Below are 72,089 nucleotides of genomic sequence, written 5' to 3' on the forward strand. Positions count from 1 at the left end.
TTAGCCAAGCTAGTGAAGAGTTCAGACATTTGGATCATTTGGCTAGCTTGATGCTGGAGAATGATAGATGGTGATGAGGTCTGGCGATATTGCTGATACAAGTGGTGCCCATGTAGCCATCCCGAGGGTTCTGTAGTACTTGGGGGAGGTTGTTCCAATGGCATTTCACTCCCTTGTGGACAATAGTCATACTGCTGATCTGGCACGAGCTCTCCTTGGGGCTCATCGACTGGCATGACGTCGATGGGCGGTTCGAGTGCTGATGTGGTCTCAAGCTCTGGTGCTGATCGTTCCTCAGGTTCGGGTGCCAACCTTGTCTCGAGCTCGGGTGGGTGCTGTTGGGGGAGACTGAGTGGTTGCAGTTGTGCACCGAGCTGAAGCATTTCCTGGGGCAATTCTGCAATCCTGCTTTCCAGAATAGGTACTTCTGTTAAGGCATCTGTACTTATCAATGTGATAGCTGGAGCAGTTGATGATGGCTCCCATACTGGTGAGAAGGGTATGTCCAACTCCTCAATTGGCTTTGGAGACTGGGGCAAAGTCATTTCTCTTTGTTGTAGTTCCTTTTTGATGATGATAGCCAATAAGTGCGGAATTTTACATTTCTGGCCTGAAGAACCATCGAGTTTTTTGGTAAAGAAAATGACAAAGTGTTGGACCCAGTCTTGTTTGAGCTTCCTACTCAGCAAAACAAATGTGCGGAGTGGGAGGGAGCGTTCCTTGCCGTTCTTTATTCCCAGGATGGTGGATAGAAATTGTGCTGCTTCCTTGAGGTGAGGGTCAAGGATTGTGCGAAGCAAGATGCCATCTCTATGGATCAGGGTACCCTTGGTGAGGAGAGACTGTACTTCGATAAACTTTGCATCCGCAGACCTTTTAGGGTATTCGCCACCTTGCCTTGGCAGAGAGAAAGCCCTTTGAATGACTGTACTGTCGAGGATAATGTTCAATGGGCTCTGCTGTACAGTGATTGTACCGTACTTGCCATCCGTTGCATTGCTGGAGTAGTAAGAGTGGAGAAAGTCCTTGATGTAGGTGGTCATGATAGGACTATCCTCCAAGGATTTGAGGCTCTCATGCAAATTGCCTAGACCCCGTTGCTCTAAGTAAGATGTTGCTTCCTGGGAAAGAGCATAAGTCGAGGTGGGTGGCCAGACAAGTTCCAATGATTGGGCCTTGTTAACAGTTGTGCAGGCTGGCTGTGACTGGGGTGGCATTTGTTCTGCTTGGACATGCACTGAATCTTCTTCAGAGCTATCGCTTTGGACCACGAATGCCTGTGGTCTCCGTGGTTGAGAGGATGTAGATGGCTGCGAACTCTGGAGGGGGTCCCGTGGTTGAGGCGGTGGGCTCTTTCTGCGCATTCTCTTTAGTGGCGGCATCTTTTCTGAACCTGCATCCATGTACATGTAGTGTACCATTGATCATTACATTGATTGGCATGCCTGTATGACCTTTCTGTGTGTGTGTGGGAGAGAGATCTTTCTTTTTTTTTTTTTTTTTTTTTTAATAAATACATCTTTTGAGAGTGTGGAATGAAAGTGTGTTGTACAATTATTCATGCAATCATCTATGTGTCTAAGCGAAAGCGTGTGAGTGCACGTGACCTAGTAGCTAAGTAGGGACTAACTATATGCTTTTTTTGCTGGGATTTTCATAGGGCAGCTAGAACTCATTCACCAATCCTGAGTTCTAGGTAAAATCGATTGAGGCTACCTATATGTGCGAAGACGTACATATGCAAGTGAGTGCTCATGATACAATCTAATCCTAACTAAGGAAGACTTGGTTTCCCAAATCTTCGTTTTTGTCGGGGATGGCTCGTGTGTTGATGTAGTAGCGCTTCAGTCGGCTCCCGTTTATTGTTGTGTTGAATTGGACTCCATCGAGTGTTTCAAGTAGCACAGCTCCAATGGGATTCAGCTTTCGTACTCGGTAGGGTCCTTGACCTAGATACTTCAGTTTTCCCTTGTGTACTTTGGCATTGTATAACAGGACTAAGTCGCCTTCCTTGATGTCTTTAGCTTTCAGATTCCTATCAAACCATGCCTTTCTTCGACGTTTTTCTGTTGTCATGGCATGATAAGCGACTAGTCTTGTCTCTGTATGCTTTTCCAACTGACAGAGCCTTTCTTTCAAGGACTCATGATCACCCATGCGTTCCTGTATTGCGATGCGCAGACTTGGTATTATAAATTCAAGTGGGACCACGGCTTCAAGGCCGTACACCAATTGAAAAGGTGTGTTCCCTGTACTGACCTTGAATGTGGTTCTGTATGCCCATAAGGCTGCATTCAGTTTCTCTGCCCAATCAGAACGCTGCGGTTCTACTACCTTAGTGAGGATATTGCATATGATTTTGTTTGTGGATTCTGCTAATCCATTCCCTTGGGGGTAGTAGGGTGTGCTTTTTCTATGAATGACCATGAAGCCAGACAAGAGTTCTTGGATTACCTCATTGACAAAATGTGTGCCTCTATCCGACACAATTTCAAGGGGGCATCCGAATCGGGTGATCACATGTTCGTACAAGAATCTTGCTGTGCTTTTGGCATCTGCCTTTCTGACTGCCTTAGCTTCAGCCCATTTTGTAAAGTAATCAGTGGCCACAATGATGTAGCGTGCCTGTGTTCCTTTTGCTGCTGGATGTATGGGACCCACATAATCAATCCCCCATTTTTCAAATGGCTGTTGTGCAACAACTGTTGTTAGGGGATTGAAGTCTTTGTGTTGTGGTTTAATAGTTCGTTGGCATACATCACAGCCTTTTACATATTCATAGGCATCTGCCCCAGTAGCCTGCGAGGAGAACTTTTCTTGCTGTGGCTTCCCCTTGGAAGTGTCCTCCTGCAATGCCTTCATGGACTTCACTCAGGATTGGCAGGATCTCATGAGGCATTACACATCTTCTTAATATCTGGTCCTTGCCCATCTTGTATAGTTGTCCTGCAATGAGTTGATATGGTGCAGCCTTTAGAATCCATTTTCTGGCATCTACTGCTTTCATGTCAGGGGGTGGTCTTCCTGCCATCAAGTACCCAATGATATCTCCACACCATTCTGGAACAGCATCTATTTGAAATAGTGTGGCATCTGGTTAGTCATCTTCTATTCCAGTGGCTTCTTCTCCTGTCTTGACTCGAGACATGTGATCGGCAATGTAGTGTTGGGCACCTTTGCGGACCACAATTTTGAAGTTGAATTCTTGCAGCAAGAGGAGCCATCTGGTTATTCTTCCGGTGGTACACGGACGGTTCACAAGATAAAGCAATGCTTGATGGTCGGTGTAGAAGACAAAATCATTTGCGAGTAGATAGTGCCAAAATTTCTTTACACTGTACACCATTGCGAGGGCTTCTCTTTCTGTGGTTGTATAGTTGATCTCTGCATCATTGAGTTGTCGACTGGCGAAGTAGACGGGGTAGTCTTTCTTATGTTCACCAGGTTGACAAAGCACACTCCCAATTGCATACTTGGATCCATCAGTATGAACATGAAAATCAATATCCCAATTGGGAGATAGAAGGATGGGTGCTGTGTTTAGGCGCCACTTTAAAAGCTCAAAGGCTTGGTCGCACTCTTCGGTCCATAAGAACTCCACTAATAACTTGTAAAGTGGTCTAGCTATCATGGCATACCGCAATATAAATCTTCTATAATAGCCGGCATGTCCCATAAAGACCTGTACACCTTTGGAATTTGTAGGAGGAGGCAATTCCATGATGATCTTGATTTTGTCCATGTCAGTTGCAATCCCATGTTGAGAGACGATGTGTCCCAAAACAACTCCGTGGGCGACCATGAACTGGCATTTTGTTGGATTTAGGGAGATGCCATACTCCCTGCATTTGATTAGTACTTCTTCCAGACATTTGAAGTGGTCCTGTTTGGTTGAATGGATGCACAAATCATCCAAGAAGACCTGTAAAAACTTATTCAAAAATGACTTGAAAGCTGTGAACATGACTCGCTGGAATGTGGCTGGGGCATTACAAAGGCCGAATGGCATGACTCTATATGCAAAAATACCCCATTCTGTAGCAAATGCTGTTTTTGATTGGTCTTGAGGAGCAATTTGTACCTGGTTATAGCCACTGAAGCCATCCAAGAAGCTATATATTTCGGATCCTGCCACCTTTTCCAACACTGTTTCTGTTAAGGGTAGGGGGTAGTGATCCCTAATTGTGGCGGCATTCACATTTTTCAAGTTTACGCATATTCTGAGCTTCTTGTTGCGTTTAGGTACAATGACAATGGGTGAAACCCAATCAGTGTGCTCTATCTCGTAGATGAATCCGGCATCTAGGAGTTTTTCCAGCTCGTCATAAACCATGGTGCCATATTTAGGATTTGTGCGATAAGGTCCACATACCTTAGGGCGAGCACCTTCCCTTATAGGGATCGTGTGAACTGCCACTTCTGGTGAAATTCCTTTCATCTCTTTGTATGACCATGCTAGGCAGTCACGGTATTCCATTAGGAGGTCTTTGAGTTTGATTTCATCTTCTTGACGGAGCTGTTTCCCAATGAAAACCAACTTTTCTTCCTCCCCTTCAAGGGCGAGGTTTATTGTGCGTGTTTTTGCCGGTCCCTCATAGATTGGAGTTTATCCAATGCTATCGGTTTCTTGAACTTCAGGTTCCCTGATTGGTCTTGGCATTGCTATTGGTGCACTTCCACTTGTACTTTTCTTTGTACTGATGGTAGATGCTGGTGTATGCCTCTTTAAGCTTTTTCATTTGCAAGGTGACCTTTGCCTGTTGAGGGATGTCTTCAGTGGTATTGGACCATTGGTCCAAGAACTGGGCTTGTAAAGTGCTGGCCTCTTGAACAGTAGCAAGTTGGTCTTTTAAGAGTCGGCATTCCCTTGTAAGCTCATCAATGCTAAAGGCACGTACTGCCAAGGATTGTTGCATGTCTTCAAGCTTGTCCTTGCAATCCTGGAGCTCGTCTTCTTTGTGAATGAGAGTGAGTCGAGCTTGTGCCACTTCCTCTGTTTGTTGCGCATGTGCAATTGTCAGGGAGTTATAGGAGGTCTGTAGGATTGCCATTGCTTCGACTGCCGCAGTCAGCTGTGTTTGACTTTGATGGAGGTTGGAGGTCACATCCCTTACGGCCTTCTCTTGAGCTTGGAGAGCCTGGTTCATGCGCACTTCTTCTACCTCCTTCTCATCTATCTGTGCCCGAAGAGCCTTGACCTCGATGGCGATTGCCTGGAATTGGTCTTCGATTTCTGATGCCGTCTGCCTTTCCAATTCTCTTGCATATGCTTCCTTAGCCAAGCTAGTGAAGAGTTCGGACATTTGGATCATTTGGCTAGCTTGATGCTGGAGAATGACAGATGGTGATGAGGTCTGGCGATATTGCTGATACAAGTGGTGCCCATGTAGCCATCCCGAGGGTTCTGTAGTACTTGGGGGAGGTTGTTCCAATGGCATTTCACTCCCTTGAGGACAATAGTCATACTGCTGATCTGGCACGAGCTCTCCTTGGGGCTCATCGACTGGCATGACGTCGATGGGCGGTTCGAGTGCTGATGTGGTCTCAAGCTCTGGTGCTGATCGTTCCTCAGGTTCGGGTGCCAACCTTGTCTCGAGCTCGGGTGGGTGCTGTTGGGGGAGACTGAGTGGTTGCAGTTGTGCACCGAGCTGAAGCATTTCCTGGGGCAATTCTGCAATCCTGCTTTCCAGAATAGGTACTTCTGTTAAGGCATCTGTACTTATCAATGTGATAGCTGGAGCAGTTGATGATGGCTCCCATACTGGTGAGAAGGGTATGTCCAACTCCTCAATTGGCTTTGGAGACTGGGGCAGAGTCATTTCTCTTTGTTGTAGTTCCTTTTTGATGATGATAGCCAATAAGTGCGGAATTTTACATTTCTGGCCTGAAGAACCATCGAGTTTTTTGGTAAAGAAAATGACAAAGTGTTGGACCCAGTCTTGTTTTTTGAGCTTCCTTCTCAGCAAAACAAATGTGCGGAGTGGGAGGGAGCGTTCCTTGCCGTTCTTTATTCCCAGGATGGTGGATAGAAATTGTGCTGCTTCCTTGAGGTGAGGGTCAAGGATTGTGCGAAGCAAGATGCCATCTCTATGGATCAGGGTACCCTTGGTGAGGAGAGACTGTACTTCGATAAACTTTGCATCCGCAGACCTTTTAGGGTATTCGCCACCTTGCCTTGGCAGAGAGAAAGCCCTTTGAATGACTGTACTGTCGAGGATAATGTTCAATGGGCTCTACTGTACAGTGATTGTACCGTACTTGCCATCCGTTGCATTGCTGGAGTAGTAAGAGTGGAGAAAGTCCTTGATGTAGGTGGTCATGATAGGACTATCCTCCAAGGATTTGAAGCTCTCATGCAAATTGCCTAGACCCCGTTGCTCTAAGTAAGATGTTGCTTCCTGGGAAAGAGCATAAGTCGAGGTGGGTGGCCAGACAAGTTCCAATGATTGGGCCTTGTTAACAGTTGTGCAGGCTGGCTGTGACTGGGGTGGCATTTGTTCTGCTTGGACATGCACTGAATCTTCTTCGGAGCTATCGCTTTGGACCACGAACGCCTGTGGTCTCCGTGGTTGAGAGGATGTAGATGGCTACGAACTCTGGAGGGGGTCCCGTGGTTGAGGCGGTGGGCTCTTTCTGCGCATTCTCTTTAGTGGCGGCATCTTTTCTGAACCTGCATCCATGTACATGTAGTGTACCATTGATCATTACATTGATTGGCATGCCTGTATGACCTTTCTGTGTGTGTGTGGGAGAGAGATCTTTCTTTTTTTCTTTTTTCTTTTTTTTTTTTAAATTCATCTTTTGAGAGTGTGGAATGAAAGTGTGTTGTACAATTATTCATGCAATCATCTATGTGTCTAAGCGAAAGCGTGTGAGTGCACGTGACCTAGTAGCTAAGTAGGGACTAACTATATGCTTTTTTTGCTGGGATTTTCATAGGGCAGCTAGAACTCATTCACCAATCCTGAGTTCTAGGTAAAATCGATTGAGGCTACCTATATGTGCGAAGACGTACATATGCAAGTGAGTGCTCGTGATACAATCTAATCCTAACTAAGGAAGACTTGGTTTCCCAAATCTTCGTTTTTGTCGGGGATGGCTCGTGTGTTGATGTAGTAGCGCTTCAGTCGGCTCCCGTTTATTGTTGTGTTGAATTGGACTCCATCTAGTGTTTCAAGTAGCACAGCTCCAATGGGATTCAGCTTTCGTACTCGGTAGGGTCCTTGACCTAGATACTTCAGTTTTCCCTTGTGTACTTTGGCATTGTATAACAGGACTAAGTCGCCTTCCTTGATGTCTTTAGCTTTCAGATTCCTATCAAACCATGCCTTTCTTCGACGTTTTTCTGTTGTCATGGCATGATAAGCGACTAGTCTTGTCTCTGTATGCTTTTCCAACTGACAGAGCCTTTCTTTCAAGGACTCATGATCACCCATGCGTTCCTGTATTGCGATGCGCAGACTTGGTATTATAAATTCAAGTGGGACCACGGCTTCAAGGCCGTACACCAATTGAAAAGGTGTGTTCCCTGTACTGACCTTGAATGTGGTTCTGTATGCCCATAAGGCTGCATTCAATTTCTCTGCCCAATCAGAACGCTGCGGTTCTACTACCTTAGTGAGGATATTGCATATGATTTTGTTTGTGGATTCTGCTAATCCATTCCCTTGGGGGTAGTAGGGTGTGCTTTTTCTATGAATGACCATGAAGCCAGACAAGAGTTCTTGGATTACCTCATTGACAAAATGTGTGCCTCTATCCGACACAATTTCAAGGGGGCATCCGAATCGGGTGATCACATGTTCGTACAAGAATCTTGCTGTGCTTTTGGCATCTGCCTTTCTGACTGCCTTAGCTTCAGCCCATTTTGTAAAGTAATCAGTGGCCACAATGATGTAGCGTGCCTGTGTTCCTTTTGCTGCTGGATGTATGGGACCCACATAATCAATCCCCCATTTTTCAAATGGCTGTTGTGCAACAACTGTTGTTAGGGGATTGAAGTCTTTGTGTTGTGGTTTAATAGTTCGTTGGCATACATCACAGCCTTTTACATATTCATAGGCATCTGCCCCAGTAGCCTGCGAGGAGAACTTTTCTTGCTGTGGCTTCCCCTTGGAAGTGTCCTCCTGCAATGCCTTCATGGACTTCACTCAGGATTGGCAGGATCTCATGAGGCATTACACATCTTCTTAATATCTGGTCCTTGCCCATCTTGTATAGTTGTCCTGCAATGAGTTGATATGGTGCAGCCTTTAGAATCAATTTTCTGGCATCTAGTGCTTTCATGTCAGGGGGTGGTCTTCCTGCCATCAAGTACCCAATGATATCTCCACACCATTCTGGAACAGCATCTATTTGAAATAGTGTGGCATCTGGTTAGTCATCTTCTATTCCAGTGGCTTCTTCTCCTGTCTTGACTCGAGACATGTGATCGGCAATGTAGTGTTGGGCACCTTTGCGGACCACAATTTTGAAGTTGAATTCTTGCAGCAAGAGGAGCCATCTGGTTATTCTTCCGGTGGTACACGGACGGTTCACAAGATAAAGCAATGCTTGATGGTCGGTGTAGAAGACAAAATCATTTGCGAGTAGATAGTGCCGAAATTTCTTTACACTGTACACCATTGCGAGGGCTTCTCTTTCTGTGGTTGTATAGTTGATCTCTGCATCATTGAGTTGTCGACTGGCGAAGTAGACGGGGTAGTCTTTCTTATGTTCACCAGGTTGACAAAGCACACTCCCAATTGCATACTTGGATCCATCAGTATGAACATGAAAATCAATATCCCAATTGGGAGATAGAAGGATGGGTGCTGTGATTAGGTGCCACTTTAAAAGCTCAAAGGCTTGGTCGCACTCTTCGGTCCATAAGAACTCCACTAATAACTTGTAAAGTGGTCTAGCTATCATGGCATACCGCAATATAAATCTTCTATAATAGCCGGCATGTCCCATAAAGACCTGTACACCTTTGGAATTTGTAGGAGGAGGCAATTCCATGATGATCTTGATTTTGTCCATGTCAGTTGCAATCCCATGTTGAGAGACGATGTGTCCCAAAACAACTCCGTGGGTGACCATGAACTGGCATTTTGTTGGATTTAGGGAGATGCCATACTCCCTGCATTTGATTAGTACTTCTTCCAGACATTTGAAGTGGTCCTGTTTGGTTGAATGGATGCACAAATCATCCAAGAAGACCTGTAAAAACTTATTCAAAAATGACTTGAAAGCTGTGAACATGACTCGCTGGAATGTGGCTGGGGCATTACAAAGGCCGAATGGCATGACTCTATATGCAAAAATACCCCATTCTGTAGCAAATGCTGTTTTTGATTGGTCTTGAGGAGCAATTTGTACCTAGTTATAGCCACTGAAGCCATCCAAGAAGCTATATATTTCGGATCCTGCCACCTTTTCCAACACTGTTTCTGTTAAGGGTAGGGGGTAGTGATCCCTAATTGTGGCGGCATTCACATTTTTCAAGTTTACGCATATTCTGAGCTTCTTGTTGTGTTTAGGTACAATGACAATGGGTGAAACCCAATCAGTGTGCTCTATCTCGTAGATGAATCCGGCATCTAGGAGTTTTTCCAGCTCGTCATAAACCATGGTGCCATATTTAGGATTTGTGCGATAAGGTCCACATACCTTAGGGCGAGCACCTTAACAAAATGCCTCGCTTTTCTTAATATGAAAACAAAAATAGCTTCGAGAAACACTTTCCAAAATGATTATCAAAGGAAAAGCATTAGAGGAAGACCTTCATCAGTAGGCATGCAAGGCCATAACAAAATTTGAACCAGCAAGCTTTGGATATGCACCATAGATTCATGGTAGAGAGACAGCTTGCCTCTTAACTACACATTTGAAAAGAAAATTTATGTCAATAACTAGTCTATACACTGTCTACGCAAAGTGAACAACTAATTTGGTGGCGCAACAGGCGGTTTTACCCAAAGCGACTGCAGAGAGCAAAGACACAAGACTTTGCTTCCAGTGTGGCATGATTTTGTACTGCATACTCCAACTGTTCCCTCAACAAAGGTAGAATAATCTGCTGATCATAGATGGATTCATTATACACGTATATTAGAAACTCATGAGAACAACATTGCATTAAACAAAACACACAAAAAAACAAGAAACGTATAAAAATGATCCACCTCATACTGTCTGCTTTTCAAGCAAAAGTCACATAATTTCCATCAATCAGAATAGTAAATGAAAGTAACAGTTCTCTAGAATGATGAAAGAACAAGTTCCAACAAACTGAACAGATTGTTTTATTCAGGGTCCAGTATCACTATAAGCAGAGAAGCCCTTTTGCAAGTTCCTTGTAATTCTGCAAGGGCAATTGCCACATAATCAAGGAAGCTAGGAGGGCACATAAGTAGTCTTTAGAGAAGAAAGATCACTTATCACTGATTGTGGGCCTAAAGTGAAGCATCCTCAGTTTTAAAGGGATGTAACATGATATAAGCATTAGAACGCCATGTATGGTGTTGTACATAGCACAGAACATGTTTACTTGTCTCTAAGACCATATGTATCGGCTTTTTCACTTTCCATAAATCATGTGAACTCTCTCTCTCTCTCTCTCTCTCTCTCTCTCTCTCTCGTGGTAATGATATGCCCTTACTATGCACACATTAGGAAAAAGTTCAGCTCTCTTCTTGAGGGACATAACAGACTGGCTGATTTGCTACATAAGGTGTCACCCTCAGCTTTAGGAACATTTGTATCTAAGCTTTTCAAGCACAGAAACTCACCTAGACATAAAGGTAGTTTCTCTTATTACCCTCCCCTTTGAGGGAGGAGTCTTTATGTATGTAAGGTTTTGTATTGTTTCAGGTCCCATAGGCCGATTTTTGGTCTTCAGAGGACGATAATATATTCTTCTTCTTCTTCTTCTTCTCTCTCTCTTTCTCGTCCCCTTTAAAAAAATTTGATTGGGGAACATGAGGTTGGTCTTCACAACCTTTATGCCCCCAACATAGAGAGGATCATGGGAAGGAACTTCTCTCTTGGGCCCCCATTGCAAACTCTTGCATTATTGGAGGAGTATTGGAGGTGACTTCAACATGATGGAGTTGTCTTCACATAGAAAGAGAAGGTGTCCTCCACTTCCTGGAGAAAGCAGCTTGGGATTCCTTCCTTTTCCAGCTTAGTGGCAGAGATAGCTTGAACAAATGATGCCTTTCAGACTTTGCATCATTCGCTCATGTTCTCATGGTCGAACAGGAGACTACATGTGAAAATCCATGTGCGGATAGACAAATTTATGTTAAGTGATTAGAGGTGGAAACCCATGGTGCAATGCATAATGGGCCGCCTTTGTCTAATGCCCAATCATCTAACGGTTATGTTAATTTTTGAACCTCATTTGAGACGCCACTCTGCCAGTATTCACAGGATGGCCTCATAGAGGATGTTTTGTAGATTTTGGTGTCTCATTTCCAAGATGAAGTGCCATCTCCCTTTTCATGTGGCAACATTTCTTACCATTTGGTACTTCTCTTAAGAAATAAAGTATAATCTCTATTATAAATTGACTTCGGTCAAAGAATGTTGACTTTGGTTAACTATGAATAAGTTTTATTGTTTTACTTTTGCTGTGCATTGGTAAAAGAGAATTGTGAGGATGAGTCCAAGAACTAGGAATGCATGCATTTCGCTAACCTCTAATGGGTAAGAGTGTTGAAATTGTTTGTGCAATGTGTAGGAGCCAAGAGAGTGCAACAAGGACCTAAGATTGGGGAGAAAATGCACAAAAAGCAGGTCCCACAAGGCTCTAAAGCAAGGACAAGGGGGTGCCTCTTTAAAAAGAGGGCCCACAAGACTAAAAAGACACCTAAAGCCTCCAATTTAGGAAGTAAATCCTAAATCTTGGCTTTTATGTAAAAGTAGCTTTTAGAAAGCAGGCCCTAGCTTTTTGCTAGGCCAAGTCTATAAAAGAAAGGGCCAAGACCTACCAGATGTATTCAGAGTTGTACTCAGTTCCATGCTCTCTCAAGAGCCAGTTGTACAAATATTATTCTATTGCAATAAAGACCTTCAGAGGGGTCCAGCCCTTATTTCTAGGCCCTAGTGTGGTGTTTTTGTCTTCTCTCCCCCACTCCCAGAGTTCTATCTATTGCTGGGAATCAACTATCTCTTCTCCAGGCTGAATTGCAATTTACTCTAGCTCCAAGATCTTTTATCATCTGCACGTGTAAGTGCCATACGAAAGAGAGAACCTACTGCCATTTCTGTTTCAGCCATTTGTACTTCCTGCGATTAGGGTTTCCAGCCCTACCTGGTGCCCACCAGAGATGCTGCAAATTCACTCCAGGGCACCTAGACCTGCTGCGAATTGATTCCAGGGAGCCTAGCGTTGCTGCAGTTTGGTTTCAGTCGTATCAGAGTGCGGTTTTGCTACTTTCCTTGGTGGCAATGGTCCAAAGACTCCTTGAACAGATCTGAAGGACTTTGTTGAAGAAGGAGAAGGCGACCTGATGCGTTTTTTCGCCTCTTCTTCCCAGAGGTTCTACTGTGGTATACCAGCTTTCTTTTGCCTTAGAAAGCCCCCTTTCTTTTGCTTTGAAGAGTGTGCTATAAGCCCTCCAAGTTCAGCTCTCTAGTTTTGACAGTTTTGACAAGCTTTTGAAAATGATGCTACATAAAATGCTACTCTAGCATTTCTGGTCTTTTGAAGTTTTCAATAACTTCACTACAAGTGTTGCTTTAGTTTTGTTTTGACTTGCTAGACCTGGTTTTGATTGGAAAGTGTTTATTTCATCCACTTCTATGAAGCATGTAAGAAGAAGCATCATTGTTTGAAATCTAGTCACTACTATTTGCTACATCAAGCGCTCATATTTTGGAAGTCTTTCAGTTATTTTTGCCTTGTAAGAGAGATAGACACTGCCCAATATCTGGGTTAGACCCTCTCATGGCTACCATATTTAATCTTGAGAAGTTCAAAATCATTTGCGAGTAGATAGTGCCGAAATTTCTTTACACTATATACCATTGCTAGGGCTTCTCTTTCTGTGGTTGTATAGTTGATCTTTGCATCATTGAGTTGTCGACTAGCGAAGTAGACGGGGTAGTCTTTCTTATGTTCACCAGGTTGACAAAGCACACTCCCAATTGCATACTTGGATCCATCAGTATGAACATGAAAATCAATATCCCAATTGGGAGATAAAAGGATGGGTGTTGTGATTAGGCGCCACTTTAAAAGCTCAAAGGCTTGGTCGCACTCTTCGGTCCATAAGAACTCCACTAATAATTTGTAAAGTGGCCTAGCTATCATGGCATACCGCAATATAAATCTTCTATAATAGTCGGCATGTCCCATAAAGACCTGTACACCTTTGGAATTTGTAGGAGGAGGCAATTCCATGATGATTTTTATTTTGTCCATGTCAGTTGCAATCCCATGTTGAGAGACGATGTGTCCTAAAACAACTCCGTGGGTGACCATGAACTGGCATTTTGTTGGATTTAGGGAGATGCCATACTCCCTGCATTTGATTAGTACTTCTTCCAGGCATTTGAAGTGGTCCTGTTTGGTTGAATGGATGCACAAATCATCCAAGAACACCTGTAAAAACTTATTTAAAAATGACTTGAAAGTTGTGAACATGACTCACTGGAATGTGGCTGGGGCATTACAAAGGCCGAATGGCATGACTCTATATGCAAAAATACCCCATTCTATAGCAAATGCTATTTTTGATTGGTCTTGAGGAGCAATTTGCACTTGGTTATAGCCACTGAAGCCATCCAAGAAGCTATATATTTCGGATCCTGCCACCTTTTCCAACACTGTTTCTGTTAAGGGTAGGGGGTAGTGATCCCTAATTGTGGCGGCATTCACATTTTTCAAGTTTACACATATTCTGAGCTTCTTGTTGTGTTTAGGCACAATGACAATGGGTGAAACCCAATCAGTGTGCTCTATCTCGTAGATGAATCCGGCATCTAGGAGTTTTTCCAGCTCGTCATAAACCATGGTGCCATATTTAGGATTTGTGCGATAAGGTCCACATACCTTAGGGCGAGCACCTTCCCTTATAGGGATCATGTGAACTGTCACTTCTGGTGAAATTCCTTTCATCTCTTTGTATGACCATGCTAGGCAGTCACGATATTCCATTAGGAGGTCTTTGAGTTTGCTTTCATCTTCTTGACGGAGCTGTTTCCCAATGAAAACCAACTTTTCTTCCTCCCCTTCAAGGGCGAGGTTTATTGTGCATGTTTTTGCCGGTCCCTCATAGATTGGAGTTTCTCCAATGCTATCGGTTTCTTGAACTTTAGATTCTCTGATTGGTCTTGGCATTGCTATTGGTGCACTGCCACTTGTATAATTCTTAAAGTATTCTGGCACTTCGGCCTCTGATGGGGTTGAACTAGCTTGACATGTGTCATGTGTACTGGGTGGCATAGTTGCATTTAGTAATTTGTTAGGCTCGTCTTTTCTTTCTTTTTTTGAAGTCTCTTGATCGTGCTTCATCCGCACATGTGGCTTATATTTCCGAAACTTCTTACGTTGGGAACTGTGGGGCAACTTTTCCACTGGTAAGGTGTTTCCAAGTAAGGGTTCATGTGCTGCACATACTCCTTCCAGTCCCTCAGGGGACCATTCAAGAGATGGTGGTTTTGATTTTGAGGGGACTGTCTTTGCAAGATACAATTTGACAATCCATGTTTGGACTCGTTCGAATTCATTGAAGTGCTCGGCCTTGGCTTTTCTGCAATTTCCTCCTACAGCTTTCTTGCGGGATCTTCTGCTGTTATGCCACTGTGGAGGTTCAACTTTTGGGAGCTCAACTGCCATTAGGGCATGCAGAATGGCTAGGTCATTATCAAAGATTTGATTTTCAATTTCAGCATTCGCAGCCTCTGTTTCAAGGTCCCAAGGAAAATCTGAGTCATCATTGGTATGGGTACCTTCTTCAGGTTCATTATCCCATTCGAGGTCAGCCATAAAGAATGGCATCTCTAGATCGATTTGTTCTTCATGTGTCGGTGGAGGATCGACCTGTAGTGCGTTAACATCTATCTGTGAGAAGATGGGGTCTAATGAATGGCAGTTGTCGATGGTTGCCAATGTTTGTATCCAGTTATTGACATTGCTTTGTGAGTCACCTGCTATGGCATGCTATTGCAAGGGATCTGATTTGCTCGAGATTGTCGTGGAAGATGTGTCATTCAATGCTCTAGGAACAATTGATTTAATAGCTCCTGTCCCCACATTCACCCTGACTGTAGTGTCTCCGATTCTGGATTGTCAATCTATCAGTTCCCCAGTCATGGAGGACTGATGCTTCCCGTAACCAAGGACGTCCCAGTAAGATTTGATAGGATTTTTTGGGGAGATCCAAGATTGTGAATTGAAGGGAAAAGCGGACTCCTGCGATCTTTGTGGACACGCCATTCACTATTCCCAAGGGTTTAGCCCGTGAATCATCGGTAAGGCGTATGTTGGAATTAGCCTTTTGCATTGGTGGGAGACCCCATTCTTCGTAGAGCTCCTTTGATAGGACATTGACACCTGCTCCACCATCCACTATGGCTTGGACTTCATTATATGCCTTGTGGATCAAAGGCACAGTGATATTGCGTATGTCATCTCTCTCACCCATCCGCACAGGGATATCTTCAATGTCATTCATAGGTGGAGGGGGATTTGCGAGTTCAATCCATCCTTTGAAACTCTCCCAGAGATTGGGACAATTCCGTAAGAGGATTCCGATGGGAATTGACACAGGGCAACTTAGGATGCTAGAGAGTGCAGCTCCTTCAAGTTGACGTGGTGGTACATTCTATTGTGGAGTCTGTTGTTGGAACAAAGGCTTGAGTATAGTATCAATACTTTGTGGGGCCAAGTCATTTAGTGGGTCTTGAGCTTGTTTCTGAGCCTCAAATTGAGCTTGTTCATTTTGAACCCATTGCTGAAGTACCTAAAAACGAGCCTTCTCTACCTCTGCATTCGGGAATGGAGCTTCTTTTATTCGAGGCTCGGGAGTTGATGTGGATGAACTTGGCTGCTCATTGCTTGGCGGAGGTGGAGGCACTTGTGCTTTCTTTCTCAAAAGTCGCTTCGGTTGGATTGGAATGATAGGGTCCTTCGTGGCCTCTTTCTGTTGGCGTGTAATTACATTGATAGGTTGTGACCTTAGACTTGTTGGACCCAGACTTTGATGGTCCACCCCAATGATGCCGATGGGGATGTCAGGCTTAACCTCTATTTGTTCTGGGACCTTATTTTTCATGGGACAATCCATACAGGCATGTCCTATGCCACAATCTCTACAGAGCGGTTGGAAAGCGGCTGGGCTACCACGATGAGGGCACTCTGCGATCCTATGATTTTCTCCACAACCGTAACACTTGATTGGTGCTCGAAATGTGTTGGGTCGCACTTGATTTGCATAGACTGGTATTAGACCCTCTGCACCTTCTACATAGTACACTGGGTACTCTTCTTCATACTCAAATAGCGAGTCTACTTCCTCGGCTTGTAATTGATGTATGGGAACTGCCTGAGGAGCTGGATTTGGTGCTCTTGGATACGGTCGTGGATTCGGATTCTTGAGTAGTTGTGGGACTTGTGTCCGAATGGGAACAGGATTTAGCCTCGGAGCTGGTGGCACTTGTGCAAGTGCCGGTTGCCTGTATATTGGCATGGGTGCCGCTTGGTATTGTGGTGGTCGAGGCGGATTGTTGCGCATATTGAAGATGCAACTGTTCTCATCATGACCGCCGACGATGCAGATATGGCACCACAACCGTGGCGGTGGATGTGCTTGTGCAGTGATCCTTGCTCTTAGGACTGGGCATTCATTTGCTGTATGATTTGCCAAGTAGTGTGGGCACCAGACATTTTCTCGCCATGGATATGTTTGAGTTGGCGGCTGAGACAAGTGGAGTTTTTGATCCATGGCCTGCATCATATCTTCTTTCAGCTTCAAGGTTATGGCCTCTAGTCGATCTTCATTGGATGTTTCGGCAGTGTCCTTTGATTTACCTTTTTTCGAGCGTTTATCTCATGTAGTTGATCTGGCATCATCACTGCTAGTGTCTGAATCTGTCATGCCATCTTCGATGTCAATGGCTGCCGCATGAGTAGCACTAAATGTTTCATAGCTACTTATCTTTTTCATATCCTTGCGGATTTTCTTTCGTAGACCTGCTATGAACCATGCCGTGAGGTACTTTGCATTTGGGCGTGGGTCACATTTGGCGATCAATCTCTTCATCTTTCCCAGGTATGTGCGTACATCTTCCCTCCGGCCTTGTTCGATCTTGCTGAGTTGGAGAGCGGGATCATCTTGTAGCCTTTCCGTTTGAAAGCGATGTTTGAATTCGGTTTGAAGTAGGTCCCATGTGGCACGTTCTTCCACGAGAAGGTCGTTCTTCTGCCATTGAAAACCAAGTCACCTTGGTTTCATGGGATTGATCACCACCTGCTCGACATGCGGCATCAAAATGCTGGAGGAAGCGAGCTGGGTCTCCCCTACCATTATATTTGGGAAGTTCCAGTTTTCCCAAGGGGCGGAGTTAAAGGAAGTTGTTGAATCTCAGGGAGGGAGTCGGGGTAGAGGACTGGCGGGGGCGGTTGTTGCAGTGGAGTTAGTTGCGGATGGGGCGAGCGCTGGAGTCGAAGTCGTTGGCCGGGAACGTAACTGCATGCAGATTGTGCGCGATTTGCCAAGGTTGTCGCTACCCCAAGGGCGTTTGCGGATGTGGTGTGGTTAGGAGAGTTAGAGTGGTGTTAGTGTCTGTAGGGACCGTCGTGTTAATAATGTGCCTAAGATTGGCCCACGTGTGTAGGGAATTGTGCCGGTGTAGACGGATCGTTAATCGGAGGTCATGGCGTGAAAATACGAGTGAATTTGTGCAAAATGAGGCCCACACGGGGGCAGGAATGAACGTGTGCTCGGGATGCCGAAATGGTGTGCAATGGGCTGGAAAAATACCCCATAACGTGGTGTTTCCGTGTGTGAAATCTGGGTTCAAACGGGGTTTAGTTTGGGTCCCAAACGGTTCAGTTTCGAGGGGTTAAAGGAGGGGTAAATGTTGCGTTTGGGGGGTCCTAATGGTGGTGTGAATGGACTTTAAGTCCAACCGAGGGGTTGAAACCAAGTGACTCTAGTTAGACTAACTAACCTAGATCCTCCCAGTTACTATAACTGGGAGGTTTAACTAACTGTAGTTAGTTAGTAACTGAAGAGTTAGTCTAACCTAACTGAGGGTAATCTAACCGAACCTAGTCTAACTAACTGAGGGTTAACTAAACTAACCTAACTTCAATTACTACTAACCTAACCTACATGAACTAATCTAACTGAGGTTAACTAACTAACCTAGTTACCCTAACCTAACTAACCTAACCTAATTGTAGTTAAGACTAACCGCACTAAGGTCAAAGCTAACCCTAGGGTTAGTTTTAGGTTAGTTTTTTTTTCTTTTTTTTTCTGGTGGGGGGCGTCCGACGGCGACGTCCAGGGGGGGTGGCGGGGTTTTGCAAGGGGAGTTGGAGCAGGGGGGGGGGGGGTTCGAAGGGGGGGGGAAGGTGGTTCAGGGGTGCGGGGGAGAGGGCTCGAGTGGAGGGGAGGGGGGCGGGGCAGGGGTGCGGGGGGGTTGCGCAGGGGGGGCGGGGGGTGGCACGGGGGATGTTAGGGGTGGCGCGGGGGGGTGGCGGGCGAGGGCGGGAGGTGGCGAGTGGGGGGGGGCAAGGGGGTGCACGGGGGGGCGATGGGGGTGCGCGGGGGGGGGCGGGGGGTGGCGCGGGGGGGCGGCGGGGGAGGGCGGGGGGTGGCGTGCGGGGGGGCGAGGAGTGGCGCACGGGGGGCAGCGGGGGAGGGCAGGGGGTGGCGCGGGGGGCAGCGGGGGAGAGCGCGCGGGGGCGACGGCGGCGCTGTGTGCGCCGCCGCGGGGGGTGAGCGGGCGGCGGTGCTACGGAGCGCCGCCGCGGGAGGGGGGTGGGGTGGGGCGGGGGGTTAGAGAGAGGGGGCGGGCGGCGCTGCGTGCGCCGCCGCGGGGCGGGGGTGGGGGAGCGGGGGAGGTGGGGGTTTACAGAGAGGGGGGGTAAGGGGGAGGGGGTAAGGGGGAGAGAGAGGAGAGGGGGGGGGTGGGGGGTGGAGGGGGTGAGCGTAAGGGGGGAGAGAATGAGGGGGAGAGAGGAGAGAGTGAGAGAGAGAGAGGGTGGGGAGAGAGAACGAGGGGGAGAGAGGAGAGAGTGAGGGGTGGAGGTGGAGAGAGAGAAGAGAGAGAGAGAGGGGGTGGGAGAGAGAACGAGGGGGAGAGAGGAGAGAGTGAGGGGGGGAGGTGGAGAGAGAGAAGAGAGAGAGAGAGGGGAGAAGGGGGAGAGAGGAGAGAGAAAGAAAGAGAGTGAGTGAAAGGGAGGTGGGAGGTGGGAGGGGGAGGGGGAGATGAAGGGGGAGGGGGAGGGGGGGAGGTGGTGGTGGAGGGGGAGGGGGAGGGGGGGAGGTGGTGGTGGAGGGGGAGGGGGGGAGGGGGAGGTGGTGGTGGAGGGGGAGGTGGAGATGAAGGGGAGGGGGGAGGGGGAGGTGGTGGTGGAGGGGGAGGGGGAGAGGGGGGAGGTGGTGGTGGAGGGGGAGGTGGAGATGAAGGGGGAGGGGGTGGTGGAGGGGGAGGGGGAGATGAAGGGGGAGGGGGGAGGGGGAGGTGGTGGTGGAGGGGGAGGGGGAGAGGGGGGAGGTGGTGGTGGAGGGAGAGGTGGAGATGAAGGGGGAGGGGGGAGGGGGAGGTGGTGGTGGAGGGGGAGGGGGAGAGGGGGAGGTGGTGGTGGAGGGAGTGAGGGGGGGAGGTGGAGAGAGAGAAGAGAGAGAGAGAGGGGAAAAAGGGGAGAGAGGAGAGAGAAAGAAAGAGAGAGAGTGAAAGAGAGAAAGAGAGAGAGAGAGAGGGGAAAAGGGGGAGAGAGGAGAGAGAAAGAAAGAGAGAGAGTGAAAGGGAGGTGGTGGAGGTGGGAGGTGGGAGGGGGAGGAGGAGATGAAGGGGGAGGGGGAGGGGGAGATGAAGGGGGAGGGGGAGGGGAGGGGGAGAGGGGGAGGTGGTGGTGGAGGGGGAGGGGAGTGGGAGAGGGGGAGGGGTGTGGAGGGGGAGGTGGAGAGGGGAGGTGGTGGGGAGGGGGGAGTGGGGGGTGGAGGGGGTGGAAGGAAAAACTGAAAGACGGAAATAAAAGGGGTCATGACCCTAGTCTCCAAGTCTTTCTCGATGAAACGGGATTGTTGCGGAACAATGGAGGTGGGTGGCAGGCTAGGTCATCGCTACGAAGGCTCGATGAGTCAGGGGGTGGTCGATGGAGAGGGAGGAGTGTCTTGCGTGGGGCTCGGAATGAGGAAGAGAATGGAGGCAAAAAGTGAAAGATGAAGAATGAGGGGGGTGGAGTAGGTTTTTATAGGATTGGATTTTAGGTTTAGGGTTTAACCCTAAACTCTTCTCGAGCCATAACTCTTTATGGAGAGCTCGGTTTGCTTTTCTGTAAAAAGGTAAAATGATCGAAATTGAAAGCTCTACGCATCCGTGTCCACTACCTAGCCTGATTGTATATGATGTGGCTTCTATTTAAGAAATTGATTATGGAAAGATTGGAATTATGGCAAGGAGAGGTGACTTGGAAGGGAGGTTCAATACTATACATGCACATGGAGTTTAGCTGGGTGGGGTGATCCTCCTTATTACCCATCCCAACTCCTACAATTGATATGGAGGATTTATTTAGAACCCTTAACAGAAGGTGGAAGTTGAATGACGATAGAACCAAATGATACTACAGATTCCATAGAATTTGGACTAAGAATGTGCTTGAGAAAATGTCCTGTTTTACCTAGCTAATACTTCATAAATCTGTTTGGTCTAATTCAAGGGGACTCAGCATTTGCAAAGGTGATGGCAAGTGTATGAGAGTATAAACCATGTTGAAGATGTCTTCCACCTTTTTGTTGCTTGCCCTCATGCCAGGAAAGTATGGAAATTTATTTAGATGGAATGTGGTGAACCTTTTAATTGGAAAGCTATTCTATTGGGAGATGCTTGTAGGATAAGGCATGAGCCTTGGTTTATCATCAAGGCCCATGCACTCTGGTTCATTTGGATATCTAGGAATAACTTCCAATTTAATCATAAAGATCTTTCTACCGATGCTATGTTTACTGCATGGTGGAACAGGAAAAAATGAGAATTGACTTCATCATTAGTGCATACAATCTTGAACCTCAAAGGTGAGAGTGCTCTCAATGGAAGCAAGAATGGAAGAGGGAGAGAGAGAGACAGAGAGCCACACGAGTTTTGGTGGGTGCAGAACACCCTAATCTTCTTTTTCATTCATTTATATATGTGTTTGAGTATTGTACATAACTGGGGTAAAGGCACAGTGACCTTTAACCCCCAAAACCTCCCACTTAAAGGACAATGTGCCTTTAAGGGAGAACAACTAGTGAGCATACTATCCAATGCCCATCAATACACGACAATACTCAAATCGCTGACTAGGTAGACTCTTCGTTAACATATCTGTAGGGTTATCATCTGTATGAACCTTGACAAGCTCTATGTGCTTGTCCTCAAGTACCTCACTGATGAAATGGTACCTAACCTCAATGTGTTTGGTCTTTGCATGAAAGACCAAATTCTGTGCTAGCTGAATAGCACTCATGGAATCACTATGCAATGTCGGTACACCTGTATGAATCCCCAAATCTCCCACTAGCCGATCAAGCCATATAGCCTCCTTGCAACCCTCTGTGGCTGCAACATACTCAGCCTCTATGGTAGACAAAGCAACGCACTTCTGTGCACGAGACATCCATGACACTACACCACCTGCAAAGGTGAACACATAACCAGAAGTGGATCTCCTACTATCCACAGGCCCTTCATAGTCTGAATCTGTGTACCCAAGTACATGCTTGTCTCCTCTACCAAAGCAGATGCACATCTCCTTGGTACCCTTCATGTACCTCATGATGCACTTAACTACCTCCCAATGCCTCTTTCCTGGATTAGCCATATACCGGCTAACAACTCCCACTGCAAATGCAATGTCTGGTCTAGTAGCTATCATAGCATACATAAGACTCCCAACTGCTGATGCATAAGGAACCTTTGCCATCACAGCCCTTTCCTCATCTGATTTGGGACTATCTGTATGACTCAGTTTCACATATGGAGGCAATAGAGTACTTACTGCCTTCCCCCCCTCCATATTGAAATGCTACAATACTTTTGTAACATACTCCTTCTGTGAAAGCCAAAGGAGTTTCCTACTCCGATCACGCATGATGCGCATACAAGGAATATGACCTGCAAGTCCCAAATCCTTCATATCAAAGGCCTCATGCAACTTGGCCTTTAATGCATCTAGCTCATAAGTATTCTTGCTAGCCAATAGCATATCATCCACATATAGTGCCAGGAATATCAGGCTATTATCCTTATCCCTTTTAGTGTAGAGGCAGTGATCAATTTCACTCCTTTTAAAACCCTGGGACCGAATGAAAGCATCAAACTTCTGATACCATTCTCTAGGCGCTTGCTTAATACCATAGATACTCTTCTTCAGCTTGCAAACTAAATGCTCTTTGCCCTTTTCTTCAAAGCCTTCCGACTGCACCATGTAAATTTCCTCATGCAAGTCCCCATGCAAGAAAGCTATCTTGACATCCATCTGCATAAGCTCCATATCTTCTGTTGCCACTAGTCCAAGCATGCATCTAAGTGTGGTCATCTTCACAACTGGAGACAATATCTCATCAAAGTCCACACCCTTCTCTTGCTTGAACCCTTTAGCGACCAAGCAGGCCTTGTACCTAGCCACATCATCACCTGTGACCTTCATCTTGTAGACCCATTTACATGGCAGTGCTTTCTTTCCATGTCACGGCAAAGAAACCAAGTCCCAAGTCTTATTCTTCATAAGTGAACTCATCTCTGATTGCATAGCATACTCCCACTTGCGTTGATCCTCGTGCATCATAGCCTCTCTATAGCAAGAAGGCTCCCCGCAATCAGTAAGCATCACATAGTCTCTCCCTGGAATAAACCTATTAGGCGGTCTAGACACTCTAGATGATCTTTGGAAGGGCATTTCAGCTTGCTGTCCCACCTGCATATCAGCCACATTTGGCTCATCATTTCCACCAATAGATGATCCATTATCTACTCTTGATTGTATACCTGTGGGAGTACTTGGTGGTACCATTTCTTGCACATTTGGTGCATGGACAACTTGCTGTCTATCAACATATGCAAGTGGATTCACATCCTGGAAAGTGATTCTCCTCATTTCAACATCCCTCATGGGTGCCTTATGCATCTTCTTCTCATTGAAGACTACATCATGGCTGTGTATGATCTTCTTTGCTTCTGGATCCCAGAGACGATAGCCCATCTCTCCACTTTCACCATAACCCAGAAAGATGCATTTCCTAGACTTAGGATCTAGCTTCTTTCGAAGCTCTTTTGGCACATGTGCATATGCTTCACACCCAAATATACGCAAATGAGAGTAAGAGGGCTTCTTGCCACTCCATGCCTCTTCAGGAATACCACCATCCAAACTCTTACTAGGTGATCTATTGATCACATGCACTGTAGTCTTCATTGCCTCAACCCAAAAACCACCAGAAAGACTTGCATTGGAAAGCATGCATTGCAACCTTTCTTGAATGGTACGATTCATCTTTTCTACAACTGGATTTTTCTCTGGAGTACGAGGGGATGTGAGCTCCCTCTTAATCCCACGTGTATCACAGAAATGCTAAAAGTCATGAGAGAGATACTGTCTACCATTGTCAGTCCGTAGGTATTTAAGTGTTCTACCTGACTGATTCTCAACCAAGGCCAGCCATTTCTGAAATACCTGGAACACATCACTCTTTCGAGCTATAGCATAAGCCCACACTTTCCTAGTTGCATCATCAATGAATGTCACATAGTATTCAGCCCCGCCTAATGACTGTGTAGACATGGGACCACATACATCTGAATGCACCAAATCGAGCTTTTCAGACTCTTTCTTTCCCCTTCTTTTATGGGCTGTTTATTCTGCTTCATATAGAGACAGTGCTCACAAATTCAAAATCAGAGAAACTCAAATGCGGTACATAACCCAAATAGCATAAGAGTTTCATTCCATTCCAGCTCATGTGCCCCAACCTGGAATGCCACAAAGAAGTGCTTGGCTGCTCGGTTATTGCAACAACATGATCAAACACCCCTGATACATGTAAGGGATACAAAGTCCCACACTTGGCACCCCTGGCCAAAAGCATAGAGCCCTTCTAAATTTTCCAACTCTGAAAGCCAAAAGTGGTGTGAAAACTAGCATCATCTAGCTTACCCACTGAAATAAGACTCTTGGTCAACTTAGGCACATGTCTCACATGTTTCAAAATAAATGCAGACCCATTTGTAAAAGAAAACTTTATGTCACCTACTCCCACTATGTCACATGCATAGTCATTTCCAAGATGCACAAAATCTGTCTTTCCACTGTCATAAGTGGAGAACCATTCCCTATGGGGAGTAACATGGAATGAAGCACCAGAATTCAAAATCCAATCCTGGGAATATGCATTATTTGAAGTGGTAAGCAACTCTGTAGATAAACTAGACATGAAGAGAACGTCATTGTCACTATTATGTGTGACTGCATTTATCTCCTCGATCTTCACTTTTCCTTTGTCCTCCCTTGGACTCTCTTCCTTTTGATTTGCACCCCAATTTGCATTCTTTTTCTTATCCTTTTGCTCTCTTTTCAGCTTGTAGCAATACTTTTTCATATGGCCCTTCTTGCCATAGTGGTAACACTCAATGTTCCGTGCCCTGGATTTGCTACAAGACTTCCCTCTTTCTTGGGACTTCCCCCTGAACTGTGATTTGCCCCTTTGCACATTTAAGGCTGTATCCTACTTGTTGCCGTCCATAGACTTCCATCTAATCTCCTCGGCCAACAAGCTACCCACAACATCATTAAATTTTAGTACTCCACCAGGTGCAGAGTTATTGACAGCTGTACAAAAGGTATCCCATGAGGATGGCAATGAACATAAGAGAAATATTACCTTAGTCTCCGCATCAAAATTCATCTTCTGAGCCTAAAGATGGCCGAAAATAATATTGAATTCATTCAAGTGAGAAGCAATGGAGACCCCTTCCTTCATCTGCAGCCTCTTCATGAGGTAAGCTTTATTAGAGGCAGTTTCCTTCTCATAAGTGGCACACAATTTCTTCCACAAATATTCCGTAGTCTGCTCATTTACTACTCTGAAATAAACTGACTCCGCAAGATGAAGTCTAATAGTAGACTTTGCTAATGCATCCAACTCATTCCAATCATCCTTAGACATATCCGCAGGCTTAGCTTCAATACCTGCCAAGGGTTTAATCTGCTTCTTTTGAATAAGCACATCCTTATCTGTTCTTTCCACAAAGAAAAGTTTGTCCCATCAAACTTTTTAATGCTGAAAAACTCCTTTTCAGACATGGAAGAGGATGCCATGATGCAAATGAGGCAAACTCCCAAATGCTAGTGCCTCCAAGAGAGAATCACACCAAATACTAGGTGCACCCAAATGTGTATGCCACAATAGAGTGAAATATCACCAAAACTCAAAGCTCAAAGCATCAAAAGATACAACTGACTCATGTGCATGTACTATGCATCCATATGAGCAAATCTGGCCCAAAAGAAAATGCCAACTGCAATGGCAATCCAAAATGCCAATAAGTGCCAAATGGCTCAAGCATAAACACCGTCCACTGGCATATGCATCAATATATCTCATCCAAGAGAGCATAGCACTATCAGTGCATCACCTGCAATGTGTCAAAGCTATCCCTCAATATAAAATAGCATCCATGTGCAAAGCATCCATAAAAATAGCATCCCACAAGGCAATCTGGGCCTATCAACACATCCAATAAGGACCACAATGCATCTAAATGGCCTATAAATCATCTACTGCAACCCAATGCACACCATGAATGAGTGCACACACTGCTCAAACTGCAACCATAGTGATTTGCATAAGATATGCTTAAGAAATCATGGTCCCACAGAAATGACCTCTACTGAAAATAGAACTTGAGATGCATCAAAACATGGGCACCATTGCATAATCGGACTCAGCAAGAAAATCTGCAAATATCTCTCTTCTGTCAGAACTCCAAAATCCCAACCGATGAGTGAGAAATGGGAGTCAACACTTATCCACTGCCATGTGGCATAAATCTAAGGTTTCAAAACCTTAGAATGAAAAATGCATAATAGAGAGACGAAATCAAATACACAGAGATCTCTAACTCTGAAAATACTCCGCCGAATTGTGCAAGAACTGACAAGTAGGGGTTTTTGGGCGTCCGAAATGCAATGGGATAGACGGTTTTGAAAACTGTTGTCTCAATCACTGGGTCCAACACACAGACTGAAAAAGGTTTTTGGAAATAGAGCTGTTTGTAAACTCCACCAGAGTGCGAATGATGAGCAACATAGAAGTTTTAGGACCTCCTAAGTCCACCGGAACTAATAGATCTGCAAATGGTTTCTCCAAACTTGAGTTCCAACACCCGGGCAGAAAAACGCAGAAACTGACAGAGTGAGTCAGAAATCCAATGAAATGATCCCAGACTCAAACGAGCGGATATACAAAATGCGACTACCACTACTACTCATCCGAATCCGAATCATCCTCGTCTTGTTGGCCTGTTCCTTGGTCCTCGACACCTACGTCTTCTCCCTCGTCCTCACCACCTGTGTCTAATCCTTGGCCCTGTTGATCGCTCACCTCCGATGATGGGATGCTTGAGCTTTGACCCTAAGAGTGAACCATATAAATCAAAAATTAGATTGGGACTTAAATTAAAAAGTGAGATTACAAGTAGGAGTAAACTTATACCGTGCGAGCAGCCACTTTAGCCCAATCGACCGTCGCTCCCATTGCCTCTTGCTCAATGAACCACAGCTTTGTTCCTATCCAAAATGCGTGTCGCGTCTCTGCACCTGTAGGAAGACGACCCATCGTAGCTTGCTGTGGATCCAATTTACGAGAGTTAGAGTTAGCTAAAGTGCATGTAATATGTAGTAAAACAAATAGAACAATACATTAAATGAGAAGAAGTAGACTTACCACGGTTGCCTCAAACGCATACCGTCCGCCTGCACCAAAGTGCGAAGTACCTACGACGTCCAGCCATCTCTTCGCAGCCCTCCTCTAACCCTCGAACATTTCGGGATGGTCCCTATGTTGCTTCTTGAAGTACTTTCAATCAGCTTTGTCTGCCCAGCTGGGTTTAGCCAACCTCTTTGTGATGGAAGTACGCAAGGTTGATCTACGATGCTTCAAGACCAAACCCATGCGTTCTCGCATATAATCATCATTAAACTCCACATTTGGCGGATTAGGGTATCTTTGTTTTAACTCATCGATGACCGCGGCCATCACTGCTTTGTCCTTTTTATCTTCTATTATCTCTCCGGCAAATGTGATTTGATAGGAGAGATCCCCTGATGAGTAAGGAGGATTGACGGTAGCAGAGTCAGAAGGAGTGGAAGTTGCGTGAGTGCTTCCGGAACGAAGAGTAGTAGTGGAAGTAGGAGAGGAAAAGGGACCTGACTGATACTGTGTCTCCGGACCAAGTGGAGACCTAAAGGAGCGTGAGTGTGCTGACTCATCTACATCTCCCGAGACAACACAACATGAGCCGCCCGTCCTATTCTTCCTTCTCTTGCGAGAGGCATACGCAGGTGATGATCCCGCAGTCGAAGGGGCGCGAGGGGACAGCTGGGCAGTATGTCCACCTGTCGGTGTAGGGGAGGGAATTATTGAGGTCCTCTAAGATAGCAGAGAGAAGAATCTCGCTACCTCCTCATCGCTCATCTGCGTTACAAACTCGTCGGGACTCCCGACAAAGCCATGCACGGCTAGCAAAGGAGTTCCCCGAGGGGTAGTCGCAGTGCTACGTGGAAGAGGAGTCGGACCAGGGGTAGTCGTAGTGCTAGGTCCGAGAGGACCAGGGGTAGTCCTCGAGGTAGTCGCCTGAGAGGAATCAAAGTTCTTTGGAGCATAAAGATCATGAGCTCTTCTCCTGCGAGGCTGTCCGTACTCATCGGATGAGCGACGTGATTCCATGTCTAACATAGACACAAACACGAAAACAAAAAATAAAAAAACAAACATAAGCATAGGCATAGGCATAGGCATAGGCAAGAAGAAAGAAGAGGGAAAGGAAAGAGAATAGGAAGAAGAGGGAAATAGAGAATAAGAGTTAGAGAGAATAAGCTCATGCTTATGCTTATGCGGAAATAGAGAATGAGAGAAGGGGGAAATAGAGAAGGGGGAAAGAGAAGCATAAGCATAAGAATGAGAGAAGCATGAGGGGAAAAGAGATAAGGGGGAATGAGAGAAGCATAAGCATGAGCTTATGCAGAAATAGAGAAGGGGGAATGAGAGAAGCATAAGCATAAGCTTATGTGGAAATAGAGAATGAGCTTAAGCATAAGCATAAGCATAAGCTCATGCTTATGCTCATGCATGAGCATGAGCTTATGCGAATGAGAGAAGGGGGAAATAGAGAAGGGGGAAATAGAGAAGGGGGAATGAGATGAGGGGGAATGAGAGAAGCATAAGCATAAGCTTATGCGGAAATAGAGAATGAGCTTATGCGGAAATAGAGAATGAGAGAAGCATAAGCATGAGTTTATTCTTCTCTCATTCTCTATTTCCGCATAAGCTCATGCATAAGCATAAGCTTATGTGGAAATAGAGAATGAGAGAAGGGGAAAATAGAGAAGGGGGAAAGAGAGAAGCATAAGCATGAGCTTATGCAGAAATAGAGAAGGGGAAATAGAGAAGGGGGAAAGAGAGAAGCATAAGCATAATCTTATGCGGAAATAGAGAATGAGCTTATGCGGAAATAGAGAATGAGAGAAGGGGGAAATAGAGAAGGGGGAAAGAGAGAAGCATGAGCTTATGCGGAAATAGAGAATGAGCTTATGCGGAAATAGAGAATGAGAGAAGCATAAGCATGAGCTTATGCTTCTCTCATTCTCTATTTCCGCATAAGCTCATTCTCTATTTCCGCATAAGCTTATGCTTATGCATGAGCTTATGCGAAAATAGAGAATGAGAGAAGCATAAGCTCATGCTTATGCTTCTCTCATTCTCTATTTCTGCATAAGCTCATGCATAAGCATAAGCTTATGTGGAAATAGAGAATGAGAGAAGGGGGAAATAGAGAAGCGGGAAAGAGAGAAGCATAAGCATGAGCTTATGTGGAAATAGAGAAGGGGGAAATAGAGAAGGGGGAAAGAGAGAAGCATAAGCCCGCGCTTATGCGGAAGTCTTATGCAGAAATAGAGAAGGAGAGAAGCATAAGCATGAGCTTATGCGGAAATAGAGAAGGGGGAAAGAGAGAAGCATAAGCCCGCGCTTATGCGGAAATAGAGAATGAGCTTATGCGGAAATAGAGAAGGAGAGAAGCATAAGCATGAGCTTATGCTTCTCTCATTCTCTATTTCCACATAAGCTCATGCATAAGCATAATCTTATGCAGAAATAGAGAAGGAGAGAAATAGAGAATGAGCTTATGCTTCTCTCATTCTCTATTTCCGCATAAGCTTATGTGGAAATAGAGAATGAGAGAAGGGGGAAATAGAGAAGGGGGAAAGAGAGAAGCATAAGGTTATGCAGAAATAGAGAATGAGAAGCTTATGTGAAAATAGAGAATGAGAGAAGGGGGAAATAGAGAAGGGGAAAAGAGAGAAGCATGAGCTTATGCGGAAATAGAGAATGAGAGAAGGGGGAAATAGAGAAGGGGGAAAGAGAGAAGCATGAGCTTATGCGGAAATAGAGAATGAGAGAAGCATAAGCATGATCTTATGCTTCTCTCATTCTCTATTTCCGCATAAGCTCATGCATAAGCATAAGCTTATGCAGAAATAGAGAAATAGAGAAGGGGGAAACTTAAGCATAAGATCATGCTCATACATGAGCATAAGCATGAGCTTATGCTTATGCTTATGCTTAAGCATTAGCATGAGCTTATGCTTATGCTTATGCTTATGCTTATGCATTAGCATAAGCATAAGCTCATGCTTATGCTCATGCATGAGCATGAGCTTATGCGAATGAGAGAAGGGGGAAATAGAGAAGGGGGAATGAGAGAAGCATAAGCATAAGCTTATGCGAAAATAGAGAATGAGAGAAGGGGAAAATAGAGAAGGGAAAGAGAGAAGCATAAGAGGAAAGAGAGAAGCTCATGCTCTCATGCTATGTGGAAATAGAGAATAAGAGGGAAAGGAAAGAGAGAAGGGAAAATAGAGAAGGGGGAAATAGAGAAGGGGGAAAGAGAGAATAAGAGAAGAGGGAAAAAAGAGAAAGGGGAAAAAAGAGAATAAGAGAAGGGGGAAGAAGGAAAGAGTTTGAGGGGAAGAGAGGGTTCCTACGCCCATCACTGCAGCTAGCACTTAAGGCGCTAGCTGTAGGCCAATGCAAATAACAAAAATAATAAATGGAAAAAAGAGGAAGCACTTACCTGAAATAGTATGTCCCGCTCGGTGTAGTGGACTGGCCCTACAAAAGAGAGAAAACAACCCATTTTTTCAAATAAGATGTTAGTGGAAGGAGGAGATTACAAAAGCAACTTCTTGAAGGGAGGAGATTAAGGAGACAAGGAAAGGAGGAGATTGAGGAGACAAGGAGAAAGAGAAGGAAGAGAAATACAGAAAAAAGAGGTGAGTTTTCTTTCTTTCTTGAAATCTCGTTTTTTGTTTCAATCCTTTCAAAACAAGCATGAAAACTAGTTTACAGGTTTAGCAATACAAGAAGAAACACGCACAAAACTAAAGCTAACAAACAAACAACCTACATTGTTGAAACAAACTCACCTCTTGAAGAACTTCCTTTCAAGAAACCAAAGAGGGAAAAGGATAGAGAGGGAGTACAAGAGGCAGGAGAAGGGTGAGGAGTGGAAAATAGAGTGGGAGGTTGCTTGAAATAGGTGGGAGGTCGTTGAAAATAGGTGGGAGGAGATATTGGCTTGCTTGCTTGAGAGATTAGGGAATAGGATGAAGAAAACGCCGCGCGATTAGAGTTTCGGGTTTCAACCCACAGCGTCGCTATATAGCGATGCTTATTCGTCGCTATATAGTGATATTTTTAATTAAAAACGTCGCTATATAGCGACGCTTACAGTCACTTTTTTGATGTGGCATCAAAAGAAGCTCAAACATGCTATTTTATAACTGTTAATATCTCTTCTTCATGCTTATGTTGTGATTTTATAAGTGTAGATGGAAGGGATGAGTGGAAGCTTGTCCGATGATGCGCCAACGCCCGGGAGCATGAAGTGGCTTACAGAGAGGTTATACTGTCATTGCACTCATTGCAAGCGAGAAGTACGACATCAACGTCGTATTATCATGTGCCACTTGCAGATGTATGGGGAGGAGCCGGAACCAGTACCCCCCGTTGGTGTTGCACATGTTGATGGACCATCGGTAAGTCAAAGCTATTCAAGTTTGCAATCTTATTGTATACCAGGAAATAGAAGATCTTATATTTACACGAAATCTTAAAACAGGATGAGGAAGGTGACGAGGGTACACATATACCTTTCACTTTCAGCAAGACTATAGTCTCCCGGATGACGACGAGGGTATGGTCGACATGATGGATTCCATTTTTAGGGGCACTACATCCCACGTACACGTGATGTTAGAGTCTAAGGTCAAAATGCGAGAGTTGCAATCAACACAATTGTATGAGGGTGCTAGGATGTCTAAACTACGTGCTTGTCTCTCAATCTTGAATCTACAAGTACAGTATGGGTGGTCGGATACAAGTGTCTCGGCCTTAATGAGGTTAGCCCTTGCATTAATTTGACTCATTATTTGGATATTGTTTGTTTTGAGAATCATCATTTGGATAGTGTCTTTGTCATAGGTTGCTCCAGAAGATGTTGCCTACACCAAATACCATGCCCGCATCAAGAGATGAAGCGAAAAAGATGCTAACAATGGTGGGTATGGATTATGATACCATCCATGCTTGCCGTAATGATTGTATTCTCTTTCGTCGTGAGCATGGAGATTTGGCTAGTTGTCCAAAGTGTGGGGAACGACGATATAGAGATGACTTGCAGGGTGAGCGAATACCGATAAAGGTCTTGAGACACTTTCCCGCAAGAATACAACACATGTTCCAATGCAAATCCATAGCGGAGTTGATGACATGGCATGCATCTCATCGGTCCACTGATCACACATTGAGGATTCCCGCAGATTGTGCAGCTTGGAAGCACATAGATTGTTAAGGGTAGGGGATAGTGAACCCTAATTGTGGCGGCATTCACATTTTTTAAGTTTACACATATTCTGATCTTCTTATTGCGTTTAGGTACAATGACAATGGGTGAAACCCAATCAATGTGCTGTATCTCGTAGATGAATCCGGCATCTAGTAGTTTTTCCAGCTCGTCATAAACCATGGTGCCATATTTAGGATTTGTGCGATAAGGTCCACATAGCTTAGGGTGAACACCTTCCCTTATAGGTATCGTGTGTACTGCCACTTCTGGTGAAATTCATTTCATCTCTTTGTATGACCATGCTAGGCAGTCACGGTATTCCATTAGGAGTTCTTTGAGTTTGGTTTCATCTTCTTGACGAAGCTGTTTCCCAATGAAAACCAAATTTTCTTCCTCCCCTTCAAGGGCGAGGTTTATTGTGCATGTTTTTGTCGGTCCCTCATAGATTGGAGTTTCTCTAATGCTATCGGTTTCTTGAACTTCAGATTCTCTGAGTGGTCTTGGCATTGCTATTGGGGCACTGCCACTTGTATAATTCTTGAAGTATTCCGACACTTCTTGAAGATCGGCCTCTAATGGGGTTGAACTAGCCTGACATGTGTCATGTGTACTGGGTGGCATAGTTGCATTTATTAATTTGTTAGGCTCTTCTTTTCTTTCTTTTTCTGAAGTCACTTGATCGAGCTTCATCCGCACATGTGGCTTATATTTTCGAAACTTCTTACGTTGGGAACTATGGGGTAACTTTTCCACTGGTAAGGTGTTTCCAAGTAAGGGTTCATGTCTGCACATACTCCTTCCATTCCCTCAGGGGACCATTCAAGAGGAGGTGGTTTTGATTTTGAGGGAGCTGACTTTGCAAGGTACAATTCGACGATCCTTGATTAGACTCATTCGAATTCATTGAAGTGCTCAGCCTTGGCTTTTCCATGATTTCCTCCTTCAGCTTTCTTGCGGGATCTTCTACTGTTATTTAACTACGGAGGTTCAACTTTTGGGAGCTCGATCGCCATTAGGGCATGCAGAATGGCTGTCATTATCAAAGATTTGATCTTCAATTTCAGCATTCGCAGCCTCTGTTTCAAGGAAAATCTGAGTCATCATTGGTATTGGTACCTTCTTCAGGTTCATTATCCCATTCGAGGTCAGCCATAAAGAATGGCACCTCTAGATCGATTGGTTCTTCGTGTGTCAGTGGAGGATTGACCCATAGTGCATTAGCATCTATCTGTGAGAAGATGGGGTCTAATGAATGGCAGTTGTCGATGGTTGCCAATGTTTGTATCCACTTATTGACATTGCTTTGTGAGTCACCCGCTATGGCATGCTGTTGTAGGGGAGCTAATTTGCTTGAGATTGTCATGGAAGATATGTCATCCAATGCTCTAGGCACAATTGGTTTAATAGCTCCTGTCCCCACATTCACCCTGACTGCAGTGTCGCGATTCTGGATTGTCAGTCTATCAGTTCCCTAGTCATGGAGTACTGATGCTTCTTGTAGCCAAGGACGTCCCAGTAAGATTTGATAGGATTTTTTGGGAAGATCCAAGATTGTGAATTGAAGGGAAAAGCGGACTCCTGCGATCTTTGTGGACATGCCATTTACTATTCCTAAGGGTTTCACCCGTGAATCATCAGTAAGGCGTATGTTGAAATTAGCCTTTTGCATTAGTGGGAGACCCCATTCTTCGTAGAGCTCCTTTGATAGGACATTTACACCTGCTCCACCATCCACTATGGCTTGGACTTCATTACATGCCTTGTGGATCAAAGGCACAGTAATGTTGCGTATGTCATCTCTCTCACCCATCCGCACATGGATATCTTCAATGTCATTCATAGGTGGAGAGGGATTTGCGAGTTCAATCCATCCTTTGAAACTCTCCCAGAGATTGGGATGATTCCGTAGAAGGATTCCGATGGAAATTGACACAAGGCAACTCAAGATACTAGAAAGTGCGGCTCCTTCAAGTTGACGTGGCGGTACATTATGCTTTGGAGTCTGTTGTTAGAACAGAGGCTCCAGTACATTGTCATTACTTTGTGGGGCCAAGTCATAGATTGGGTCTTGAGCTTGTTTCTCAGCCTCAAATTGAGCTTTTTTCTTAGCCTCAAATTGGGCTTGTTCCTTTTGTACCCATTGTTGAAGTGCCTGAAAGCGAGCCTTCTCCACCTCTGCATTTGGGTATGGAGCTTCTTTTATTTGAGGCTCGGGAGTTGATGTGGATGAACTCGACTGCTGATTGCTTGGTGGAGGTGGAGGTACTTGTGCTTTCTTTTTAAGAAATTGCTTTGGTTGGATTGGAATGTTAGGGTCCTTGGTGGCCTCTTTCTATTGCCGTGTAATTACATTTATAGGTTGTGAATTTACACTCGCCAGACCCAGACTTGGTGTGAAGATACTGGGAGAGAGGGAAGGAGTTCACTTGTGGCTTTCTCACATACACAATGGGGGAATACACACACAGGTGGAGGCTGAAAACAGTTTTGCTCTTCTTAGTTGTGAAAAGCCAAAAGAACTCAAGTACAAAGAAATAGAAGAACCCTATATGTGGGTCTCAAACCAAACTCAACTAACTAAGGTGGCATACTAACTGAGCCACGAACTAGAGTAGATAAGGATAGTTGTCCTCCAGCTATTATTCGTGGGCAGTGTACCAACTACATCTGCAGCTAACAAGTCGGTGACATAAATGCGCAACGGTCACCCTGGCATATCACGAGTGGAGCTTGATATCTCAACACTCCCCCTCGAGCTCAACCAAGTAGGTCTCTGAACTTGTGCAGCTTCTCTGCGCCCAATGCCTTCGTGAATATGCCAGCTACCTGATCCTCTGTGCTAACATAAACTAGATCAATAAGACCTAGTAAAACCTTCTCCTGCACATAGTGATAATGCACCTCAATATGCTTTGTTCTAGCATGATAGACTGGGTTATTTGCCAAGTGTATACTGCCCATGTTGTCACAAAAAATGACAACTGGCCCATCTGCAGACTGATGCATATCATAAAGTAGCTCCAAGTGACTGCAGCACTCCCAAAAGAGAACACATATCCACTAGTGGATCGTCTATCAGAAATACTACCAGCCCAATCAGCATCACTGTATCCATGCACCTGTATCTGAACCCCAGCCTCATAAAATAGTCCATACTACAATGTGGACTTCACATACCTAAGTATGCATCTAGTCGCATCTAAATGTGGTTTCCTTGGAGCCTGCATAAACTGACTTACCAATCCAACAGCATATCTCAAATCTGGTCTGGTAATAGTCATATAAATCAAACTTCCTACTATGTGTCTGTACATAGTAGGGTCTTCTACAAGCTCACCTGCGTCTGCGCTCAGCTTTACATTCTGCTCCAAAGGAACTGAAATAGGCTTACAGCCTGTCATCCCATATTTGGACAACATGTCCAATCCATACTGCCTCTGCAAGAGCTATATCCCACTTGGTGATCTAATCACCTCAATGCCCAAGAAATAACGCAGGTCTCCCAAATCCTTCATCTCAAACTTTTGCTTCAATACCATTTTCACATGCATACCACTATTTGTATTGCTTTAAGGAGATTCTCATGATCTCAATCTGCCTGTCCATGGCAAAGTATGTGAACCACTGCTAGAGGACATTGCAGGTCCACTAATATTTTGTGATTTTTGCTGTGAATTCTGTGCAGCATTACCATTTTGTGCATCTACATCAATCATCACAGTTACTGGTTTATACCAGCTGCTCATCTCATCAAAAACAACATCTCTACTCACTGTAAACTTACGAGTAGAAGGGTTATAGCATCTATACCATTTCTGCTGCAGAGAATAACCAATAAAGACGCACTTCTCAACTTTTGGATCCAACTTGGACCTCAACTCATCTGGCACATGAACATAGGCAATGTAACAAAAAATTTTCAGATGAGAAATATCTGGTTTCCTACCAGTATACATCTCCTCTGGCATAATGCCATGTATTGCTGCAGTGGAAGTCCTGTTCATTATGTAAACTGCTGTAGCAACTGCTTCATCCCAATAATAATCTGGAAGGTCTTTTTCATTTAGCATGGCCTGAGATACCTCTCCAATATGCCTGTTTTTCCTTTCTGCAAGTCCATTTTGCTGTGGGGTATGAATGCATGAATATTGATGCTTTATGCCATGCTCCTGCAGGAACCTTGCAAACTCATTTGAGAGGTACTCTCCCCCTCCATCTGACCTTAAGCATTTTATTTGCAGGCCTGTTTCTTTTTCAGCCATAGCTTTAAAAGCTTTGAAATGCCCAAACACTTCACTTTTCTTTTTCATAAAATGCACCCAAACTTTTCTGCTGTAGTCATCAATAAAAGTGACAAAATAATGACAGCCTCCAATAGATACAGCTTTAGTAGTCCACACATCAGAGTGGATTAATTCCAATGGCTTCTTGCTCTCTTGAACATGCCTAGGAAATGGTTTCCTTGCCTGTTTTCCAAATTGACAGGCTTCACATACCTTATGAATTTCTGCAACCTTGAATTTAGGCAATCCTGCAACAATATTTTGGGCCTGCATTGATTTAAGTCGCTATACATTAACATGACCAATGCGTTTATGCCAGATATCAATATCTGCAACAACACCAATCCCATGTGCAAACATTGCTGCACTCAATTCAGGCATGTCCGCATCCAATGTAAACATCCTGCCCTTCTTCTTTCCTTTTGCTATCAAGCGACCGTTATTTTTCATATCCTCAACAAAGCATCCATGAGGATTAAATCTGACCTGCAAGCCTTGCTCAACCATTTGACCAACAAAAACCAGGTTCTTGGTGATATTCAGGACATGAAATACATCAGACAGGTATTTCTTTTTCCCGTCCTACATAGACAAAGGAATTTTACCAATCTGCACAATAGGATGTGCAGTATCATCACCAGTCTCCACAAATCCTGGTTTTTTCATTTTCCTTGCATCCTGCATCCATTCTGCATGACCTGTCATGAGGTTTGACACACTTGAGTCAACATACCACACATCATTTTGTTCTTCTGCACTTGTCACAGAATTAGTCATGTGCTGCACCATAAATAGATGCTCATTTCTGTCATCACCCTGTCTACTAGAAGATGCATAATTGCCTTGCTGCAATTTTCCATTTGTAATGTCATTCTGCTTTTTGTAGCAGTCCTTAGCCATATGACCCATTTTACCATAGTAGTAGCATTCAACATTGCTGTTTGCATTTTGGCCTCTCTGCCATCCACCACGGCCTCTTTCACTCCCCCTGCCTCTAGAGTTACCATGTCCTCCTCCATAGGACTGGTTTTCTTGAGTTTGTTGCATATTCTGATTTCTACCATGGCCTCCAGATCGGCCTCCTCTTTCTCTGCCTCTACCTCTTCCAGCATTTGAGTAGAAGACAGTTTCTTTTGAAGTTCCTCCTGAAGAAGATGCACCCCCATTTCTCTGCTCTTTAGAAATTAGAAGAGCAAACAACTCTTCAAAATCAGGAAATTTTTCACGGACGGCAATGGATGTCCAGAACTATGCATAATCCTTTCCTAGACCATTCAAGGTCACAGAAACTAGATCATCATCTTCCACTAGCAACCCAATGGAAGCAAGTACATCTGCAATTTTCTTCACCTTCATGTGGTAGTTATTGATGCTCATATTTTCTCTCTGCACTTTGTGCAACTCCTGCTTGAGCTGCATTTTCTTGGCTTGCGTATTTGTGCTGTACATTTTTGCCAAGGTATCCCATGCCTCCTTTGGCATACTTGCATCCTGAATATGCACAATCATAGAATCCGAAATACTGATAGAAAGCCAGTACATAACTTTTCTGGCTCTCTCATGCCATCCTTTGAAAGCCTGCATTTCCTATTGATTGAGAACATTAGGAAGAACTGGTTCCTCTTCATTTCCTGTAATGAACTCCCAATAGCCTTTTCCCATTAGGAAATTCGTCATTCTAAACTTCCATGCCTGGAAGTTGTTCTTGTCAAGCTTTTCAGTGACAATCTGTGAGAGAATCAGACGCCATTATAGAACACTGCAAAATATTCTGTCACTGCAAAAAACACAGCTTTTGCCTCACACGGGCAGATCTGCAAAACTGACGAAAGTGGTATTTGACCACACAGTCACTTCCTAGTGACAATTTGCATCAACAGGCAACAAGGATGATTGTGCAACTCCTAATATCTCTGCGCACAGGCATACGATGTAATTTCTATGGCAACTTTTCACCGACTAGCAGAGCAGTGGTCGCACAGTAAAAACAGGGCCTTTCTCTGAGTGCCTGCAAAGAACTTCCGCCTTCAAAACGGGCCCTGAAATGGCCTCGAATCAGAAAAATAAAGTGACCGAGGACTTTGCCCATACCCGCAGCATATACTGTCCTCTCGCCACACCACGAAGGGCGTCTCAATCTGAGACAGTGCACTCTTGCACTTCCGGCTGTGCTACCTGCAGAGATTTACTCCCAAACTCGAAAAAGGAAAGCAACACTGGTCCTCTTACCAGGACACCGCGAACTTGGTTTGCTTTCTTGAGCTCCTTACCATGAACAAGGTTCTAATACCATGTGAAGATAGTGGGAGAGAGGGAAGGAGTCTCACTTGCGGCATAGCCATGTAAATGGGTCTACAAGATGAAGGTCACAGGTGATGATGTGCCTAGGTACAAGGCCCGTTTGGTTGCTAAAGGATTCAAGCAAGAGAAGGGTGTGGACTTTGATGAGATATTCTCTCCGGTTGTGAAGATGACCACACTTAGATGCATGCTTGGACTAGTGGCAGCAGAGGATATGGAGCTTATGCAGATGGATGTCAAGACAGCTTTCTTGCATGGGGATTTGCATGAGGAAATTTACATGGTGCAGCCGGAAGGCTTTGAATAAAAGGGCAAAGAGCATTTAGTTTCCAAGCTGAAGAAGAGTCTCTATGGTCTTAAGCAAGCACCTAGAGAATAGTATCAGAAGTTTAATGCTTTCATTCGGTCCCAGGGTTTTAGAAGGAGTGAAATTGATCACTGCCTCTACACTAAAAGGGCTAAGGATAATAGCCTGATAATCTTGGCACTATATGTGGATGATATGCTATTGGCTAGCAAGAATATTTATGAGCTAGATGCATTAAAGGCCAAGTTGCATGAGGCCTTTGATATGAAGGATTTGGGACTTCCAGGTCATATTCTTGGTATGCGCATCACGCGTGATCGGAGTAGGAAACTCCTTTGGCTTTCACAAAAAGAGTATGTTACAAAAGTATTGCAGCGTTTCAATATGGAGGGGGGGAAGGCAGTAAGTACTCCATTGCCTCCATATGTGAAACTGAGTCATACAGATAGTCCCAAATCAGATGAGGAAAGGGCCATGATGGCCAAAGTTCCTTATGCATCAGCAGTTGGGAGTCTTATGTATGCTATGATAGCTACTAGACCAGACATTGCATTTGCAGTGGGAGTTGTTAGCCGGTATATGGCTAATCCAGGAAAGAGGCATTGGGAGGCAGTTAAGTGCATCATGAGGTACATGAAGGGTACCAAGGAGATGTGCATCTGCTTTGGTAAAGGAGACATGCGTGTACTTGGGTACACAGATTCAGACTATGCAGGGCATGTGGATAGTAGGAGATCCACTTCTGGTTATGTGTTCACCTTTGCAGGTGGTGCAGTGTCGTGGATGTCTCACGCACAGAAGTGTGTTGCTTTGTCTACCACAGAGGCTGAGTATGTTGCAACCACAGAGAGTTGCAAGGAGGCTATATGGTTTGATCGACTAGTGGGAGATTTGGGGATTCATACAAGTGTACCGACATTGCATAGTGATTCCATGAGTGCTATTCAGCTAGCACGGAATCCGGTCTTTCATGCAAAGACCAAACACATTGAGGTCAGGTACCATTTCATCAGGGAGATACTTGAGGACAAGCGTATAGAGCTTGTCAAGGTTCATACAGATGATAACCTTGCAGATATGCTGATTAAGAGTCTACCTAGTCAGCGGTTTGAGTATTGTCGTGTATTGATGGGCATTGGATAGTATGCTCACTGGTTGTTCTCCCTTAAAGGCACATTGTCCTTTAAGTGGGAGGTTGTGGGGGTTAAAGGTCACTGTGCCTTTACCCCGGTTATGTACAATACTCAAACACATATATAAATGAATGAAAAAGAAGATTAGGGTGGTCCTGCACCCACCAAAACTTGTGTGGCTCTCTGTCTCTCTCTCTCCTTCTTCCGTTCTTTCTTCCGTTGAGAGCACTCTCATGGCCAGCACCTTGCCATACTCCTTGACTTTGAGAAGGCGTACGACAGGGTAGACTGGTCCTTCTTGGAAGGTACACTCTCTCGGTTCGGTTTCCTGGACGAGTGGATCAGAGGTATTGCTAGCCTCTACAGGTCGGCCTCCAGCCGGGTTATCATCAGCGGGAGGATGGGGGAGAGATTCACCCTCGAGCGCTCGATGCGTCAGGGCTGTCCGCTAGCGCCCTACCTCTTCCTAATTTTTGCGGAGGCCATGACCCACTTCCTACGAGCCCGTACCACTGGTCTTCGCGGGATGCGTCTCCCTATTCGAGACGATGCAGAACTTCTGGACTCTGAGTATGCAGACGACACAGCCCTATATGTGCAGGATGATATCGAGTCACTGGAGCGAGTGAGACTGTCCCTAGAGGTTTTTTGCCTAGCCGTTGGGGCGAAAATCAACTGGCATAAGTTGGTTGGTTTTCTTACGGATCCGGGAGCCAGCTCACAGTGGAGTATTTTCCTGGGGTTTCGCTGGATCCCTAGAGGACAGACGACACGTTACCTGGGATTCCTGGTAGGTCCGAACATCACGCCGACTCAACAGTTCTTGCCGGTCCTAGCCTCCATACGACGGAAGCTAGCTGTCTGGAGCACGGCTCGGCTATCCTTGGCAGGCAGGGCCCTTGTGGTCAACTAGGTCCTTCTTGCCACTACTACCCAGACCCTAGCAGACATTTGGAGCACGATCATTCACACGCTCAAGGGTCAGTGGGATCAGATTCAGGGGAGTCCCGGGCAGGGAAGGAAAAGAGACGACGCTTCCTTCGTGACTAGGACCACCGGGAGTTGTTCTTCCAGCACTCTGCTCAGAGTCTTCAGTGGCATTACGCCCCCCCACTGTGGCTGTTTGTCCACTCTCCGATGATTATGCCCTGAGAGACTTGTAATTAGCATTTTGGCTCCTCGGGCTGTATCCATTTTGTGATTGCAGCCCGCTGAGCCCGCTGGCCTTTAGGCCCTCTTGTACTCTCGCTTTCAAGTAATATAACTAGCACTACTTTTTGCGCAAAAAAAAATGGTAATCTCTACATTATCTGTGGATGTTCCGAATTCATTCAAAGGAAAGTATTTCAATGATAAAGACTTCGGCACAGCAGTACAAGTTCTTTCAAAAGATCAACCTTCGACTTCCGAACAGAAGATTTTCTCATCCTATTCTTATACGGACGACCTTCTGTATTATCAAGATCGCGTCTGTGTACCACATGACGAGGATGTTCGACGTCTTTTGTTAAAAGAGCATCATGTAGTTCCTTATGCTGCCCATCCAGGCATCAACAAGACTTATAGGTTACTCAGTGCAACATACTACTGGCCTCAGATGAAAAGCGACGTCATCAAAATGGTTACATCTTGCTTATCTTGTCAACAAATGAAAGCAAGCCGATGACTTCCAACAGGACTTCTTCAGCCTCTTCCAGTTCCAATTGAAAGGTGGGAAAGTATTTCCATGGATTTCATTACAACACTACCACGATCCTCCAGAGATAACACTCATATTATGGTAATTGTTGATCGATTGTCCAAAATGGCACACTTTGTTGCTTGCAAAAGCAGTGCACAGGCTCCGGACATAGCCAAACTCTTCATACAACACATCTTCCGACACCATGGATTGCCCAAGAATATCATATCCGACAGAGATCCTAAGTTTACCAGTCACTTTTGGATTTCACTATTTAAATCTTTGGGTACAACTCTACTGTTCAGTTCAGCCTACCACCCAGAATCAGATGGCCAAACTGAAAGAGTCAACCAAGTTCTGGAAGAAATGCTTCGATATTATATTCAGTCACGCCTAGCAGCTTGGGAAGAGTATCTACCACTCCTTGAGTTTGCTTATAATAACTCTTTCCATAGTGCCATCAGCATGACTCCATTTTAAGCAGCTTATGGACACACTCCGATTGTACCAACGAATTTTGTACTTCAACATTGAGTGGCCCTAGCTGATCAACTGGTTCAAGAAATGCAAGACATTCTACTCCAAGTCAGGGATCATATGCGAAAAGCACAAGAGCGGTATCAACGGTCTGCCAACAAACATAGACGTCACCTGGAATTTGACACTGGTGACATGGTGCTATTATTTGTAGCCCCACATCGCTATAAGACGGTTAAGTCTGTGTTTCCTAAGTTGCGACCAAGAAACTATGGACCTTTCCGGATCGTCAAGAAAAATTCACCTTTAAGTTACAAATTGGAATTACCACCATCATGGGGTAAAATCCATCCGACATTTCATATTTCTTGGCTAAAGACGTACATTCCAGGTGATGAAGCAGTTCCTCCTGCAAGTGGTTATGTCCCAGAAATCGAAGACGATTATGTTCTCCTTATTCCTGAGCGTATTCTGGACCATCGACAGCGAGAGACTCGACATCAACTTATCACGGAATTCCTTGTTCTTTGGCGAGATCTGAACGACTCCGACGCTACTTGGCAATCTGATGAAGACTTATAGCAGTACCCTAACATTTTACAGCAGTATTTTTAGAATTTACAGTGATATTTTCTACATCAGTTCATTATCTCCACCAGGGTCTTCTTTTGAGTGGGAGGGGATGTCACGATCTGTGACATATTCCTTTCTCTAGTTCTAGACTTATGGATGGTTTGATGAATGGACACTTGTGGAAGGGTATGCCCTTTCGACGGGACACTTCCTATGAGGCACAACCCTTCACAAGAGACATTCTATTGAAGAGACATTCCTATTGTAATGTACCCTCTCATCAAGGGTCACACCCTTCATAAGGGGTACACACCACTTCATGCACATACACTTTTGATTACACACCTTTTCATGTGTGACTCTTCACTCTCTATATAAGAGAGGCCCAATTGTATGGATGACACACATGAGAGTTGCACATCAAACATTTCCTATTTCAACGGGAGCAAAGAAGAGAGGGCATGAAAAGCATCATCAGCCCAACAATCTCTGGCCCGAAACTGAAAAACCAATGCATCCTAGAAAGCTCTCTCTACAAAGTGAAGGCCACCTTCCCTTCCCCCACTTTTATCTGTTGGCAACTCCACCATGTTGAAGTCACCACCAAGGACCCAAGAATCAGCAATGGGGGACCAAGAGAGCAAAAATAATCCATTCCCCTACATGTTAAGGGCAAAAATATTAAGAAATCCAATCTTGGCCCCATCAACCAAACAGATCATCCACTGTGCTCTAGAAGAAACAATGATGCCATGGCCAACCACAAGGGACAAATCGTGCCTGAAACTGAGATGCGAACTCCCTCTCTACTAGTGATAAGGGCATCAGACCAACAAGTTCGACCAGAAAGAAATTTACTTGACATCCTGCAATCCCTGTCATCAATTGCAGTCCTGGAGAAAGAGAATATCAATGGGTCCCCCTAGCATATCTAAATGTAGCTGATTGTGTATCAGTTATCTACTGTGACGACAAGGAACACCCCCAAGATCCTAAATGTTCCAACTAGCAATCCTCAGGGGTGAGAGGACCTACGACTAACTCCCTAACAAAGTAGTACAAGCACCTACCCCATGTGTACATGATCTTCTAGCATATGTAGAGACACTAGAGAAAGAAAGACAACCTATTGAGGCTGTCATCCACTACTGTGTAACAAGGGAGCAATGGAGAAGGAACAAAATATCAAGCCTCCACAATTAGCCAAAGTCGAGAAATTAAAACACTAAACAAGCTCATTGGGAGTGATCACCCACGCCTGAGGAGTGGCAGCCAATTCTGAAAGAGGAAAAGTCTGCGCCATAGTAGAAATATTAGTGGGGCTATCTCCTAGAGCAAAGACCAGGGGGTGGCCTCCACCTAAAGGAAGCACCTGCTATATTGAGGGAAGAGACAAGTATTGTGGCTTGAATGATAGAGGCTGACCACAATCCAGGGGGTCCTGGTGTACAGGATCTGTAGCTGTAAATGTAACCAGCCTAGAAACCCTAAAACAAATCTTTGAACAGCTTTGAAAGCCTTAAAATTAATTGGTAATCAGCCTTCAAACCCTAAAAACGAATCACTTCTGGTAAAAAGACAACTTGGAGCCTCAATTTGCAACAATTGAATGCCAATCGTAGCAGCAAAAGACAATTTGCAGCAAGTGCAGTGTCTCTCCTCCTTCCCTTCTCTCCCAGCTCACCCTCTTTGTTGTGAATTATATATATCTAGATGAATCTAGGAACATTCCCAAACTCATCCTTTAAAAACACAACATAGTGCAGTTTCAATCTCATGATAGTCACTCACAAGGTTGAAAACCATAAACTCCATCATGCATAGCAGGGACTAGCTACTATGACATTCCCCATTGACGTCATCAGTGCCCAACAGTGGGTGTAGACCATAGTATAAAAATATGCTCTCACACATACAAATCCACACACCCACACATACTTGAGCATCCATTTATACAAGTCTTCGTACTAAGTTTCTGTCGGCACTCCGGAGGTGAAGGGCAGACTCAGCCATGACGAAGGCTAGCACTAAAGGAGAAGGCTAATCAAAAGGTAGTCCAAAATCTCTTCAATCAAGCTACAACTGCTTGTGAAGTCTAAACGTTTTCATTTTAGTCTCTCCCCAACGAGCATCTAAATCTATCTAGCTGATAGGGCAACGCACCATTTAAGATAGAAAGAACTATCACAAAACCAACAGGCCGCAACTTGGACGAAAACTTCACAAGGTGAAATTTGCATGTCCGCTAATGCAAGCAGAAGCATATACCTAGATGAATCCAAGAACATTCCCAAACTCATCCTTTAAAAACACAACATAGTGCAGTTTCAATCTCATGATAGTCACTCACAACCATAAACTCCATCATGCATAGCAAGGAATTATTCCAAAAGCATGTGCAAGCGTTCGGTAAGGTTCCTTCAAAGCAGTTTCTTGTTAGAGACAAAAACAGCTCGACATTAACCTCCTTGTCCCTTTTGGTAGTCTTACTGTTGCCGTATTTGCATAAAAAATTGTAAGCGATAAAATAGCATTTCAATCATAAGGACCAACTGCAGTAATATGGGTGCATAAGTGTCATTGCAAATGCTCTTGCTCAGAATCAAAGCTTATTAGTGTTTCAAATAATACTTCTACACTATGCAAAATTGTGAGCGATAAAATAGCATTCCAATCATAAGGACCAACTGCCATAATGTCATTGCAAATGCTCTTGCTCAGAAATCAAAGCTTATTAGTGTTTCAAGTAATACTTCTACACACGCTCACTCAGAGTTGAAATCAAAACCTCCTTACACAAGCATACCATGCTGTTGGAATCCTCGTAAAAGGTCACGTACAACCACACACCAGCCCAGCTTGACAAGATTATCAAACTGCTTTGATTGTAAAATCCCAACAAGGCTCTCAGAAACAGCTGTTCCAACAGATGACCTTTGAAGAAGCCATTGCATGATGTTCACAACCTGCTTACGATTGCTCCATTCTCTAGACTTGACAACCTGGAATGCATTCTCCAGTTGGGGTTAAGATGACACAAATAGCAAGGAAAATGATAATTCACTCTGATGTTTGCACAAATGTAATAATGATAATCTTTTAGATTGACATGTGAGTAAAAAGGACAGTCCGTATATCAGCATTAAAAGCCAGGATCAATCACATTTAGAAGAGATGTAATATCAAGAGTGTTGGAAAGGTCACCTCCCATTTGTAAGCCCCCATACGAGGAGAGCATGGGGGAGGGAGACCTAGGGCAATATGTGCCCAAAAGAAGAGAGGAGGGTACCCGGTTGATGTGCAGGAGCATAAGGCGGAGCAGAGGACAGCAGCTGGGACCCAAGAGAAGAGGCTATGAACTCACGGACGATGTCAGCAGTAGCACGGAACAGTACGGAGCTGAGGCACACACGTGTGGGCAGATCAGGGAGCCAAGAGGCCTGCTGGGTCGGTTGGTTGGCCAGCCCTCTGGGCCTACAAAAGGGAGGGCCTTGTGCCCTCATAATTCATCTTCTGGAGCAGCCAATCCACTAGCAGAAGGAGCATCAGCAGGGCTACCTTTGGGCCTACAGTCAGGAGGAGAAAGAAGTACCTTGTGCCGCAGATAGCACACAGGAGGCTGCCCACCTAGGCTGGTTTCCAGACAGCAAGGTGGAGAGGATCATTCTGGACGGAAAGTCTACAGATGCTTGAGGTGGAGTACGCGGGCTCGAGTCTAGAGATAGCCAGCAGATAGGAGAAGTACCTTGTGGTAAGATCAGAGGACCACACCATTGGTGGGACTCTGGATCTCTCTTTTATATTGTGTCCATAGCTTTGGACGGAAATATATTATTTTGGTGTCTTCTATATCTGGCTGGTTCATTGTCCATTGATGAGTCTACACATCTATCCTATGCACATAAGTTTAAGAACTTTGTGATTCCACACCCCACACCACTGTTGGAAAGGTCACCTCCCCATCTGTAAGCCCCCAAATGAGGAGAGTGTGGGGGAGGGAGACCTAAGGCAGGATGTGCCCAAGAGAGAAGAAAAAGAGGGGGCTGCCACATGGGCAGCACCTCACAGGATTGTAACCTGCAGATGGCATCAGCATGGCGAGGGTAGCGGGCAGGTGAAGGGCCTGCAACAGACCCTGATGATGGCGCGGTACAGGCGGGTCAAAAGCAGGAAGTACGGATCTGTATGGGCTGCTGCAGGGCAGTGTACGGAAGAGGTACGGCCAGGACAAGGCACCGGCAAAGGATCTTCTGGAGCAGCCATTCACAAGCAGGTTGGAGCAGTGGAACAGTTATCTTGGGGCCTACATTCAGGAGGACCAAGGGGACCTGTGTGCTGCAGACAAAGCTTGGCAGGGGCTGCCCACCTAGGCTGATTCACAGGCAGTAAGGTGGAGAAGAACACACTGGATGGAAAGTCTACAGACGCTCAGGGTCGAGCACGCGGGCTCGAGTCTAGAGATAGCCAGCAGATAGGAGAAGGACCTTGTGGTTAGATCAGAGGACCACACCATTGGTGGGACTCTGGATCTATCTCTTTTGTATTGTGTCCATAGTTTTGGACGGAAATATATATTTTGGTGGTTTCTCTATCTGGCTGATTTATTGTCTATTGATGAGTCTGCACACCTATTTTATGCACATTAAGTAAAGAAGTTTGTGATTCCACACCCCACACGCACACTGTGTGAGCTCCTAGGCATTACTATAAGTCTTCCGCTGCGTGTACCCTCTGTTGGGTATTTTCTAACATGGTATCAGAGCCCAAGTAGGAGGCTCACAGGTGTGGGAGCTTGAAGGCAAGGACCTTGCTGAAGGACGACCCTGATTCAGACGCTCTAAGGAATCGACTTCCACGACTGGAGGATTGTGCCCTTGCGAGAAGGAGGGTGCCTCAGGTTCAGTCAGGTGCGTTTAAAGTTTGTGGTCCCAGTTATCTGGAGATGTACTTTTGTTGCAGACCTTGCCAAAGGAAGGACGGGTTGAAACAGACCCTCAGAGCATGGTGCCTAGAAGACTCCAGGTTGTTCACTCATTATGAGGGGGACAACTGGAAGATCGTGGAGGCTGGGTTGCTCGAGTTCGAAGGCGGGAACGTGACTGAAGGGGGTGGTGCCAAGAGGTGCTACCAAAGATGGACCTGTGTACCAGGATGGTGTGCGGAAGCGGAACCGGACTTGGTGAGCAGGAGCCACTGGATGAAAAGCCAGGAAAAAATTTCGACACTGAAAGGTTCCAGAGGACTACGACCAGGGAGTTACTGGAGCATCTTCATCGACGTGTTGGCATTGGGCCGAGATGTGTCGGTGAGAGGGGGTGTTGGAAAGGTCACCTCCCCATCTGTAAGCCCCCAAATGAGGAGAGCGTGGGGGAGGGAGACCTAGGGCAGGATGTGCCCAAGAGAGAAGAAAAAGAGGGGGCTGCCACATGGGCAGCACCTCACAGGATTGCAACCTGCAGATGGCGTCAGCATGGCGAGGGTAGTGGGCAGGTGAAGGGCCTGCAACAGACCCTGATGATGGCACGGTACAGGCGGGTCAGGAAAGCAAGAAGTACGGATCTGTACAAGCTGCTGCAGGGCAGTGTACAGAAGAGGTACGGCCAGGACAAGGCACCGGCAAAGGGCTGCAGCAAGGCGCAGTATAGTGGGGGTTTATGAGCAGGTCTATGGCTTGCAAGCAGGGCTGGCAGGTGGTAGGACAGCAGCAGCAAAGGAGCTGGACCCTGCATGGAACAAAGGGCCAGCAAAAGGGCCCTTATATAGGGCTGGTTGGGCTGAGCCAACCAGGTCGGTTGGGCCAGCCAACCTGGTCTGTCCAGTCGGCCCACTCAGGGCAGACTGGTCGGTATTTTTGCCAGGCCTTAGGGCCTATAAAAGAAGAGGCTCAAGCATCATTTCATTATCCAGCGAATACTGCAGACTTAGCTCCAAGGAGAGGCTGAACCTAGACTGTCTTCTAGGGCAGAGGGTTGCTGGAGCAGCCATTCACAAGCAGGTTGGAGCAGTGGAACGGTTATCTTGTTGAGAGTTCACGCTCAACATCATGTGATCATGTGTGCATAGCACCATCACGTGATCATATGTGCATAGCACTAACCTTATAGAGTGCTATAAAGGAAAGGGTTAGATCCCCTAACCCTAACCCTAAAAGGGTTTGTATATATTCTATTTTTTCAACTAATTCTAGTGTACAGTTAGTCATTTGTGGTGTGCTCTCTAGCTGTGCCCTCTCTCCTCATCTCCACTCTTCTCCTCTCCCCCCTTCATATTTTGTCATGGTATCAGAGCTCCCTTGTCTTCTGTTGAGACATTGAGATTCTTGAGAGTGTGAGAGAGATTGAGAGATTGAGAGATTTCTATCTTTCATTCCGTTGATGAAAGATTTCCGTTCATGTGAAGAAAATTTCTGTCCGCAGTTTCGATTTGATTTGAGAGCTTCTTGAGGTGTGAGAGAAAGTATCTTCTTCCTCAATCTTTGAGTGTTTTCTTTGGAGAGATTCAGTGAAAGAGAGGGAGGTTTCGGATTTTAAATCTGCGAGAAAGAGAGCTCTATACTTTCTCTTAGTGAGCCTTTGAAGGAGAGAGAGATCGCCATAGTTTTTAAACCTGCAAGCAAGGAGCTCCATAGCCTACCGAAGGCTCCTCCAACCGCCAGCGAAGGAGCTCCAAGCTCACAACGCCTCATGCTTAGCACCGGCTCATAGGCCGCTCATCAACGATAGAGAGTCCAAAGCCTTTGCTCCAACAAGACCTACGCAAAGGTCGCCTCCATCTGCGCACACACACGGGCGAAAGCATCGACGAAAGCATCAATGACTCTCAAAAGCATCAACGGCCGCCTCCTATAACAACAACGAGCGACCTGCATCGACGACCAAACGTGCCATCTCCATTGCCATCTACAACAAGCTTACGCTCCAATGAGCGGCAACGAAGACTTGCGCAGCTCAAGCACCCCTACGCAACCGGATCGTCATTTGGGTCTCCAACGAGCACCGTGCTCCAGCCACTAGCGCTCAAGCTCTCACAGCAACCGCAGCCCAACCAAACGACCTTCGACTGTCTCCAGCGCGCCAGCAACCTTCTCCGAACGGGCTCCTTGATGACCAGCCTTCTACAGCGTCGACCTCTCCAGTTAAACGGCAGTGCAGCTCTACATCGGCTCTCATCGACGTGCTGTCGTAGAAGGTCGTCGAAATCCGTCATCGTCTTCTTTTGCTTCACAAAGGTTCAGAGACCTTAGAAGTCGACACGTGGCAGATAGAATTTGACCCATGTTACGTTAATCGTTAACCCTGGGTTTGGTCTTTGGTTAAAATTTAGCCACGTGGCAATCTTATCTGCCACGTCATCAACACCAAGTAAGCAGGCCACGTCATCACCGACTGCCACGTCACCACCAACTGCCATGTCACCACCGACTGCCACGTCACCTGCCACATCATCAGTGACACGTCATCAACCACGTCATCAATGACACGTCATCAGCGACACGTCATCAACCACGTCACCTGTGCCACGTCATCAGGGACACGTCATCAGTGCCACGTCAGCATTGCCACGTCACCCTGCTGACATCATCTGTGCCACCTCAGCAGTCCAGTCAGCACTGACCCTCTGCAGGCACAGTCCCTTGCCAGGCACACTGTGCACACTCCTGCCACCTCAGCACAGAGCTTCACTGGCACACCTCTTGCTAAGCACAGTGCCACATCATCACTGCATGTGACTCACAGTGACACATCATCATTGAGCACCATTTGCACTCCTTTTGCCCCTCCACCTAGATCAAGTCGTATCTCTTGATCCAGGAAGAATTTGAGGGTGCTCCAAAAAGGAAAGTCGCTCGTTTTTTCGTGCTCTATGCGCTCGTCACATCACGCGCACACTTCGGCGCAAGTTACACTCACATTTGAGCCTCGCCGACAAAACCACTTCCTTCACGCACATTTGCCTCTACATCGACGCATCTGACCCAGCACATAAAAAGAACAAAAGAAAAGGAATTATTTGCTGCTCTTTCATCGATCGACGGTTGGTTTAGATCTAGATCAGAGTGCTACTGGTGCGGAAACTGTTTGTGTAGATGTAGATCCCGATGTAGATCCCGTTGCTGGTGCTGTGACAACAGATGGAGTAGAGCTACTGGTGGCTGGATCGGCCAATGGTCTAGGTATAGATCCATCGACATACTCCCATTTGTCCTGAAGCACAAGAATGGTCTCCATTCGGTATTTCCATGTACCGTAATTGGAGTTGTCTAACTTAGCAGATGCCTCCAGATTGAGGTTGCTAGTCGACATGGTGTAAACAATGTACTCAAAAAAAATGTCCTTGAAAACTCTGTATGAATCAACTGCAAATACATTGAAGATGCCAAGTGAAATCTCTGTACCGTCAGTGAAGATAGAACTGCAGTATATAAGATCTGATCTGTGTTACAAGGCTTGTGGCAATGATGCCGGGAATAGTCAAGAGGCTTTACAAGGCTAAAAATGATGTGCACAATGCCGTGAGATAGCCGAATAGGCTTTACAATGGTGGCATGTGTGTGTGAAATCAAGTGCTATCTGCCCACTGAACCAATCTGCAATGTCTCTGAACTCTGAAGTCTGCTCACTGAACCGATGAACGTAAGGTTTCAGGTAATGTAATGATGTGAAATCGGATGTGAGCGTATGGACTGACTCCGAGTAGGTACTAGTCGGGAATTTCGGGCATGGCTTAGATTGGCAACTTGGGGAATTCAAAGCGTCCCCTCTATGGCGATCTAGTCTAGATCCTGCCATTGCCCGAGCTCAAGCAGAATGGGATAAGAAAGACAAGTATGCCTATCACCTGATCAAGCAGAATGTGCAAGATGTTATGCTAGGACAGCTCAACACAGTCAAGACATCAAAAGAAGCATGGGATATGTTCGCAGCTCTCTACGAGTCCAAGAACACATCCAGGATTCTCACCCTGAGAAACCAGATCAACCAGAGTTTCCGCAACAGCAGTGAAACCGGTCATGCTTATGTACTCCGCATCAAAGACTACAACAATCAACTTGCAGCAGCAGGAGAGACTATGAATCCCGCAGAAATGGTTCAAGTAATCCTGAATGGACTAGGAGAAGGATATGAGAATCTAGTCCAGAGTATTGCCATCCAACGGCAAATTCCAACACTGAAAGAACTTCAGTCAGTTCTACTTGGTGAAGAACTCAGGACTCAAGCTATTCAAGCACGTAAAGGTCATTCTAATGATCAGGCATTCACAGCTTCAGACAGAAGCAGAGGCAAAGGCAGAAACAGAGGTAGATCATATCAGAAAAGTGGTCATCATCAACAAAATCAAAGTCAGAATCAGCATCAGCATCAGCATCAGCATCATCCTCAGCAACATCAAAATCAGCAAAGAGGAAATCATTCCAACCGAGGAAGATTCCAAGGACGAGGGAATGCATCCACCAATGTGTCAAACATCCAGTGCAACTACTGTCACAAGTTTGGACACTATGAAAGAGATTGCCGCAAGAAGCAGTACGACCAAGGCGGTCAATCCAGCAGTAATCGAGGGAATTCCCGAGGAAGAGGAAATCATCGTGGTGGACATTCTAGTCACAGTCATTTTGCAAATGAACATGGAAATATGTTTCTTGCAAGTGAGGAATTGCATCAGACTGATACAATGCACCTAGACACTGATTTCAATCCCAAAGAGGATTTCAGCTATCAAGTCGACCAAGTGGAACAAGATCCTTGGTACATCGACAGCAGTGCATCATCTCATATGACAAATCACCAGGAATGGTTCACAGAAATGAAGCCATTAGAAGGACAAAAGCATGTCATCTACACAGCAGACAATACACCGAATCCGGTTCAAGGGACAGGTGTTATCCCTATGAACAATTTCACTGGTACAAAAGGATTAGTCAAAGATGTGCTCTATGTTCCGAAGCTCAGCAAGAACCTTTTGTCAGTAGGTCAAATGACGGAACACAACTACAAAGTCATCTTCGACGGTGATGAATGCACTATCAGAGACAAATCCAAAAGAGGTCAGCTAGTAGCAAAAGGTGTCAAGGAAGGACGCTTATACAGGATGCTAGCTACAGTACCAGATAAGCATGCCATGTCAGCTCAAATGCAACAAATGCCACTATCTGCAAAATGGCACAAAAGATATGGTCATGTCAACTTCAAGTACTTGTTAGATCTCAGGAATCAGAATATGGCAATTGGGATTCCGAAGCTACAGTTTCTTGGAAAAGTTTGTGAAGCATGCTGCTTCGGCAAACAAAAGCGAACCAACTTTGTCAGAAGTACCTCTCGTGCACGAGGTATTCTTGATTTGATTCATACAGATGTATGGGGTTATGCCCAGAACCGCAGCATCAATGGTTCACTTTATTACTTGACCTTCATCGATGACTACAGCAGATATTGTTGGGTCTACTTTCTGAAAGAGAAATCTGATGTGTTTGCCAGATTTTAAGAATTCAAAGCCATGGTAGAAAACCAAATAGGCATAAAGATCAAGGTCATGAGATCAGACAGAGGAGGTGAATACATGTCTTCAGCATTCCTGAACTTTTGCAAAAATCACAGCATTCGAAGACAATTCACATGTGCAGATACTCCTCAGTAAAATGCAAGAGCTGAAAGGAAGAATGGGACTTTAGCAGACAGTGCTAGAGCAATGCTTAGTGAAAAGCATCTTCCGAATCAGTATTGGGCAGAAGCAATAGCTACAGCTAACTACTTGCTTAATCGGCTTCCTACCGAACCGATACAAGGTATGACTCCTTATGAAGCATTCACTGGACACAAGCCACGCATTGGGCATCTCCGCATATTTGGTTGCATAGCATATGCCCACATACATGATGATCATCGCAGGAAATTGGATGCGAAGTCACGCAAATGCATCATGGTTGGCTACAGTGAAGAAAGCAAAGCATACAAATTGTATGATCCCATCAACCGCAAAGTCATTATCTCCAGAGATGTAATCTTCGATGAGGAATCAGAATGGAAAACCTCACCTACACAAGAGATAGAAGCATCGACTTCACAGTCATCTACAGAACAGGTTGATGAAGAAGAGCAAGAATTGCCAACAACACCCCAAGCAGCGCCACAGCAGCTCAGACGGTCTACTAGGGAAAGCAGACCACCAGCCAGATTGACATATGCTCAGAAAGGCAAAGCAATTCAGGTACCACCAACTATGCTCTTATGACTACCATCATGGCTACAGAAGAGCCAGTGTACTTCGAAGACGCAGTAGACAAGCCCGAATGGCAAACTGCTATGAATGAAGAAATGGATGCTTTGTATAAAAATAACACTTGGGAATTATGCGACCTTCCACCAGGAAAGAAGGCCATAGCCAACAAATGGGTATACAAAGTGAAGTACAATCCAGATGGCAGTATTCAGAGATACAAAGCCAGATTAGTTGCAAAAGGATTTGCACAACAATATGGCCAAGATTATGATGAGACTTATGCTCCAGTAGCAAAGATGGATTCCATACGGTTCTTGATATCACTAGCGACACTCAGTAAATGGAATGTGTATCAGCTCGATGTCAAAAATGCATTTCTCAACGGTTATCTAGACGAGGACGTCTACATGCAACAACCAGCCGGTTATGTTGAACCAGGAAAGGAGAACAAGGTTTGCCATCTAAAGAAAAGTCTCTATGGCTTAAAGCAAGCACCCAGAAGTTGGTACAGCAGAATTGACAAGTATTTTGCTGAGCTGGGATACATGAAGTCCAATGCAGATCATACTCTCTACTACAAAGTTCAAGGGGACGACATTACTATTGCACTTTTGTACGTAGATGATCTGATTGTGACAGGAAGCAAGGATAGCTTCATCAGAAAACTAAAACAAGACTTATCTGCAGAGTTCGACATGAAAGATCTTGGACTTATGCACTATTGTCTTGGAATTGAGTTCTGGAGAGATTCAGATAGCACATTCATGAGTCAGCTCAAGTATGTTGACAGTCTCCTCAAGAAGTTTCATATGGCAGAGTGCAAGATTGCAGCCACTCCCATGGAACAGAGTTTAAAACTTACTAAAGATTCAGAAAAGCCTACAGTCAATGACAGATACTACAGGCAACTCATTGGATCTCTTATATATCTGACAATCACACGGCCAGATATTTGTTATGCAGTAAGCTCACTAGCACAGTTTATGGCAAATCCAAAACAGTCTCACTGGAATGCAGCCAAAAGAGTCTTGAGATACATCAGAGGTACAAGACAGTTTGGGATAGAATACAGAGAAAGTCATCCACGGTTGCATGGATACTGTGACAGTGACTATGCCGGAGATCATGAGACCACGAGATCGACACAGGGATATGCATTTTTCCTTGGTCAAGATGCTATATCATGGTTGTCAAACAAACAGCCAACTGTTTCTTTGTCTTCGACTGAAGCAGAATATAGAGCACTCACTACAGGTGCATGTGAGGCTATATGGCTCAGAAGACTATTGTCAGAAACAGATTACTTTGATGAGTCAAAGCCAACAACAATATACTGTGATAATCAATCGGCTCAAGCATTGGCCAAAAATCCAGTATGTCACTCCAGGACAAAGCACATGATGTCAGAGAGCACTTCATCAGAGAAAGAGTGTTACTTGGTGACATCACACTGCAGCATTGTGATAGCAAAGAGAATGTTGCAGACATCTTTACCAAACCACTCGGTAAGAGCTATTCGAGAAACACCGACTAGCTCTTGGTTTGATGCAGAGGAAGGACATTCCCATTAAAGGGGTGTGATGGAATGTAATGCTCAGTCCTTCTTCGATTCCCCAGAATCATCATCTTGAGGGAAGGCCTACTTCATGATGTTGATCTTGAGGGAAGGTGTTGAGAGTTCACGCTCAACATCATGTGATCATGTGTGCATAGCACCATCACGTGATCATATGTGCATAGCACTAACCTTATAGAGTGCTATAAAGGAAAGGGTTAGATCCTCTAACCCTAACCCTAAAAGGGTTTATATATATTCTATTTTTTCAACTAATTCTAGTGTACAGTTAGTCATTTGTGGTGTGCTCTCTAGCTGTGCCCTCTCTCCTCATCTCCACTCTTCTCCTCTCCCCTCTTCATATTTTGTCATATCTTGGGGCCTACATTCAGGAGGACCAAGGGGACCTGTGTGCTGCAGACAAAGCTTGGCAGGGACTGCCCACCTAGGCTGATTCACAGGCAATAAGGTGGAGAAGAACACACTGGACAGAAAGTCTACAGACGCTCAGGGTGGAGCACGCGGGCTCGAGTCTAGAGATAGCCAGCAGATAGGAGAAGGACCTTGTGGTTAGATCAGAGGACCACACCATTGGTGGGACTCTGGATCTATCTCTTTTGTATTGTGTCCATAGTTTTGGACGGAAATATATATTTTGGTGGTTTCTCTATCTGGCTGGTCTATTGATGAGTCTGCACACCTATTTTATGCACATCAAGTAAAGAAGTTTGTGATTCCACACCCCACACACACACTGTGTGAGCTCCTAGGCATTACTATAAGTCTTCCGCTGCGTGTACCCTCTGCTGGGTATTTTCTAACAACCACACTGTGTGAGCTCCTGGGCTATTCTATCAGTTTTCTGCTGTGCGTACCCTCTGTTGGTCAATTTCTAACAAAGAGAGCATACTACAAAAAGTTTTAACATTCAAAATCAAATGGGTTTAGCCTATGTGACTAGAAATGTTCCAAATTTTCTAAATTAGCTACAGAAACCCAACAAAGTAGGTCTACTCAGAAGATCTATTCCATAACTCTGCAAAAGTATAGCATGGGTCACTATGCTACGGCATCCTATGTCACCATGTTAGACCCAATGTGTAACTTCAGAGACATTTTCAGTACGTCCCATATACAAAGTTTACTTGTCACAAAAGCTGACTTTGGCATTTGTCTTCGAACTTTCTTTTTCCCAGGAACTGAGATACTATTGTCAGATGGAAGCCACATAAGTCCTATCATACTCTTATCGAATAAAAAGAGAGCTTAATATCATAACTTTTAAGACAATTCCTGGATGACACATTTGCCACTGGAATGTAGACCAAATTTCACATTTCATAACTGGTCTTGAAATATTCCACTGAGAATGAACAGAATGAAATATTCCGCTGTTTTGAGGCATGGCATAAAATAAATAGTTGAGCATAGTGACCCGTTGGATCCATGGACTTACAATATTAAAATTGTAGCATGTTAATCTAATCGGTGGGTGCAATTAGTATTTTTCACATTAGTAATGTTTTCAGATAAACTGACTTGCTTAGGAGTGTGCCAATGACTAAAATGGCTCCCATTGAGCAACAGTCAACGTGTAAGTTTCTTGCAGGCTGTCGCAATCAACCCCCATCAGGTCAGCGAAACCAACAAGTTTAAAGCAATCCTAAGGTTGACTATGCATCCCTACAAATTACAATACACTTTTAAAAAACAAAATGCTCAAGAAAGTCAACCCATGTAGATAGGAATTTTACATAATCTTGGCTAACAAGAACCTGGAACTGCATTTAGTGTAGTGAGCAGCAGAACACAACTTAAAAGACAAGGAGTCAAATGAAGCTCACTCATACCAGTGCCCTAGATTAAATCTATATCCATGTATAGAACATTTTTATTGAGAAAAACCAGAATTACCACCCAAACAAAATATACTCATTCACATCCACTTTCAACAGGCTTCTGGTGAGATCTGTAACATGCACCTTATGTTTTGTTGCTTTCTAGGTCAACATGTGCAAACACGGGTGGAATCTCCCAATATTTCTCTCTTTGTAGAATTTAGCATCATTCGCCATCAAAGATCCTTTTGGCTTATGACCTCTCTATGAAATTGTATGCCATTTGAATGTCTCACATTCAAATGGTGAATAGAGCCGAAGAGAGTTATAGCTTAGGCAGAAGCATAAGCTGAAACCATGAGATTAGATCTTTAACCAAAGACCCAGGGCTCGAACATGTGTATGAAAGTGCTCAAAAACTTGCACAAGATGGAGGCTTAAAGCTGAATGTGGAGCAGCAAAATAGGATACGAGTAAAGTAAGGAGCTTGTCCTGTTATTTACGTGCTAGGCAGAGAAAAGATTGGGAAAAGCATCAAAAGGTCAACTGCTTAAGTCTTAAAAGAGAAACATCAAACTTGCATCCCCAAGTAACTCACAGAAAAGTGTGAAAAGGTCGATTTCTACAATCTGAAAGAGAGACATTACAAAATGCACGTCCTCAAGTCAATTTGCTCAAGGTAAGTTTCTGAGAAACTAAGAAGGAATCCTTCACAATTGCCATAATTATATTCCTTCAAAGTATCCTACTACATTTCTTATTGGAACTGATTGTGATCGTAGGCAATATGTTAGATCATGATTGTGTTGACCGCCTTATGTTTTAATGTAGTTAAATTGTTTTGATCATAGACCCCGGGACCTTCATAAGACTTTCTTGCTTCCAAAAAAATATTTTCAGTGCTTGGAAGGAGCCGTAGGCCCTCCGGTTATCTTCTGTCCTTGCATGGTATAGATACTAGCTTCCATTAATTTAATTATTTTATGTACATGTTAGTCTCATAAGACCTTGCTGGTTTAAATAAAAGGTCTCCTTTGTTGGTCCATTGGCGCTTAATTCGTTTCCTTTGTTCGTTTCGTCCACACTCTTTCTTCTTGAGGATCCCAATAAACACGCTTCAAAAGTTTGCCAAACTTTATACAAATCGAACAATTTGTATAATGAACAACTTTGTCCAGACTGCAAAATGTGATGGGCCAATGAATTTGAAATTTTGCAGATATGGGGTAATTTGGCGTACATGCTCCAATAAGGGTACCACCAATTTCTCCAAGGTCATCCCTCTTTCTGTTGCAATTTCTGCATGCTGAAGAAAGGCCGTGACGGCTCGACCGATTGGACCTGGGAGCAAGGTATAAGGCAATGCGCGGTGAGGTCTTCTCATCCAAATTCATCGGGGGGGGGGAAAAAACTGACAAATCCGATGACACAAAAAACTGACAGAGAAAGTGCACCTGTTTCGTGATAAGCATCATCGTGGGAGGTAAGCCGTTGTAGCTCCTGATGTTTAGCAGAAAGCAAAGTGTTGAGGACGCGACCAAGGGGAGGAAGCTTAGATTGATTGAGGGATTCTCGTATGAAATCGGGGGGCAAGCTCCCGCCTTGTGCTTGATGAAGCAAGGAAGCAGTCTCCCAATCGTAGTCCATGACAAGAGTCTAAATGTGTAAAAGCATACTGTAGCTAGCTAGCTGTATAGACTCACACACTATATAGCTAGTACACACACTCTCCTTTTCTTTTCTTTTTGGTTTAAATCCACTTGTTTTTGGCATGCCGCATAGCGTTTGTCTTGGATTCTCTTATTATGGGAAGTGTGTGCAAGGGTGTTACTTTGTTTACACACTCTCTGTGCCCAAGATGCAATAAATGGACCGTGGGCGGGCAATCTCACCCGTCCATGAGCCTTGGGCATGCGCACGCACTTGTAAACACTCATTACATGAATGCTATGATAGAAGGATACCCTTAGAGGGGATTTAAGGGTTGTTATAATCTAAGGGTGAGGTTGTCACGTCTCCATTAGCACCCCTAGTGAAATTTTCACCTTGTTATATTACAACACGGTTGCAAACCACTATGGCCCTACTTCTAAGAGACCTTCCCCATATTAGTGAAAAGAGATATAACAAAAGAAAGAAATATGCTTATGCCACAATTACATAGTTGGCTCAAAACCTTGATATCCCTAGAGGCATAGAAAGAAAGCACTTGCAAAATCCCTCTCTTCATGAGCAACTGGAAATCTTGGGGCATAGACCCTCTACTGAAGACCAAGTTGTTTCTCACTTTTGTGGCATTATCGCCCTAATAAGGTGCCATAAACCAAGCCGAACACATCATTAATTTTTCCTCTATCGACCAGTATTACCACTTTCTTCTAGTAAAAATAAAAAAGAGGCCTTTCCCATACCATCGCTAGCTGCGATAAAAAAGGTAAATGAGTGAAAAGCGAGGAGAGGAGAGAGGTTAAAGAGGGGATGGAGCATTAAGTGTGAGTGGGGACATGAGTAAAAACTCTGATTTAAATAAAGGTGGTGTCATACACTCTAAAAGACAACAGCATTGCATACCTCTCATATAAGGCCAAAAGCTTAACTTTAAACATCATTATTATCAACTAAATTGCATGCTCCTCATATAAGGCCAAAAGCTTACCTCTAAACATGATTAGTATCAACTAAATTACCACTATCCTAAATTGAAACCAAGATTATCATGCACTTAAAAAGTCAGCATGGCTTCTTGAAGTGAAAACTGAACATTGGCTTTCATGATCCAACAATTAGTGCACTTTCCATAGACCCTTTTTGAAGGTCCAAAAAGCAATCCCCAAAGAGGGGGCTTACTGCTATACAACATCAAAAGATCTCAATATATGATAAATAAGCAAGATAGTTCAGACCGGAGCATGCAAACAATCAAAGAACGATTACCGTAAAGGTGCCCATAAGAATGGATACTTGATAAGGGGTGGATCAACAAAACTCTATGGTTTTGGTCCTTTCATAGTTCCATAGTGGCCAATATCATAGTCAAGTAAAGAAAAGGAAAGCTTACCAAAGCAAGCACTAGAAAAGTGTGCCTGAAGATGCTGTTGTTGATAAAACAAGAACTCACGAGTCGCAGGGCAATGCCAAAACAAATGAGGCATAGACTAGCATTGAGACAGACACTGGTCATAAATATTTAGACTGGGTGCGATTTGCATGAGCAGAAATCCAAGGTAGAGGCAACAAAACCTTATACAAAACTATGACATCTGCCAACAACAAGCAAGATCATCTAAGTGAAGGGACCAATCCTTGAGACACTATATAATCCCGAGATGTGGTACTAGCTAAAAATCACGAAACATCACTGACAATATTTGTGATACACACACACACGCACACATGCATGCATGGACGCACGCACACATTCTTCATGGCAGTTTGATGGTTGGATTTTCTAGCAAAGGCTTCCCCTTAACTCTACAAATCACCTTGTGTTTGATATCTGTCAATGAGCCTCCCCCCCCATTAAAAGGATCCAAAAAACCATTAATAAGTCAAAAGGAGAGGAGGATAAAGCAAGATGTTAGGTAATCCAGGGATACATGGTGAGCAAGCATGTGATTGTAATAAGCAAAGGGCTTTTTGATTCCTCAAACTGAAGGGGAGAAAGAGACCAAAGTGAAGGGCTTTTCCATTCCTCGAAATAAAGGGGAAAGAGAGACCAAAGTGAAGGGGGATTAGGAGACCATTCGGAGGGGAGAAAATGAACATATCATTAATTTATAAGGTGAAAAGGACATGGATCACTTGTAAGATTGATATGGACGTGGCAATCATTAGGAAACTCTTGATCAGATCACAACAATTGATTCACCATTGACTCCTAGCTTTTACAATTTGGATTTATGACATCTCTCCTCTCAATTCTTTCTTCTTGAGCTCCACTCCTTAAACTCATAACTAGAGATAATATGCATGCGGTTGTTGTGTAAACTCAATGGCCAACAAGCTTGGGGGTGAATGTGTTGAAATAATAATTAGGAGCACCTAAAGTGGCTGGGTTGGCTTTTTGAAATAGAGCTCATTGACGTGAAGTCATGGGTTTCAATCTTAAAATCGGTTTAGCATATGAAAACCCCCCAACTTTGGAGACCTCCCATCATGATATTCCTCTTCAATGATAAAACTCCTAATCAGCACGAGCTTGTTCTTTAGCAAAAGCTTGGAAGTCACTTCTTTGGATTTCCTTGTAGAGACTTGGAAGTTGTTGGTGTGATTTTCAACCTGTATTTTGTCTTTTTTAATCTTTGGCTACCAAATTTGAAGCATTGCCTCATTTTTCAATGTCTCTAGTCTCGAGGAACAATCTTGATCCCCTATCATGATGTCCCCCTTTGGATCAGAAATCCCACTTGGATTGGTATCACATGCTTTAGTGAAGACTTGGGAGTTGCTTCTTAGTGATACCTTGCTAGATGAGTGCCTTGGTAGAGGAGTGGAACAACAAACACAAGAAGCAATATGGCGAACAAAAAGCAATATGGTAAACAAAGAGAAAGGAGAAAATAAAGAAGAGAAGACAAAATACTAATAGCTCCAACAATCACCAAAGGGAAGCTAGAGGTTGATGACGTCAACAATAGCCACAATCGCAACAGATAGTATGGCCATGCAAAACATTGCTCCTACAACAACAACCTCATCCTTGGCACCAACATTGGCTCTAGCCTCTTGTCCAATATCATCTTACTAGCAATATCAGCCTGATCATCATTAGCACTAGTGTCCATTTTGGCATTGGCATTGGTATCGGTGTTGATAGCAGAGGTAATCTTGACATGCAATCCAACTCCCACCTTGCCCCCTTATGTCCCCTTAAAATATTCCACTTTCTTGTCCCCTTTATTTGTAAGTCATCCACCCTTTCCATCTATAATTGGCTTCTCACCTTAGGCATCTCCCAGATGTCCCCACACCCCTCTCGGTCTTCTGTCATCTCCACTCTCTGTCCCTATCCCCTATCCCACTCACACTACCCCTGTCATACCCTATCCATAATAATTGCATCTTTCACACTAGACTCCATAATAATTGCATCACTCACACTAGACTCCACCCCAAGGCCTGGGAGCAGCTTTTCACGGAGGTTCAAAACTTATGTGCACGAGAGATGGAGCAAGGTAGATTCATCCATAGCCTTAGTCAAGAGGTGTTAAGACTTTAGCTTACCACCGTAGTGACAGGCCCTCAGGCATGCACGAGTAGTGGAGGCACAAATAGCCACCATGCAGTCAGGCATCAAGGGGACCTCTAGATGAGTGGACATTGCAAAATGGAAGCTTGCGAAGGCCACCATTCTTGAGCAACAACAACGAGCCTGCAAGGCTCTCAATATTAGAGTAAAGGGGATCCCTTGTACATTCACCATTGCCATGATGAATGATGTGATCAACTTTGTGGCTTCCACCTTGGGAGTCCTAGAGCATGGGCTTGAGGATGCATGGCACATACGATGGAAGCGTCTTATTTTCCAATTCAAGGACATTCAAAATTGCCTTGCAGCACTAAACATGAGGATAGTTCTATGGGACCACTCACAAATCCACTTAGATGAGGACCTCACACCCTTATAGAGCAGAGGCACACCCTCTTACATCAGCAATACATGGCTCCCAAGCAGGGGAAGTTGGAAGTGGTTCAAGATGGGAGGCATTTGATAGGCCCCCCTCAATGGGCATCTGGTGGTCCCCTTGCATAGGGGGATGGAATCTATGACACTCAGAGCACTGAGACCTTTACCTGCACTATTTAAAACTATAATGATACCTTATGGTCAGATCTAGGGAATTTCTCAATATCATAGACAATATGAGATATAGCTTTCTCCACAGAGAACCATTAGATCCCAAAGCATCCTTTGCCTATAGTCAATGGATACACATGGGAGAGAACATGTTGGGATAAGACAAAGATAGGTAGAGTGTGCGGATCGGGAGGAATGGTGATACTATACATGTCATCTCTCATTGGGGATGATCTCTATAAAAATGCATGAGAAACATTCCAGATTTCATTGGATTCGTCCCCTTTGAGACCTCACAAATTCCTAGAGATCTCCATGAGGAGGCAAAACTTCATTATGTGTAGCACTACATCTAGACATCATGGATTTCTCATGCTACGAGGAAGTCCTCCTTGTTGGGGACTTCAATGCAAGGATGGATAGGCATTGGTTATCACTCGAGTTTTGAGATGATTCTATTTTATCAATATATATTGATCTAGATGAGGCAGGTATGTCCCAAGTATCCACAAACATGCAAGCCCTCTTATGGGCATGGTCTCTTGGCATGGGCAAGATACATGACTTTGTCATGTCAATGGTCTAAATTGATGGCCTTCTTTGTGTGGATCCACTTTCTTTCCACATGGGGGGGTTCTAGCATAGTTAACTACCTCATGGGATCCTCTGGTTACTTTTGTTAGAGTTAGCTCAAATGTCCACCTCTCATGTAACCCACCAATATTCTGTGTACCCAATGTTGTAAGGCCCCCATATGAGGAGAAGCCATGATGGGTATCAGATATTGGGAGGGATCCCCAGTTTAGACACTGGAAGGGGTCTTAGAGTAGACCAGATGGTTATGAGACGGCTTAGGAGCCAAGAGTAGATACCCGTCTGCACAAAGGGGGGGTTCGGGGGGGCGATAGCCCCCCCGATAGCAGGGGGTCCGGGGGGCGCAGGCCCCCGGTGGGGGTCTGGGGGCAAAGCCCCCAGCGGCAGGGTCCGGGGGCTGCCGGTAGCCCCAGGCCCGACGGTATGACCTATGCGCGATCCTTCATCTGCCCGACGGCATGTTTTCTGAAGGGTCGGTGGTCTTCCAGGCCGACTGTCTATTAGGCCGACTGCCTATTACAGGGCCGACCGTCAACCACTTACACTATATAAGTGGCCACCCCCTATCATCAGATCACCAGTTCTTCACGCTCATAGTCCTCCGTCCAGCATCTGTCTAGATCACCATCGAAGCTCTGTCTGTAGAGCGCACGGGTGGACAGCCAACCATCAGTTGTATCAGCAGTTTGGTATATCAGAATTTTTGTATTCTCTCCAGCTTTTCCATCGTGTACTTGCGTTTTGTTGTTATCTTCCGCTGCGTACTATTTTCTTACAACTTTCGCCCCGATATCACTGACTTCTCTGTCTCTAAACCACCACCAGGAGTTGACCACACCTAGCTTTTCTTTAGTATATCCATCCCTCACCACACACGCTACATATCATGACATCCACTTCTGCCATAGCCTCTTCCTTGAGTACTCCACATGTCTTTTCACCTTATAGATCTCAAGGACGTTTGTAGACAAATGCTACTTGGGTACTTGTGATATATTTCTATTTTGCTCAGTAATAGAAGGACTATGCAAAACCTTAGTAGCGGTAGTTAGAAAGCAACCACTTCTAGAGCGTGTATGCTAGGAGTTGCAACTGATATATGGATGAGGGAGTAATTCTCTGATCTATCTTGGTTCAGAAGTTTAGAAGGTCCGAATGAGGAAACATTCTCTATCTACTGCTGCAAATCCGTATTTTGTCTACTTTTGACTATGTTTCCTATATGATGTACTGAGTTTGCAACAGTAATGAAATGGATATCAAGCACTATTACTTATTTTGATCTTTACTTGTTCCGAATTTAGAATTGAAATGCCCATTGTCGGAAGTTCTTACTATGTTTTCAATGGTACTCTGTTTATTCTAATAGGTAGTTTTTTCCCGAATATGTCTCTACCTATTACACTGGCGATCCTACAAATCAATTGGGCACGTGGATTGTGAGAGATGTGTGAAGAACATGCATGGTTGCTTTGTGCAAGCACTGTGGTGACAATGTGCATGCTGTGAAGCATAGCAAGACGCCATTGAAATCAAAGAGGGAGAGAGTCCAATGTTTAGAGCAGCAAATCCAAGTCTCGCGAGGCAATGTTCAAGCACTCAAGTCCATGCAATAAACATTGGATGTCAAGAGTGCACGCAATAGAATTCAGTTCACCATTGCAAGTTTTAAACAGCGGATTCATAATTTTCAATAGATTATACGTGAATTTGTCGAAGGTGGAAATCGGTATTGAGTTGCATCCAATTCGTGGCAGAAGACCACAAATTACGGGAGCAGTGAATTCTTATAGCATGTTCATGGAAGCATTGGTAGTGGATGTCTGACGCAAAAGAATCTGAGACATCTTCTCGACATATTGACCATCCATACTTCACCAAAGCTCGGGATAGAGGTCAAGTAAGTGCCTCTGAAGAGGTTCTGAGGGAGCATGCACAAGATCGTGAAGAGGTCATAGAAGCATCCGAACGCCAACAAGGTGGGACCGAAATCACTAGCAGTTTCAAGGATGAAGATTACAAAGCATCGGGTGAATAACCTTCGACCAATTCGGGTGGTAGTCCTAAGCACCACGATGCAGATATTCCCAGAGTCCTTCAAAATTCATGGTCTCCTTCGAAAGCTCTCATTTGTGCAACTTATGGTTATCATGTAGCATTTTGACTGTATGTAGGAGCCTGAAGGCGGTTTTATGATTCACTCCCACCTTGACCCCGTCCCCGTCCAAGGATAATACCACTGGTTGTTCCAAACTTCCCTGCAGGTCAACATCCAAAACCCCTGATTTTGCTATGCTAAATTCAGTGGCAAATCAAAACAAGACCCTGATAGTCACATTGGCCATTTGAGACTCGATGGGTAGCAAGTGGTTTTGAAGGACGCCGTGAAGAAGGAACAGTTGGTAGCCACTTTTGTGGGTAAGGCAATGAGTTGGTTCATTTAGCATGGCATGGGACATTTTGTAGATTATGAGACTTTAAAGAAGGTTTTTCATGCATGGTTTTGGCAAGAGAAAACACTAGAAGCAATTCTCAAAAACCTCTGGTAGTTGAAACATAAAGATTTGTTAGTAGAAGACTACACCCAGAAGTTCCACAATTTGAACTAGAGACTAGCCGCTCCTCAAAGATCAATTCAAGAGCAATTGGGAAATCACTTTTGTAAGGGATTGAATACCGAATTGAGAAGTGATATTGCTGGGAGGGACTCCCTGGCAGGACCTAATGATTTTGACAATATGGTAGAAGCTGCACAGCGAGCTGAACGAAGAGTTAGTATGACCAATAGAAAATCCAAAAAGAATAGAAGGAAGGAAATAAGGAATTCTGATTCAGACATAGATTCATATGGAGACTTTGGCACAGACAGTGAAAATGAAGATATGGATTTTGAGTTCGATGATGATGATTCGGATGATTTCGATAATGAAGACAAGAAGACCAAACGTAAACGAAAGAAGCAATCAAAGAAAGGGAAATATAAGGAGATCCCGAAGTCCAAGAAAAAAGTCAAATCCTCTTCAAGAAATGAGAAGTTGGAGAAAAAGATCAAACAGCATTTGAAAAGCATGATATTGTCAGAAGTCGCTTTCTCAGAGAAGCCTAAATGTGAGTTCTATGGTAAAAGAAATCATGAGAGCACCAATTGTTGTTATAATTGTTTACAAAAGATGTTGATGTGCTCAAGGAGTAGCATGACGAACCAAAGCTTGAAGATATCAAGTGAAAGACTCCTTCTAGAGGGTGTTATCCGGTTGGTGAAATATGCAACAGACCCAAAATTAGAGATGCAGTGAACCATGGGAAATTGTTTCACAGTTTGCTGAAGGCTCAAATAAATATCACATTAGACCAACTTCTTAATCTGGTACCAGAATTCAAAGCACAATTGTTGCTAAAGAATTTAACAAATGGTGGTGTGAGCCTAATGGATAAGGCAAAAGAGGAGGATGAGGAGGTTCGAGAAGTTGACCCCAAAGTTAATGCAGCACAAATTGAAGATGTAGATTATACTATTCCACTAATCTAGGTGGAATATAAATCACAGATCATATCGGAGTTCCTTTTAGATGGTGGGTTTGGTGTGAACATTCTATCAGAGGATCTTTACAAAAACATTTGTCTCAATGAGTTAGAGCCAACTCCTTTTCAGATCAAAATGGCCGATCAACAAAGGGTCCAACCTCTTGGGATACTAAGAAATCAACAGATCGAAGTTTGTGGTCTTACTTTCATGGTCAGTTTTTTTGTTCTTCGAATGGAAGGAAATGATAGATCCTATTCCAGGCAGGCCGTGGTTTTGGGTAGCCAAGATTAAGTAGGATTGGGGAGCTAATAGGGTAACTATTCGTACGGAAAAGAAGAAATTTAAAATGGCCATGGCTCCAACAAGGAGTGTTCCAAGAAGTGTTCAACCCTTGGCAACTGAAGGCATTAAAATGGTGGTCAAAGTTGAAGATGATGAGGAAGAGTATTTTCTAAAAAGAAATACCTCTTTAATTCCAAATTTGGAAGTGGATGTGCAGGCCATAGTGGACTAATACAAGAAAAATGAAGGGAGCAGTTCTTCATCAAAGAAGGTTCCTGTAGTTTCAAATTTAGAAGGAGATAGCCCGAAAGCGAAACAGAGGAAATACAACATTGAGAAAATGGGTACCCTTGTCACTCATCAATTCCATAGGACATCCAAACCATGAGATGATTTGATCATACAAGAGGGAGGCCACAACTTGAGCGGTACATGTTTTCATAGCCTTGGCCTCCACCGACTTGGTACTGTAGTTTGTAGCAATCAGGGCGTACTTGTTTCCTCTTTGAGTGGCAAGAGAGATGGGTCCAACAAAATCCAATCCCCATCTATTATAGAAGGGTGATATAGAGCTAGATGGTTGAAGGGGAAGGTACTCCTGTCGGGTAGGCTTTGGTTTACCTGAGTCACAACGGTGCACATGAGCATAGTAGTCTTAGAATAGCTTTGGCCACCACAACCCACGACATTTTCCTTTAAAGAATCAATGTTGGTATTATATTTGTTGGGCTTTACGTAAATGATCAGAAAGGAATTAAAGTCACGGTCCTTGGTGAGGGGGACATGGCACTAGACTAGGTGGATCTAAGGCTAAGGGGCCTAAATGCATGAAATGTGCCAAGGGGCAAATGGTTTCAATGATATCCCAAGAGAGGGGTGAATGATGCATTAAGGAGGGACCCTAGAATGAATACATGTGCATACTAGATCCATCTAGGGAATTTTGGGGCTTGGTGGAATTTGGTAAGCAGGGGTCTTGAAGTAACGAAAATATATAGAGAGCTTACTACCACCGAGGTTGGCTAGGAGGATAATCCAGGTGCCTATGCCCGTGATTGAAGAAAAAGTTAGGTTTAAACAGATTTTGCGTATCATCTGTGGTTTCAAAGTAAGCTGAAATACCTGAAAGGTATATGATTGCACTGGAGCAAGAGAAGGTAAGCAAGAGAGTAGAAAACTATGCATACAAAACTCTCTAGAAGCAAATCACAATTGGTCAAGCAAGAGGCTAGGAGCTAGTTCAAGTGTTAGAGATGAAATAAATGAAATAGCAAGACAGGATAGCATGAGAGTGGGAGTCGTATGGAGGCTAGAGCTCAAATAGCAATTGTAGATCATGTCCAAAAATACTGAGCCGGAAGTCTCCATAGCCATCAAGAGAGCCAGCGGTCCAACGACTATCCTCAACAGCTAAGGACCTACACAGGGACAAGCCACCCAGGCAAAAACAAGACCACCAGCATTGGCTCTGACTGACAAGGAATAGACAAGGTAATCCCAGGGGCAAAACCTGTAAATAGGCCTCCCTATAGGTTGAGTTTTACTGAAGAAGCGTAGGTACGAAGTCAATTGTAAGAATACCTCAAGTTGGGGCAGATTCAACCAAGTTTCTCACCTTTTGCTTCACCAATGATATTAAAGAAGAAGAAAGATGATACTTTTTGCCTCTGTATAGATTACAAAGCATTGAATAATATCACTACTAAGCACAAGTATTTGATGGCTTGGATCGATGATTTGCTAGATGCATTACATGGGGTCGTAATTTTCAGTAAGATAGACCTTAAATGTGGCTACCATCAGATCCGTATTAGAGCCGAGGATGTGCATAAAACCACTTTCAAAAGCAGGTTTGGATATTATGAGTTTTTGGTAATGCCCTTTGGACTTATCAATGCTCTAGCTACATTCATCATGCTTATGAACGATTTACTACACCCGTATATCGGAAAGTTTGTAGTACACTTTATTGACGATATTCTTATATTTAGCGAAAGTGTTGTTGAGCATTATGAACATTTAAGAATAGTGTTCAGTACTTTGAGAAAAGCCAGTCTTTATGTAAATAAGAAGAAAACTATACTGTGTATGGTAAGACTTGAATATTTAGGATTCATAATTATTCCTGGGGAGGTGGAAATGATCCAAAGAAAGTGGTTGCGATACTGACTTGGCCAATCCCTCAAAGTTTGATCGCTTTGCGATCATTCTTGGGATTTGTCCAATTTTATCGAAGACATATCAAAGGATATTCCGAAATAGTATTGCCATTGACTGATCTGACCTCAAATAAAGTACCTTTTATATGGGGACAGAATCAACAGGAAAGTTTTAACACCATAAAACAAGCTGTGGTCTTAGGATTGGTTTAAAATATAGTTGATCCCCAGAAACTATTTTTCCTTAAAACCAATGCAAGTGGCATTGTGGTAGGAGCAGTTCTCCTCCAAGAGGGAAGGCCAGTAGCCTTTGAAAGCAAGAAGCTTTCTCTCTCTCAACGAAATTGGCCAACTCATGAATTAGAGTTGTATGCTGTTGTCCATGCTCTGAAAACATGGAGACATTATTTGTATGGGTCAGAGTTTTATGTTGATGTTGATCATGATACTCTGAAACATTTTTGTAGACAACCTGACTTGAGAGGCCGCCAAGCTAGGTGGGCAAAACTCATGCAGGAGTTTAACTTGATGATTCGGTACTGAGGAGGGAAGGATAATAAAGTTTCTGATGCGTTGTCACGCATTATGCATAATATGAGTTTCGCAGTATTAGAGAGTTCTCTAATGACCGAGATTAGAGAAACTCAAAAGGTGGACGAGTTCGTCCAGAGCTTTTGGCCTAAGGCTCGTGTTCAAACCGAGGGAAAAGGATGACCTGGCATCTAGAAAAGGCCAAACTTATGCAATATATGCCATAAGGGATGGTATGCCGAAAAGAAATGGCAAGATAGTAGTATCTAATCAGAATGATCTTAGGCAGAGAGTCATTCAACAATGCCATGATAGCCCATGTGTGGGACATCCAGGAATCGAGAAGACATATGATCTCGTGAGACGAGATGTCTTTTGGCCAAAGATGAAAAAGCATATTCATGAATATGTGACATGTTTTTCGTGTCAGGTAAATAAGGCAGAGCAGGTGAAGCCACTCGGACTTTTACAACCCTTGGAAATACCACTAGGTAGGTGGGAGAGCATTTCCATGGACTTTATTGTAGGTCTGCCTATGACACAAGGTGGATATGATTCTATCCTTGTGGTGGTTGATCGTCTTACCAAGATGGCTCACTTCATTCCAACTAGAGAGTCTGTTAGTGCCCCGCAAGTGGCAGATTTGTTTATTAAACATATATTTCGTTTGCATGGATTACCCAAATCCATAGTGTTAGATAGGGATGTCAAATTTATCGGTCATTTTTGGATTGCGGTGTTTGAGACACTAAGGAATGAGTTGGGAATGAGTAGTGGGGATCATCCAGAAATGGATGGTTAGACGGAAAGAATCAACCAAATTTTAGAGGATATCCTTAGAGCATATGTGTCACTGAGGCAACATACATGTGACAAGTGGTTGCCATTGTTAGAATTTGCCTACAATGATAGAAAACATTCCTCTATACTGTTTAGTCCGTTTGAGCTAAACTATGGTTATAGACCAGCGAATCCAACTACAGTTGGAGTACCTTAGAAAGTGCCTAGTGCCGTGAACTGTATGGTTCAGATGCGGGAGATGCTAGCACTTGTGAGAGCTAACATCCGCCAAGCTATGGATAGTAGAGCTAAGGCATATGCGGATGAAAACAGATTCGTTAGAGAATTTAAGGAAGGAGAAAAAGTTTTTATTAGAGTTTCTTCGCACTCTAAGTCTTTGATTGCAGGAGAGTGCGCTAAGTTATCACCTCAATATTATGGGCCATGGTTAATTGTAAAAAGAATAGGCAAGGTAGCCTCCCCCTCCTCCCTCTCCTGCAAGGCACCCCCCCTCCCAATCCTGCCTCTGCAATGCAACCCCCCCTCCCATGCCTCCCTCAGATCAATGCAACCGCCCCTCTCTCCTTGAGATCAACGCAACCCCCTCCCTCTCCTACTAGCTGGCTACTAATCCTTTCTCCTCTCTCCAATCAATCTATCACACTCCTCTCCCAGGTCTCGAAAGGCCTTTTTGGCCACAGGCTCCTTTGCCTCTCCATAGGGAGCATTG

General features: G+C 44.5%; 1 protein-coding gene across 1 annotated transcript; it reads right to left on the reverse strand.

Annotated features, from left to right (window-relative positions):
* Positions 1-9,926: 9,926 nt before the first annotated feature.
* Positions 9,927-59,476, reverse strand: LOC147883537 (uncharacterized). Its single transcript, XM_087399506.1, has 4 exons — positions 59,145-59,476; positions 58,931-59,031; positions 45,887-46,082; positions 9,927-10,060 (listed from the first exon to the last, which is right to left on the reverse strand). Exons 1-4 carry the CDS (start codon positions 59,335-59,337, stop codon positions 9,927-9,929), a joined length of 624 nt encoding a protein of 207 aa, XP_087255632.1. The 5' UTR covers positions 59,338-59,476.
* Positions 59,477-72,089: the final 12,613 nt, after the last annotated feature.

Source organism: Dipteris shenzhenensis, chromosome 28 (assembly GCF_047967505.1).
Source record: "Dipteris shenzhenensis isolate YYH24624 ecotype China chromosome 28, Dip_SZ_1.0, whole genome shotgun sequence".
Lineage (NCBI taxonomy): Eukaryota > Viridiplantae > Streptophyta > Polypodiopsida > Gleicheniales > Dipteridaceae > Dipteris > Dipteris shenzhenensis.

Excerpts from the sequence above, each read along its gene's own strand:
- LOC147883537 (XM_087399506.1), bottom strand. The coding sequence starts at position 59,337 with ATGGACTACGATTGGGAGACTGCTTCCTTGCTTCATCAAGCACAAGGC. Across the intron at positions 59,032-59,144 it reads TGATGCTTATCACGAAACAG|GTCCAATCGGTCGAGCCGTC; the intron begins GTGCACTTTCTC and ends CCTTGCTCCCAG. Across the intron at positions 46,083-58,930 it reads TGGTACCCTTATTGGAGCAT|GTTGTCAAGTCTAGAGAATG; the intron begins GTACGCCAAATT and ends AATGCATTCCAG.